Here is a 72,089-nt window from a genome sequence, read left to right as displayed (position 1 = left end):
TCCAGTGCCTCCATCTAACACAGTGATACTCAAAGTACGGCCCGGGGGCCACATGCGGCCCTCTCGACCTTGACATGTGGACTCCTGGTGCACAGCAGAACTCTGCTGCTGTTTACACTAATAGATGCTAACAATAAAAAAAGATGTTAAAGAAACAGGCAAGCATTTATTTAAAGCATTATTAGTGTTAAAAAAAGAAGGTGACTGTTAAGTCCTGCATCATTTAACTTTAGGAGCACCTTCATTTTAAAGTAATCTTGCAGCGAAGTGCAAACATATGATAAAGTCTCACAATTTAAACAGTGTATTTCATTAATATGCAGAACCTTTTCACTTCAGTACATCAGATTATATCAGTGGATTGAGAAATATTATTTTAAAAGTGGTAGTTTTCAAACATCAATTCTTCCCCCTACCCTGACAATGCCAACAGTGAAATGTGCCAAGTAGGTTGTTTTGTGCACCCTTTGGGTGACATGGGTTCCTATTATACAAATAAAACATTACAGTTTTTTTAAAATCAAACAGAGGAGAAGTTTTTGTACAGTGGACATCATGAAGTCATGTATTTTTTAGGTCCTGTTTATGTGATAATGAAGGGAAGAGAAATAAAACTATTGCTTAGGATCACGCAATTTGGTAAAGTGGGGAACCAGGGATTAATCCAAGGTTTTCTGGTTTCACATTGTGCAATTCAGCAACTACATGTATATGCTTTGTTTCATCTACACCCATCTTACAACCAGTGCCCCCCCAATGCCCCATCCCAGCCACACCCTGCTGACTTCATTGCGGCCCTCGGAAACATAACAGACCACATCTTTTGGCCCCTGGGAAAATGTTTGTGAGTACCCATGATCTAACAGGTGGCTCCCTATACTACTCACCGAACAGATAGGGCTAGGTGCCTTTTCTGCAGGAGGATGGGCCTGATGATGGTCTTGTGGCAGCTGTGGAGCCTGTGGACAGTGAGGAAGAGGAGGCAGAGGAAGAAGATATTGACAACCGCACAAACATCATCATGCAGTACTTCCAGTGACACACAGGTAAGAGACTGGCATTGCTCATCTCATATCTGACTAGTGTAGGACACTGTATATGTCAGCCTCTTAACCTCTGCCTATGGACACTGACATTTCACTTTGGCTTTCCATTTCACAGATCTGGGTACCTCATTTTGCCTTCTGCTATATTTACTGCTGCCCAACAACTGTCATACATTGGTGTGAGCAAATGAACATTTACATTGATATTTGTGGATTATGTTGTAATTATACATTTGTGAAAGAACAGACTGACTCCAGATTGGTTTGTGATTCAAGGGTGTTTATTTATGGGCTAATGTGTTTGGGAGTATGTGGAAGGGGCTGGGGTGATGGTGGAGGAAAGTCCAGGGTAGAGTCCAGTCTCGTGGTATCACAGGTGCATTGTCCAAGGGGGCATAGGAAGGGGAGCAATAGCAGTTCAAGGTGGACAGGGTAACAGAGTGGGACAGAAGGGTGACAATCTGGAGAGTCTTATTTCCTGGTGGGGTCTTGGCAATGTTCTCTGGCTTCTGCCTGGATCGTAGGGACCGTTTGCAGGGTGCTTCTCCTTCTGCAGGGGGTGGGGTGCTGGTGGCCTGTTGGTCCTATGGCGGGCCTCCTGTCCACTAGCACCAGCGGACGTGGAAGGCTGTTCATCAGTTGGGCTGGTGTCAGGGGCCCGGTGGTATGCCACTGTCTCCCTCATGGTGTTGGCCATGTCTGCCAGCACCCCTGCAATGGTGACCAGGGTGGTGTTAATGGACTTCAAGTCCTCCCTGATCCCCAGGTACTGTCCCTCCTGCAGCCGCTGGGTCTCCTGAAACTTGGCCAGTAACATGCCCATGGTCTCCTGGGAATGGTGGTATATTCCCATGATGTTTGAGAGTGCCTCGTGCAGAGTGGGTTCCCTGGGCCCGTCCTCCCCCTGTTGTACAGCGGTCATCCCAGCTTCCATGTTGTCCTGTGCCTCTGTCCCCTGAACCGTGTGCCCACTGCCACTGACCCCAGGTCCCTGATTTGCTTGGGTTAGTGAGTTTGCCTGGGGTCCCTGTAGTGGTGGACACACTGCTGATTGACATGTCCTGGGGACAGTGGCATGGGCCCGCTGGATGGGTGCTGCAGTGGTGTTTCCTGATGGGAGAGGTTCTGTGGTGGCTTGGGACTGTGGCAGGGGAACCGACTGTCCTGAGGTCCCTGATGGGCTGGGCTGGTCATCTTGATCCAGGCGTGCAGAGCTGCATGTCATCACTGTGGGCCTCTTCTGTATGGGGACTGGATATGGCTGGCGCCTCCTGTCTGGTGACGTTGGGTAGGGGTCCTGTTGGGGTGTAAATGCATTGTTATTTAATCTGTGTGTGCCATCTTGTGCAATGGGTGTGTTTCCCTCTATTACTGTGCTTGCAATATCGCCTTGGCCCTTGTGTGAGTGGTGATTACGTGCCCTGGGTGAGTCTCTCCCTTGGATATGCTTTAATGATGGGTGTCCATGTAGGTCTGTGATGGGTGTCCATGCATTGGTGTAACATGCAGGGCTTGGTATTGGGATGTGTGGGTTGTGATAGTGGGGTATATGTGAGGTGTCGGGTTGATGGGTGTGAGGGTAGGGGTAGGTGTTTGTGATGGCATGCAGGTAGGGTGGGGGATATATTAGTAAAGATTTGCCTTACCAGAGCCCGGTCCTCCCGCTACTGCTGCGAGGCCCTCAAGATGCATAATTGCTAAGACTTGCTCCTCCCATGTTGTTAGTTGGGGAGGAGGAGGTGGGGGTCCACCGCCAGTCCTCTGTACGGCTAGTTGGTGTCTGGATACCACGGAATGTACCTTCCCCCGTAGGTCCTTCCACCTCTTCCTGATGTCAACCCGTGCTCTTGGATGCTGTCCCACTGCGTTGACCCTATCGACAATTCTCCGCCATAGCTCCATCTTCCTAGCAATGGATGGCTGCTGCACCTGCGATCCGAATAGCTGTGGCTCTACCCAGATGATTTCCTCCACCATGGCCCTGAGCTCCTTCTCAGAAAACCTGGGGTGTCTTTGAGGTGCCATGATGTGGTGTGAGTGATGTGTGAGGTGATGTGTGATGTGATGTGTGGGGTGAGGTTTTGGGGTGTGTGGTGTTTTGTGCATTGATGGTGTATGGGTGATGGTGTTGTGTGCCTCTGGATGCTGGTGTGGTCTTTTCTTTTCTCTCTCTCTGCTTCTTCACAATTTTTCATTGTAAGGGGTTGTGGCTAATGTGGGTGTGTGTCTTATAGTGGTATGAGTGTGTGGGTGTGGTGTGTGTATGTGTGTCAGGTGTGTGTATTTTGAATTGTCCAATGTGGTTGTGTTTTGTAAGTGTGGGTGTATTTTGAGAGTGGCGGTGTGTAACGGCAATGGTTTACCGCGGATGAATGACCGCGCGTTGATTCATGGGTCATGATAGTGTGGGCGTGTTCCTGTTGGCGTGACGGTGTGAGTTTTGTTTCCGCCAGTTTATCACTGACGTTTGGTGTGGTGGCCTTGTGTGGGTGTCTGTATTGTGGAGGATTTCTCTGTGTGGGTCAATATACCGTAGCGGATTTCCGCCACGGACATGGTATATTGGCGGCCGTCGGCACGGCAGTCAGCATACTTTACTGCCAGGGTTGTAATGAGGGCCTAAATCTTTAAACATGTATATCTTGACCTTTACGTATTGGATGTTTGTTCTTTTGGTCTTGTTTTACTAAGATAAATATTTTCTACTTTTCCAAACCAATGTGGAGTCATTTTGTGGTGTGTTTCATTGTGGTACTGTAATTAAGTGTTGCACAAAAGCTGCACATATTACCTCTTACGTTAAGCCTGACTGCTCTGTGCCAACCTACCAGAGGGTGAGCACAGGCCCATTTAGGTGAGAAACTGACTTACCCTAACTAGTATTGTGTTCCCTACTTGGACAAATGCATGCCTCTGCCAACTAGAGACCCAATTTCTAACAATTGGGTTCCTGGCATCCTACCTTCTCTGTTGCAAAGTACTGTATTTGGGCTATTGGAATCCCACAGGGCATACAGGACCCGCACCAGACCCTCCCAGTTGTCAAACACTTCCAGGCCTGTAATAGCTTTCCTCTATTGTCACCAACTTAGCAACGTTATATTTCGGATGACAAAATGAAACAGAGGCCCATCAATGCTGTGGCCTGATGATCCATGTTTTGGCCAATGTCTTTCATAATACAGGGGTTTATTAAGAGTTTGGCGGTGGCCGTCCGCCAAACTCTTCCCGCCCTCATTCTGCCTGTGCTGCCTGAACCCCACCGGCCCTAATAGGACTTCACCGCAGGGCCGGCAGACGGAAGTAGTATTTCCATCAGCCAGCCCTGCGGTGAAAAGGGACTTAAAATTGACACCGCCTCCTAACGGAGCCAGCACCAATGTGGCGATGCAGTGGGTGTAGCAGCACCCGTTGCACATTCCACTGGCATTCAGGCAGTGGAATGCGAGATGGGGCTGTGCATGGGGGCCCTTGCACTGCCCATACCAAGTGCATGAGCAGGGCAGGGGCCCTCAGGGACCCCTGAGTCCCCCAGTCACCCATCCTTTCCATGGCAGTGTGAACCGCCATGGAAAAGCTGTTGAATGGGGACTCCTAATCCCCAGGGCAGCGCTGAAAGCAGCGCTGCCTGGAGAATGAGAAACCACCAGAACCTCCAGGCTGCCAGCTTGTGGCAGCCTGGTGGTGTTGGTGGTCTGACTGTGGCGGCTCCCACCGGTCCAACCGCCAGCCTGTTGGTGGTGGGGCCGCCACCTCGAGTCTGGAGGTCATGCGACAGCCAGACTCTTAATGACCACTGCATTGTTTAAATGTAAGAACTTCTAGGTCTTAGTCCTCACCATAGAAAGCTGGAATTAAGTACGTTATGCTAGATCTGGTAGTGATGATACTGATGATCGAGGGTCATCCTCGGAAATCGAAGAGCCAGACGACTTAGCAAACTTTCTAGAAAACACAATGGAAATGGGCTGCACAATGGACTTGAGAGATCATCTGTCAGAAGGCCACACAACATACCACCAACCCGGCACCCCATGGTACACAACCCTCCAGGATTCCAGCCGTGGGACCCAACCCAGGCATTCTTAAAAAATTGGCCTCAAAAAGGTGCTAGATATGTTTGCTCAGGACCAAAACAGAGATAAATCGAGATCTCCTTTGGAGTAATCCTCATTTAAAGATGCAGAACCACAAACCTGATGGTTCCGGCCTGATTTAACTCCCCTTTTGTTTATTACACTGGAGGTTTTTCCTGGGGATTGGGATTGGTGTCAAATGCCACGCTGCCTGGGTTCTTTTGCATACTTGCATATTAAAGTTCACCTCGGCTGTGGGGCTATTCTCTTGTCTTGTGGAGTGATCCCCACTGGCCAATGTCTTCCTCTAACACATTTGTGATGGAGTCAGGCTCTGCCTCTTGGATGCTTGTTGGCCAACTCTATCCTGCTCTCATTTAGGTGGAGCGAGTAAGGTGAAAACTAGAAACGGGTACCAGACCATGGCTTAAACATGTCTACATATGTATTCTAGAGATACTTTTTGTCTTGATTCATTCTGTTGCACTTTTTTTTTAAATTCAACTCTGCTCTAATGCATGCTTTAGAGAACGTGCTTCTTAGGGGCACCCCGGATTGCAGTGAGAGAGAGATCACTTCATGGACTATAGCTATTTACTTGTTATGAGGTAGGAAAGCCAAGGGTTTGGGAAGTTGCCAGAGCTTGGGAGATTATAAAAACATTGTTCAGCACCTGTGACCTGACTTGACATTATATACAACTTACATCTACATGCAACTGGACTCCTGCTATTCCCACTTGCTCCCTTTTATCCCATAAACAGGCAACCATATACACACCTTGGGCCATTACCTTTTGTCAGTTTGACTTGTTTCAACTGACCCGTGCCATTATGCCCCACATTAAAGCACCAGTGCTTTTTAATTTCATGAACATGAACTGCCTTATCAATTACATCTAACAGAATAAAATACTGGACTACCTTAACCATCAGAAGGCAGATATTCCCCTTGTCCAAGAACTACATTTACCACTGACTGTACTTGCCAAACTCAAGTTAGACTAGGTTGAGAGGATGGTGAGTAGCATTTGCATGACTGATAGACTTAAGGGCACATGTAGCTCCTCCCCATCCCCAAACATGCCCAAGAAATGTGAGGTGGTCATTCTAATTCACAAATCACTTCTACACCCCCATACACACATGGATAGATCCTGAAGGGAGATACGCCTTTGTGAAGCTGAAGATTTGAGAACGCTTTTGGTTGTGGGATCTATGCACCCAATAGGAGCAAGACAAGGGTCTTTGGGCAACTTAACAGACTATCTACTGAACGCTCAACCTCAAGACTGATGTGGGGGGGTGGGGCAACTGGAACCTAACCTTAGGACCATTCATTGACCAGACCTGTCCCCTTGACAGATGCATTGTGGCAGACAGGACAGACTTACTGGACTTAGGGGGTCATTCAGACACCGGCGGGCGGCGAGAGCCGCCCGCCTGGAGGGAACCGCCATATGGCCGCTCCGCGGTCAAAAGACCGCGGAGGCCATTCTGGCTTTCCTGCTGGGCTGGCGGGCGACCGCCAAAAGGCCGCCCGCCAGCCCAGCGGGAAACCCCTTCCCACGAGGAAGCCGGCTCCGAATGGAGCCGGCGGAGTGGGAAGGTGCGACGGGTGCAGTTGCACCCGTCGCGAATTCCAGTGTCTGCTGAGCAGACACTGGAATTCAAAGTGGGGCCCTCTTACGGGGGCCCCTGCAGTGCCCATGCCACTGGCATGGGCACTGCAGGGGCCCCCAGGGGCCCACGACACCCCTCACCGCCATCCTGTTCCTGGCGGTCGGAACCGCCAGGAACAGGATGGCGGTGAGGGGGTCTGAATCGCCCATGGCGGCGCAGCAAGCTGCGCCACCATGGGGGATTCCCAGGGCAGCGGAAAACCGGTGGGAGACCGCCGGTTTTCCTGGTCTGACCGCGGCCAAACCGCCGCGGTCAGAATGCCCTGCGGGGCACCGCCAGCCTGTTGGCGGTGCTCCCGCATCCATGGACCGCCGGGGTCGGAATGACCCCCTTAATGTCAGATCATAGGCTGATTAGTATATGGCATTTGAGCTACCCTATGGGCAAGGACTATATCTACTCATGTTTTGTCCATAATACCTCCTCACACATTTATTTCTTCTTAGCACACCATTCTGATCTACCCTTACCCTAACACTCTGACTTACTTCTGGAGGCTGTTGGACCACACCTCCATATTATTCAGTGTCATACTGGGCTATAGACTTACTCCCATAGGGTTATGTAGGGTGCAGGTGGATACGTACTGTCTGCCAAAGGAAAAATGGGCACTTAGGGTGCATGTAGAAACGAATTTTCTTAAAAATGAGCAGTCACTTATATCACAGCCTATGGTGTGGGCAGCAGGGAAAGCCACATGCCTGAGCCTTCTAATGTGAGATTCAACAGTCAGGAAGAAACAGTATGTGGAGAAACGCAAGCTCCTGGAGCACTTGATAGCTACTCTTAAGCAGTCATGTAATAAGAATCTAGAGACAGGGAAACTTGCATATAATAAGCTCTACATGATGGCTGTAGGGAAAATGCTCATCAAGATCAAATGGAGCGATCATGAGCGGGGTAAAAAGCAGGGTGTATGTTATCCTTCTAGCTTCAGCAAAGGGAGGCACAACTTACTATACCAGCAATACGGTCCCCCACTGGGAGACTTGTCTCACACATTGAGAACATATTTGAAACATTTGCCTCCGATTACAAGACGCTTTTCAGCTCTGCAGGTGGGAACACTGCCTGTGACTAATGGATACTCTGATTCTACCCATCACCCAAGTCTGACTCGTGAGGGTAGGACCCGGTTTGGGGGGAATTCTCTCTAGAAGAAATGTGTGCTGCTATTTTCAGATCTGCTGATTTGCAAGTTCTCAGGGGAAGACTGCTTTGCTGTGAGGTTTAGAAAACCTTCAAGACCCAGATTACCCAAATGCTATATTGGACTTTTCGAGAAACTGAGGAGACAGACTGGCTAGTCTCATTGTCCAACAAAGCCATTGTAACTGTCCTGCCTATGGAAAGGAGAGATCATTTGGAAGGTAGGAGCTACCACTTAATCTTTTGGATAAAACTTTGCCTCCTTTGGGACTTCACAACAGTGCAGATTAACTGCCAGGATCACCTCTCCTATCCTATATGGAGCTGCAGAGATACCCAGCAGGCATACCTGCTCTCACTGCTAGAATTTCTATGAGCTCTTGAACCACGGTGTGCAACATTAGATCGCATCTGCCTATTCTAAGGGTCCCAACCAGAGTGAGCATGGTCAACTCCATTCTTTATGAAGAAGAAACCAGTGAATAATCTCCGGACCTCTCCACTGGCACTAGCCGCCTTATTGGCTGACTTTTCTTCATTCTCTGGTGACATGTTACAACTAGGGACTCAGTTGGGTTAAAATCTGGGTTTCCAGAGGGAAAACATCTGGGAGTGCCATGAACTAGAGGTTTGCTACATATGGTGGAATATAATGTTAAACCTCTGATACACAACATGAAGATTGACTTTATCAAATTTTGGGCCAGATGTATCAAGGTTTTTTGCATTCGCAAATGGTGCGAATGCCCGTTTGAGAATGCAAAAAGCCAGTTCCGAATGTATGAAAGACATTCTGAACGCAATTTTAAGGAATCGCTAAAATAGCATTCCTTAAATTTGCAACCCTGTTTAGAGAGTCTCCAATTGCGACTCTCTAAATAAGAAATCGAAAATATAAGATTCCTTATTTGCGATTTCTTAGCACATATATGAAGCCATTCCTAAATGCGATTTGGGTATTTAGGAATTGCTATTTACCACCAGGTTGAACCTGGTGATAACCATGTGCAAAATTTAAAAATGCATTTAAAATACATTTTTAAAATGTACATGTAAAGCACACATGCCCTTTTGGCATGTGTGCACCTTACATGTCCCCCAAAAAATGTTGGGGTGCAGCAGAGGGGGCCTTAGGCCCCCAGCACCCTGGGGTTTTGCATTTCCAAAATTGCAATTTCTGGTTAAGAAATCGCAATTTTGGAAATGCAAAAAAATCGCAGATATGGGCCAACAGGCCCATAGGTGCGAATGAGGACGGTATCGCAATTTGTGATTCGGTAATAGCATTTGCGATTTTTAAGAAATCGCTATTACCGATTTGCAAATGTGATACATGGCATTTTGCGAGTCGGAAATAGCGATATCTTCAAAACCGCTATTTCCGTATCGCAAAAGGCCTTCATGATACATCTGGCCCTTATTCCTTTACAGCTCTCACTCTGTGACAAGGGTCAGGCAGTGAAAATGGTGAAAGCACCCTGATTCAATTATATAGTGGGTATACTGCAACTCTCACTGCTCAGGGAAATAGATTTTTCTGGGACGGAGCAACTCCTTTCAGATCAGGATCTACCACTCAAACAGTATATGAGGGTAGCCCAAATGCTATCCTATGAAAGGAGCAGGCCTCATAGCAATGTAAAATGAATTTAGGAGTTTTACACTACCAGGACATACAGAACACACATGTTCATGTCCTGCCTTTTACATACATAGCACCCTGCCCTATGGGCTACTTGGGTCCTATCTTAGGGGTAACGTATATGTAGAAAAGAGGGAGTGTAAGGCTTGACAAGTATTTTTAAATGCCAAGTCGAAGTGGCAAACTGCACATACAAAGGCACTGCAGTGGCAGGCCTGAGACATGTTTAGAGGGCTACTGATGTGGGTGGCACAACCAGTGTTGCAGCCCACTAGTAGAATTTAATTTACAGGCCCTGGGTGCATGTAGTGAACTTGACTAGGGACTTACAAGTAAATTAAATAAGCCAATTTGGTATGAGCCAATGTCACACTGTTTTAAGGAGAGAGCATATGCACTTTAGCACTGATTAGCAGAGTCCTAAAGCCAAGCAAAAATGAGGTCAGAAAAAGAGAAGGAGGAAGGCAAAACATTTGGGGGTGACCCTGCAGAAAGGCCATTTCCAACAGAATCCTATTATCTAGCCCATCACCTCACCCAAAGGGTATATTAGTCCACAGCTGTACAGGACTTCCAAGGTGGATTTGGATAGAAAAGTCCATAGTGGGCTTTGAAAACATTTTGGAGGGTTTATATAACCCTCAGTTTATACTCCAGTCCCCAGATAACTCACTAGTTAGACACATGTTCCCAATATGGAAAAGAGCAGACATTATACGCAATATCCAACCAAGGCTGCAGCTGTTAGCCATGTTTATGCACAATGCAGGTATCTAGGTGGAGGAGACCTTGAAGTTACAGTGACAACATACACACAGACAGGTCATAGTGGATCCACATTCCCACACACATGTACACATATGTCATACAACCAACCTAATATTTGAAAGTAGACCATCACAGTTGTGTCCCAGTTTGAACCTAGCAGGAAGATTGTAACATGACACTAAATCAGTTTATGCAGAAAGGGATACAGACAACCAAAAAAATCTTCGCATCATCACATCGTGAACGCTGAGAGTCTTGCAAACTTAGTCATATGAAAATGGTATGCAACGTAGCTCCAAATCATCATTACTGCAAACGTCAAATGGGCTAATGAGATGAATGAATGGTCAACAGTCATTCATACCATATGGCCTTACATTAGCACGCTGCTGCAGGTTTGCCATGATATAATAAAAATACTCCATGGATACAGTAGCTATTCTAGATGGTCAAATCCTAGGGTGCTGGGGGCCTAAGTCCACCTCTCCCGCCCCCAAAACATACAAGAATCATGTACTTGTGAACTAAACACATGCATAAGGCACATGTGTGGCCTCCATGTCACAAGTCCTACACAAATATGAAACACAAAATCATAATGGGACATGGTCAGCCCCATAAAAACTGAAAGTGACTCTCCCACTCCCTGTTAGGACTACAGATAAAAGCATCACCATCATAAAGGTGGGCACATTTTGGAGACAGAATACATAATGGTATCCCAGGCATCATTTCAAAATAGCCATCAGCAATTACACCAAATATGTTGTCAAATATGGTCAATACATTAGTTAAAGTATCCCAAATATTACAGTGTGAAGGCCGTCTATACATAAAAGTACGGACATGTGTCATATACAAACACAAATGTGTCTCACATCGCATCATTTGACCATGACAAATCACCTTTCCAAAGCTAAACACATGAAGACATTAGGATAAATTTGCTCCATATTCTACGCATACAGCATGGCCGTCATAATTTGTTCACGTACATGAGTGCACACAATGCAGAGTCAGATACAAATGTATCCTAAAGTGTCTTGATATTTCGCCTTCAAAATATAATTAACATCCACAATATTTTTGACTCTGCATCATGTGCACTACTGTACGTGTAAAAAAAACGACGCCCATGATGTATGCGTGGTAAAATTGACACTACATGGACAATATGTTGGTCATTTCATGTACATTATTAATTATCAATATTCATATCATATTTTTTCACTCCGCATCATGTGCACCACTGTACGTGTAAAAAAAACGACGCCCATGATGTATGCGTGGTAAAATTGACGCTACATGGACAATATGTTGGTCATTTCATGTACATTATTAATTATCAATATTCATATCATATTTTTTCACTCCGCATCATGTGCACCACTGTAGGTGTAAAAAAAACGACGCCCATGATGTATGCGTGGTAAAATTGACGCTACATGGACAATATGTTGGTCATTTCATGTACATTATTAATTATCAATATTCATATCATATTTTTTCACTCCGCATCATGTGCACCACTGTACGTGTAAAAAAAACGACGCCCATGATGTATGCGTGGTAAAATTGACGCTACATGGACAATATGTTGGTCATTTCATGTACATTATTAATTATTAATATTCATATCATATTTTTTCACTCCGCATCATGTGCACTGTAATGCGTCAAAAAAAATTGACGCACAACTGTGTATGCGTGAAAATATGACGCATAACGGGAAAATAAAAACGGCGGCCATTTTATGCAGGAAGTGATGTAATAGGATATCCTGTTTACAAAATCTGTACTGGGAGTTAACTTTCACTTTCACTTTGCAGTCTCAGATTTATCTAGACTGTGTGGTTGTGTGAAAGGTGTTGTCCTGTGTTTTACTGCTTTTGTGTCCTGTGTGCCTTGTATTTTGTCTTAGTGTCAATCTATTATTGTTGTATAACATTGTCTCAGTCTGTTTAGTGTTATTTTGTCTATACCTGTGATAGTTTGTATTGTCTGTGGGAGTCTGTTGTGGGTAGCATAGTTTGGGGGGTTAGTTGGGCTATTTTTCTCCTTCTTCTTTTTCTTTCACACCTCTACCTTTCCCCATTTCCCCCTTTTTATTTCATATTTTTTTGGTACATTCTTAGTCCTCTCAATATGTCAGGTAGGCCTCGCCTGTCCAGGATGGGGGAAGACGAATTGGGGGGGTTCATATGGCTCGTAAGCCATTTCCTCCCACTAATGCTGGAAGCTGGGGGCCGTGTGATACAGGGGTATCACACGGAGGCGAGGAAAATCCGGTGGGAGAAGGTGCGCCATCACCTGGTCCGGGTCTATGGGAGTCTCAGGAATGTACACCAACTCAAGCACCGCTGGGCAGATCTGATCACCAGGGAACAGGACCTGCTGGACCACCTGGGACTCCGGATTGGTGGCCATGTTGGTGAGTAAAAAACAATTAAATGGGAATGACAGAAATCGGTGTGTGAACATGTGATGATTGTTAGCCAATCTGCAAAATAAGTAGCTGAGTGTGTGTAATGCCAGGGAAACCTAGGCCCATGGTTATACACATTAATCCCCATTTTTGCAACACATGTACACGCAATGACAGCTTTATAAATTCAACATCTATTTGTATTATGCTAAGTCGCCCCCTCTCTGCGTCACAAAATGTTTCAAATGCTGCGCTACAAAGGTATACATATGTGTCCTAATGTGTATTTGTTGCAGAATGTGTATGAAGACCTATGCTACCAGTCCGATGGCTCATTTTTGCAACACATACCAGATGCCTGTAGCTGCATGTAATGTAGTGTTGCATTTGTGTCAGAAAAGCAACACGTGAACGGCTCTATTTGTACTCCACTGGTCATAATGGCCAGTGAGTACGTCATGTAGAAACAACATACCTACATATGCAGACGCCATAGCTAGACAGAAAATTGGAAACACATGATGATGCTATACATGTGTGTTGCCGTCACGTCACATGAAGTTAGTCATGTTGTTCACACATATGTCACATGTGTGTCTGGTTGCTGTCTGTTGACCCTGTCCAAATAGCCTGTTTAATTGTGAGTGGTCATGCAGTCCTCATGGAACCAGTTTTGGGATGTCTCTCGGGGATGCACATGCTGAGATGTATGGATAACATTATTGTTGGGGCATACTAATGGAGGATTAACTTGGACGATACATGACTGTCCTGACCACTGCATGAGTGTAGTAGGGTGTGACACTGGAGCAGGAGACTCATCCAATGATAATGTTGAATACAAAGCGATCCATGCAGGATGAGCATGTGTGAAAGTCTATCCTTACCATGTCATATTCACACAGTGTCATTGTAACAGAAATCATTTGTCTGTTCACACAGTCTGAGTATAATCTTTGTTTCATGCTTTACAGGTGGACCAGCCCCGTACACCGTGGGAGAGGTGGCCCATTTTGACGACCCCGATACCTACAGTGAGTGTCGCCTGAGTGCTATTTACATTGTTTGGTAATGACGCATGATGGATTACTGTGTGTTCAAGAGAATTCATGATTTGATGTGCTGGCCGTTCATTGGCTTTGTTCTTTTAGTGTGATATCAAATTTGAATAATGTTTCTGCAAAGCAATACGTAGTCATCTCTCAGATTGAGGGGCTGTAGCCCATTCAATTAGGGCGGCAATTGGGAATGGTATGACTCATTTGGAATACACTGGTCAATGTTAGACTTGGTCAGGGACTTGCCATGAACTGAGTCTGCACATCAGACTGACACTCTCCCAGATAGCTTAGGCACATGGCTTTGATGACAAGTGCTTCTTCCTAGTTGAGGATGGACTGTGTACACTGTATGTTGGATCTTCCGTGGGCATGTACTTCCACAAGGTGAACTCGAAGTGTGTGTGACTTGAGTGCAATGCCCTAGGTGTTCAGTTGAATCATGTGAATGGGTGTACTACCTCCCCTGTGTGTGTTGTTAAACATGCCTCACTAATAGTATGTTATGTTGGGCTAAGTCATACCAGTTTGACATGTGTGGACCTGGGATGTGACAAGGTTGGGCTGACTACAACGTGTTGCTAGCCCTTCATAGGTGTTGTGTGTGAAGGCACATAATTGTTGAACTTTCTGTACACTCCTGGGTGTGCATTGAACATGGGATTGTTGGTTGTTCTTCCCACACCACCCACAAAGACTGGGATGTTACTGTGAAACCGGGTACCTAGGACTGTAGCAACCAGTATGTTACACGTACTTAACACCTTTTGTGACTTGAGTTAGTACCTTGGGCCAGAGTGAGAAAAATGTCTACACTTTGCAAATGGCATAAATATATGTGTGGGATTTGCAAACGTCTGTTTCCTATTCCAAAATGTATTTGGTGGTCATGTACATATGAGGAAAATGCTTTTCAAAATGGATATAATAAAGGGTTTTACCAGACCTACTTGCAAATCACAGTGGTAGGCAATCCCATTTGCAACCGAGTACGTGGTTGCAAAGTGAGTAGCTGTTATCATCCACTTGAAGTGGATGGAAACCACCTTGCTGACTGGAAGGGGTCCTCATTGTAAAGCTTCACCTTTGTGAGTGGACTAAAATAATCCTGCGCAAAACAGCCAGTGGTCTAAGGGACCAATAATTACAGTGAAAATTTCCAAGTACAATTGTTGTGATTTAAAAATAATTGCAGCTCATTTTCCTTTCCGGTAAACGGCCTACACTTGGGGAAAAATAACTTGCTTAATTTAAAAACAGTCACGTCTATGGAGTTCTGCTGGTCCCAGCAGGCCTCCATCCCCGTGAGTGCCCATGTTGCTAAGGTGGGGCAACTTGGAACCCACATCATTGATGTTCATGAGGTGCGTTTTAGGGACCCCATAGCGACTCGCAGACGGTGTCAGAGACACCGTTCTGCTTTGCAAATTGCTAGTTGATTTTCCTAAATTCCTACATCTGACACCTAGTGTGGACATATGATTTTGGGCCAGGGGTTCAATCTTAGCACACAACTAATTAAAAATGCTATTGAGTGAGGAGTGTGAGTGTTATCACATAGAATGACATATGTACTGAAGTCAGTATGCGGAAGAGCTGGTGCCATAATGTCAAATGCCTTAGGTATGATTTGGATGAGTGGTTTAGGGTGATGTCATCCATCATGTAGAGACATGGATATGCTAGGTGTGATATGACCTTAGATATGCATGATTCACATGTACTTCCTCTGAGCATTTCCGTGAACCATGTTGTAACAATTGCTGCATACAATATATTTATAGTAATGGACAAATGAGCCATTGTGGGATTCAACCCACTGTAAATTCAATGCTCAATATTTCCCTTTTCTCTTCACAGCTGCAAACCTGAGTGCCGCAGAGCGCAACCATTTTGAGCGCAGGGCAATGAGGTACAGGCGCATCCTGCAGGTGCAGTGTGGGTATCGGAGGATGGCCCGCAGATACAATTCCGATTGGGCCTCCGGGGCGTTGTATGCCACACCACAGGCTCCACCAACGGTGCCACCTACAACCACCGCAACTACAACCACCAGGTCTGCCCAAGGGCACCCAGCGACGGACCAGGCATCTTCCTCAAGACCTGGACCCAGCCGTGTGTTGGGAGCAGGGCTGTCCCGTGGCCACCCCACTCCAGCAACAACCTCCACCTCCACCGGCACGCAGACCAGCAGTGACCCTCCGATTGACCCTGCAGCCTTCCAGGCATTGTCTAGAGAATTGGACAGGTTAATTCGCAAGGTGGACAACCTGACGGAGGACATGGCTGAGGTTAAGGAGAAGGTGCGCTCCATCCGGCGCACACTTCAGAGGGCAAATCTTTAGTCATTTTGCCCTCCTGAACTTTTACCCCTCCCCTCTCACCTCTTTCCTCTTTTCATACTGTTAGTTGGGTTTGGGGGGTTAGTAATAGGATAAGTATAGGTAATTAGCTTAGTTAGTGTTAGGTAAGAGGGTGGGGGGTCCTTATTCTTTCTATCTAATATTTTTGTGTGGGTGGGTGGGTGGGGGGCAATGTTGGGATTCCTGTTTAATAAAAAAAAAATATATACATATATATATATATATATATGTTTGTTTAGGATAGTATAGTATGTGTGTAGGTTAGTAAGTGTTGTCCTGCATGTGTCTTGTCTCTTAATGGTGGGTGGGGGGTTGATGTTTAGATCGTTTTGTTACATGTGTAGAGTAAGTTTAGCTTAGGTTAGTTAGGGACAGTTGTGGGTTAGTAGTAGTCAGGTTAGATTAGTGTAGGTTTACCTTTCCCTTAGTTGCCTCTTTTATTACTACTTTTGAATAACATTTTTGTTAACCCTTTACCTGATGCGTTAGGTGCTACCTTTTCATGGCCTTGACATCAGTGTAGCAGAAAGTTTAAGTATGATATTTGTGTTCCATGATCGCTATCCCCAGGCTTATGAGGTTTAACATGCCAGCTACCCGTGTGCTAACTTGGTAAGTATCCACCATGTTGGAGAGCCACCATTGGTAGTGTGCATTGATCATCAAGGTTTGGGGTTGGTATGTATCCTACTTCACAAAGAGTGCTTCCAGACTTGTTATTGTAGGTAAATAGATAGGTCGGACAGCATTGTGAAGTTCAGGGAGAGCTTTATAGATGATGATTTGTTCACACTCTTGTCTTGTTGCTGTCATTGCTGACCTACATCATGTGTGTACTGATTCAGCATTAATTTCCTTCATGGAAGTATACGCCGTAAGGGTGATTGATGCTGTGTAATTTGTTTATCATTCCTTTCATTCTACAGCATAATTTCAAATGTTAGTATTGCATGGTGCCTACATTTCTCAGGCACCATTAGTTGTGTAGAATAGCTATAGATGGTGCATCATTCTGTCCAACACAGCATGATTGTGTGTGCTTAGTCCCTTCATCAGTTATTTTCCTCAGTATAGTAAAGCTATGATGCAATCCTGGCCACTGCACAGATGTTTCAGTACACATGAAATCAGGACAGTAGTATAGAGAATCGACATGGTTGCCACACAGCCACTTTGGAGTTATCTACTGCACAGTTGAATTTTGAAATGACACAGAGACACAATAGGTGTGCAAGTGATATTTATTTATAGGTGGTGTTGTGCAAAATGTCCATTCACCATGTTTGCTGACTCCTTTCTGGTGCATTATTACATGGTGATCCTACAGAAGGGGTGTGGATGATGCTCCTGACATGCTGGGGTGATGTCACAGACAGTGCAGAGGAACATGAAATGCCAAATGGTAGGAGAGAAACATTCACTGGCAAGGTGGACAAGTCATACAGTGGATTGCCGAACAGTCATTGAGGTTAGTTGTAGTGAGACTGGCATGTGTCGAAACGTAGGACCTTGGTCAGAGTAGGGCATGGTGCAGGGACTAGGGCTTCCGGGTACTCTTGCGTGTGAATGTTATCTGTTCCATGTCTTCTTCTTCTGATGTGTGTGTTGCCTGGTGTGTCCTTGTTGTTGTTGGTTGTGAAGGGGCAACACACACCTCAGTGTTAGAAGACATGGAGGCAGACATCCCGGGGGCTGATCCCTGTTGAGTAAGGAAGGGAAGTACTGCAGCAAGGAGGGCCTGCTGGTTTTTCAGAATGGCAGCCACATCCCGATGGTAGGCAGCCAGGTCGGCCCTGAGGGGTACTATGTTGCATTCGTGCACACGTTGAGTGGCTTGCAGTTTAAGTTGTTGTGTCAACTGGATGACAGCTGTGCCAATTTCCTTCAGTGTTTTTTAAATGTCCTCCAAGAGCAAATTTCTGGCTTGCATTGCAGCTGCCTGATCAGCAGTTGACAACATGCACGAACGCACCCCCTCAAGGCTGGCTGCCATATTTTGCATCCCCACCCGCACCTCCTTGGCCAGCTCCCGCTGGACCCCAACGACAGTTCTTTCGAAGCTGGTGCCAGTGTCGTCAGAGTCCTCAGCTGTGTTGGAGCTGGCAGGTCTTACAATTGGGGTGGCGGGTGGTTCTACTGTGGTGGCTGCTTGTTCTGTGCTCCTCCTTGTGACTGAAGGTGGGGTTTGGAGGCTTTCAAGGACCATGTCAATGGTCTCTTGTGGGAGGTTGATGGTCTCGTCATCCATGTCATCAGGGAACTCATGGACAGGCAGATCAGCAGGAGATCCGTGTTCCTCTGCAATGAAACAGGGTACAATTAGTGTGTCTGTGTTGTGACAATTTTGCAGTAAGATACAAGCCTTTGGATGCCTTAACATTGTACTCTGTGTTTGTCTAGGTATCTGCTGTCCATCATAGGGCATTGTTGTAGGCCTATGGCCCACCTGTGTGTCACATGTTTGATATGGATCTTTCAGACATGTCTGCCAGGTCGCCTCTAGCTGTTGCTTTGTAATTATTTAGGAATAGGCGTTTTTTTCTCCAACTCCTCACTTGGTGTTTCACTATTGTTATGGAGGGACATTTTGTAGGGTGGGCTCTCATTATCCGACATGTGATTCTTGGCTTTCTAGGCAGCAGGATAGCTAATGGTGTGGGGGACTAAGTTTGACCCACTTGTAAATAACTCTGTCACCCAGATATTCAATTTAGCTAAGACTAACTAGCAGTGCCTCTGGTCTCCCACATCAAAGGAATGTTTACACATCCGAGCGCATGACATCTTTGGAACTTCTCAGGGAAGTGGTGGTCACTCAGGTCCTACACATTTCTATCTTTTCCGGTATGTTCCCATACACAAATGACAAAGACAGTATTAGTTTGATATGTAGTTTCATTGTACAACTGACTTGTAGGAATTTAGGTGTGAGCCCCAATTACACAAACAATACACACTGTTAGAATTGAAATAGTCCGCAGGAGAGTAATACATTGGTACACAGCTTTCATGGTGCCTAACAGTTTCTACTCTCCCTCTGCATGTTCTATGTATAGCACAGCATGTTAAGTTTGGAGGTTGCCTGTCAGAATCACAGGGGAGACATCATCCCTCATATCAGAGGAATGGGCTAGGATCTGGTTGTGCATCAGCAGCAAGGCAGGCAGCATCTAGTTATTATTTTCTGTTTGGAAACTCCCCCATGCGTGTCTTGGGACAAGGAAGTGAATGTAAAAGACATATGTCATGGTGATGACAAAGTTTCCCTACGCAGGAATGCCAAACCTTAACCCCTACCACATCTATCAGCAACGTACCAGACGGTATCCTTGACTGGGGCACAGAGTGAATATGTTCTGGCAAACTCCAGTGCAGAAGTAGGCAAAACAGTGTGATTTGAATAATTGACAACACCTTAGGACTGACTATTTGCTACATTAACTGATAGGAAGGGCAATGAGAATCATTTAGTGCAAATTGCTCTGAGGCACTTAGATGTGAGCAAATGAGTATAAGTACAATCAGGGTAAGATGCACAAAGGCCTCCAGCCTGAGGCTAATGCGCAAAGTATACGTTTCACTTGCCACACTACACTTTGACTGACTGTGGGTGTTGTGACTGCCCTGGCAGCACACTTGCCTCTCAGGCCCTGCCCCATACACTTTTTATTCACATTGCATGATCTGTACATGTCACGTGGCATTACCTATGCATGTCAATGTTAGGATGTGGTATGGATGTAAACATTCTTGATGTTTTGAGATGATGTTGGGTGATGTGTATTGAATTGGATTGGCCTGTTTATCGTATGAATGTCCTATTTGTTTGTCCGACTTTGCAGGTGTGTTTCAGTGACCAGTTGCCTGTGTCCCCTCCTCAATGTTGTTGTCTGAGCAGTATGACATTAGTGATGTAGCCTTGTTAGCCAGGCACGTGAGGGACCCTGACGTATGCAGCATGTGTGTATCGTTAGTGCTGTGTGGCTCCTATTGCTGTTTACTTAGGCTTATGTATGTGTCAGTTATGGACATTCGGCATTTGAGTGTACTGGTACCTTTGTCTTATTTCTAGGAGTAATTGCAGATGTCATCCTCACCCCCTAATTTAGGTATGTATGTTCCAGGGTGGGGTTCCTGCCATTTGGTGCTATAGATGCACAGAGATGAGAGGTGTTATTGTCAACTGTGGTGGCAGTTAAGTTGCAGTTGTTGTATTTGCTACAGCATCACAGGTAGGGACCTAGTTGATGGGGAATAGATTTTGCAATACAAGTGCCTGGATGTGGATTTGAGGTAGTGTCCTTCCCACCTGTCACTGCTTTCCCTTGGCTCTCTTGTTGTAATTACAGGATGTCCCTGTGGGACTGTTGTTGTTGCTGTATTTTGTCGTGCCCCAGCTTCGGTCAGTACTGGGCATGCCCCCCTGCCGTGCCCCTTTCCCCAGGCCACTTCATATATGTGCTGACTTACATGCATTGTGTAGTAGGTATCCCCCCCCTGCTTACAGTCCCCATTATTGTATTATGATTCCCCATGCGACTTACCTTGCATGTGCGTAGTGTCGTGGTAGTCTGCGCTGTCAAGTCCTTGAATCCCTGTGACGATCTCCTCCGGGATGACGGCTGCGACCATCTCCTCCATGTGGTCCAGGGCCTCCTGTTGTGCTGGACTCCCCCCTCCAGTCTGCATTGCTGCCTTCCTGTTCCTGGCCATTTTCTCTTTGGTCCTACGTTTGCAGTCATGCCAGCGTTTCTTACACTCGGTGACTGTCCGGCGTTCTTCAGCCACACTGTTAATCTTGTCCACAATTTGTTTCCAGATGGCCTCTCTCCTACTGAGTGGCAATTTAGAGGTGATGAAAAGTTGGTGCTGGTGTTCCGTCACCTCTTTCACCAGGATTTCCTGCTCCTCTGCACTGAAGCGACACTTTCTTTTTTTTTTAAATGTCCTGGTTCCTGTATGCTTCCTCCTGGCTGGTTCCTGGTATGCTCTCATCCTCCTGGGGTCTGTTGGGGCATCTAGGATCCATTTTGAGTCTCCTCTCCTGAAAGGGCAGTTTTCGCGCAAAAATGTGACGCAATAGCGTGAAAAAAACGGCGTTTTCACGATTGCGCTGTCGTAAATCGACCCACAGTGATGTGCGTCGCATTTATGTTGGTTTCCTTTACGACAGACGGACGCTGTCTGCGTCACAAAATAATGACTCCCACCTGTTGGTTGCGCCGCCGTACGTCAAAGTATAAATTTGACGCCCGCATGGCGCATCCAAATGGCGTTAGACGGCGCAAATTTTTTTGACGCAAAATTGCGTTAGCGCAGTTTTGAGTCAAAAAGTATAAATATGGCCCTGAGTCTTTCGCAGTCTTACGTGAATTCCTAATATTATTTTGCTGTTATCACTTTACATTAAGGTAGTGTGAATTTGTGTTTTCCTCTAATAGTTTTGATTAGTTTTCCTCTCATGAAAAGGTAGCAGGATTTCCAATCAGAAGAGAGAAGCCTTTGGTGGAATACAACCCTTGCCTGAGATAGAAATCTTAGAGACCTTTGCCAAGACATAGACATTCTCCTCTAAACTGAACGTTAAAAGATATTAAGCGCTTCCTTTCTTTACTCAGTGTTACAGTGAATGCTATCATCAGTAGTTATAAATGCAATGTATTGAATGTGCAAAACAGCTTTGATGAAGGGATAAGTATATATGTTTATAAATCTTAGCCCTGGCTTTCCTATTCAAATGTCCTTTACAGGCTTCTGTGGGAACACAGCCTTCATTTGGTGATGCACATCACAGCAGGGCAGTTTCCAGGGGCATTGTTTTAGGGGGCATTCTGGGGTATGCATTCTGGGCTTGATAGTTGGGTCTGGGGGCCCTGATTCGGGTCTGCTGTGTCTGTGTCATATTGTCTAGTCATACGTCTTCCTTTATGAGGTTTTAACTTGTAAATGTTTTGGATCAGGAAATTAAATGTAGTTAGGCACAGATTTACAAAGAGTTTGCATCGACCCAATGCAAAATCCTTCTTGGTATTTACAAAGCCACACAAATATTGATTTCCATGGCTTTGTGTGAAACAGTAATGCAACACAGCATGTGTTTCAGTACTTTACCTTGGGTAGCCATTCCATGGTCAGCGTGTTGGCAGTCCCGTGCATCCACCCATTTATTTTGAAGCAATCCCATATTTACATAGGTCCTCATTTACAAAGATTTTGCATCTAGTTTGTGCCACTTGTTTGATGCACGACAATACAAAATCATTTTTGGTATTTAGAAAGCCATGAAAATGGTGATTTGCATGACTTTGTAATAAAAAATAACACAATGCAGTGCATTGTGCTGCTTGTGATACTTTGCATCACGTTGCCATTCAATGAGTGGTGTATGGGTGTTCCCATGCATCTACCCATGGATTTTGATACAAGCCCATATTTAGAAAGAATTGTAGACATGGGTTTCAAACAAAATTTGTGCCTGCCTGAGGATGGCATAACGAGGAGAAATATCTTTATTTCCACTTGCTATTTCCTCCTTGCATGTGTGCTGTATTTTGCACCATTTCTTTGATGATATGGCACAGTTCTGCTCTTTTCAGGTGAGGTACCACAGTAACTTTTCTTGCCTCGCCTCACTGCACCGCTTCTTTGTAAATATACAGTTAAAGAAAGTTTTACAGTGAAAAATATTACTCCAAAATATGAAGTCTGCCCAGCATATAATCGAGCAGGCAGACCTTGTTTGTTGGACAGGATACACCATTGCCATTGAAACAGAGTACCTTTTCGCCAAACTTTAAATCAGTCCCAGATGCCCACTAAATGCAAATCAGTAGAGACCCTGCTTCTCATGGGAGCAGTCCTACCCAAACCATGGCAATCTCACTCATTCACCCTGAGTCCCACTGCCTTTTGAGCTGGGATATTTGAGACTCAAACCGCCCTGAATCTCACTGACTAAGCTGTGCCACTGGTAGTCTCTAGCCTGGAGCACCCACAAGGGACGCAAAAAGGTGTGATGTTTCTTCATCAGCCCAACTGAAAGTGTGATCAAGGAAGGCAAAAGATGAGCCTCATGTAAGGGCCCCTCCACCTTGCACAACAGAATCTGCATTTCTACCCCTCATCCCTACTACCTACCAAAAGACAGTGCTACAAGAAGTCTAATCAGCAGCCCTTGTTAAAATAGTCATGAAGATTTTAAAGGGAGTCCAGTACTCAACCGCCAGACCTCAATGCCTAGATCTCCACCCTCCAGATGTGCATGCAATACATTTGCACTGTGTTGCAAAGTTGTACTTGAACCCCATCTTCTATTTGCACCATGTCAAACCAGGCACGTCAAAATGGATCCCACTTTGCTTTGCACTGGACATCCGCTCCAGCATCTTCAATGCTTACATTTATCATCCACATTCTTACACTACTATGATAGTGAGTTTACTTCTTCTTTTGATTTTTTTATTAGATATTTCTGTAATATGCATCCTGCCATTACTTTTAGCTCCCAGCCCTTGAACCCATTGGCTGACCTGGCTAAGTGGTGGTCCAGCAGTAGCCCAGCACTGGGCACACTGTTTGTCTGATTCTAGTACCTATCAAAATATCTAAAATAGCACTATCATCAAATGCACATATTGCTGTTTCTTTCTACACTCTTGCATGCCTAAATTGTATCCTATCTCACAGAAATCCTCTATATATCTAAAATATGGCATGAAATCTGACTTTTAAGTAAAATGTCTGACTTTTGTCTCTCTTTTTTTCTTTCAAGTGGCCCTCTTGTTCCTTGACATCCTAAGCAAGTCTCCTATCCCTGAGCGCAGCCTACTCTGTCAAATGTATGTTCTCCTTAATTTTTATTATTATATTTCTTCATACTGTCCACAATCAATATACAAGATCACAATCTCTCTTCCTCTAAAAATCATATTGTTGGACCTGTCACCCTTAAGGTGGTCTTTCCCCCAACTTTTAGCCTTCCTCCTTCATTTTTTCTGACTTTGTTTTTGCTAGCCATAGGACTCTGTGAAGTTTATCACTGCTAACCAGGGTCAAAGTGCTTGTTCTCTCTCCTCTAAATATGGCAATAATGGCTTATCCCAAAATGACATGTGTCATTTACTTATAGTAAAGTAAAGTGTCACTACATGTGCCCAGGGCCTGTAAATTACATGCCACTAGTGGGCCTGAATGTGCTCCCACTTAGGGAACCCTTTAAATATGTCTCAGGCCTGCCATGGCAGAGCCTAAGTGTGCAGCCTAAGCTGCCATTTCAACCTGGAAAAATATATCTATTGCCAGGCCCAAACCATCCTTTTTAAATCATATAAATCACCCATAGGGTAGGCCTTGGCAGACCAGAGGGCAGGGTACAATGTATTTAAAAAGAAGGGAAAGTCTTGGTAGTGAAAGATTTTTAATTTTATTTTTCACTAGTTCAAGGCCTATCGCTCCCTTAGGATAACATTGGAGTTGCCCTATTACATTTATAAGTGTGATACCCAAATGAAAAGACATAATCAGTTCAAGTTTGATGTCTTTGGAATCACAATTTAAAATCCTAACTTATGTTGATGTCAGATTTAAAATTGCCAAACTCAAAATATCACTTTTGAAAGGATGGCCTTTCTCTGCCTTACCCAGGTAGTGCCTGTAGCCTATCTCTGGCCACATGACTGGGTGTAGCTCACAGTTGGGCTCTGTTAGACCTGACTGTTATAGTGTGGTCGTCCCCCAAATTTTGCCTGCCACCCTCCATTTTCCTTATCTGAATTTTGTTGAATTTAGGACTCTGTGCACTTTCTCACTACTGACCAGTGGCATTGTCATGTTGCGTATGGTTGGAATGGTAGTGAGAAATCCTCCTTACTGGTAAAGTTAGATTAAACATTACTATTTTAGAAATGTCAATTTTAGAAAGTAGGCATTTCTTTGGCCTTACTGCTCTTTGTGCCTTACAGCCTGAATCCAATTCACTTCTGGTCTGTGCTGGGTGACAGCTTCTCTTGTGCATTCCATCCAGACAGCCATAAACACAAGACACTCAGCTGCATCTGCATTAATCTGCATACTGAGGGGTTTTCCTGGGCAGGAAGGTTGGAGGGGCTCTCACTTACACTTCAAAGGGAAGTGGCTTGATCCCACACAAAGGACTCATAACCCAACAGGGATCTCCTGGCAGACAGGACTGGACTGAAAGGGGAACTGGTACATTTCAAAACCACTCTTTGAAGCCTCCCCCCTTCAAAGGCACATTTGGGTATAAGCACTTGGTCTGTGACCCCCTAAAATCAGACACTTCTGGACCTAAAACTGGACTCTGTAGGAAGGACTGCTGGGCTGCTCAAAGTACTCAACTGGACTGTATTTTTGGAAGTACTGCTGATCTGCTTGCTGCCCTGCTGCCTGTTTCACTCTGACTGCTGAAAGGACACTGCCCTCATACCACAAGTGATCTCCATGGTGTTGTTAGGTTGCCTCCTGAGACATCAAAGACTTGAACAATCTGCACCTGAACTCTACAATCTGTGAACCTGCCCTGACTTAGAAGTGGGTCGGAGGTGCTCTATCTTCTGTGGTGTGCATCGGAACTGTGCAGCTGCCAACCTCACTGGACTCATTGCCGGGCAGCCCAAAGCCCTGCAAAGCCTCATGGTGAAGCTGCCAGCCCATCAAAACCGACATACAGTGACGCCAAGTCCTCTAAAGTCTTGCCACACAGCTCCCCAGGATCAATGCAAAGTGAAGCCTAACACTGCAAAGCCTCGCCTTACAGCTTCCTGGAACTAACACTGGATGTTGCAAAGCCTCATAAAGCAATGTCACGAAAACCAGGCACCAGGATTTAGGGTACTGTGTTCAGCTGGCCAAAGTGGGTCCCTGTAGATGGCACACGCTCCATTATGGATGGCCTGAACTTATGACTTTGTTCCAGTCCAGTGAAGCCAGATGACCACAGTTGCCGCTTTGCTTTTCTATGTGCTTTATTCACCTACATTTTTAAGGTTGCATACCTCAGGATCTTCAAACTGGATTTTTGTCATTTTGGTCTTGTTTTAAAAAACACAATCTATTTTTCTAACCTGTGGTGTTTTCATTGTGTTACTGTATGAGTTATTGCACAAATACTTTACACATTGCCTTCCAAGTTAAGCCTGCCTGCTCTGTACCAAGCTATCAGAGGGAGCGCAAATGAGGTTGTGTTGTGACTTACCCTGACTAGGATTGTGGTCCCTACTTGGACTGAGTGCAAACCTCTGCCAACTAGAGACCCAATTTCTAACAGTCTCTGTGTATACCTCCTAGACACACACAATAAGGAGCTTAGGTGTGCCAGGATGGCCCATCACTGGCATGATTGGAGGGTGGCATTGGGCACAGCCCCACTTACACCTGAACAGTCTGTGTCCTACCTCCACAAACTGCTGCATACCCCCTGAATTTAGTCTGAAGCCAGGACTGGGAAGACAGGATAATGAAATATTTATTTATTTATATTTGTATGCATATTAAATTAAATGTGTTATCATGTGTGTATGTATTTGATGAATGCTTGTTTCTATATTTTTTGTGTATTGTTTTGCAATTCTAATCATCAACAATGTTTAGGCCAGGGTTCCTGACTTCCATTAACCCAATTGGTGCATGTGTTGGCCACACGCACACCCTCCGTGGTGCAGGCCAAGACCATTGGCCGATGCCAGGGGGTGGTTCCATACCTGTCACAGGCACTAAGCCCAGGCACTCTATTAGTGGGGTATGCATTTTTACACAGCCAAGTTGAGGAATGCTGGGTGGTAAGCAGTTTGTGGATCCCTGCATATTTATGTAGTTTATGTCACTAAAATGCAAGGACAATAATTGTTTTTATTCAATGGTTTACCTTTACATGGCATTCTGGGGGGAAAAAAAAACAACATTGGGGAATCCTCACAAGGGATACATCCCTGGACTCCCATTGATGTCTACTTTTCAGAAATCTGCGGGTTTGATAGGTTTCTCTAAATGGTTCCCAATCGCAGGACTAATTAGTACACTCACCATAGTTAGTATTATTGTCACAATACCTTTTGCGACCTTTCCTGTTGCCGGTACTTGACCTACCCACACAAGTGATGTGCTATTTTCATTAGGAGGCTTTAGGAAATGCTGGGTGGAAGGAAGTTTGTGGCTCCCCTCAAATTCCCGAACTTTGCATTGCTGAAAATGTGACGAAAATGTGTGTTTTAGACAAATTTTGAGGTTTGCAAAAGATTGTTGGTGACAGAACCCAGTGAGAACCCCACAAGTCACCCCATTCTGGAATGTCCTAGATGTCTAGTTTTAAACAATATATAGGTTTGCTTGATTTCCCTATGTGCGGGCTAAGCTAGAGCCCAAATTCCACAGCTAGCCACTTTGCAAAAAACATGTCAGTTTTCATTAGAAAATTGTGATGTGTCTACTAGTGTTTTGATGCTTTTCCTGTTGCGGGCACTAGGCCTACCCACACAAGTGAGATCTCATTTTTATTGGGAGACTTGAGGGAACAGTGGCTGAAAGGAAGTTTGTAGCTCTGTCAGATTCCAGAACTTTACATTGCTGAAATGTGAGGAAAGTGTGTTTTTAGATGAATTTTGAGGTTTGCAAAGGGTTCTGGGTGACAGAAGCTGGTGAGAGCCCCACAAGTCACCACATTCTAATTTACCATAGGTATCTAGAATTAATGAAATATATAGGTTTGCTAGGTTTACCTATGTGCCAGCTGAGCTAGAACCCAAAATCCGCAGCTAGGCACTTTGCAAAAAATGCGTCCATATTCATTGGAAAAATGTGATGTGTCTACATAATGTTTTGGGGTGTTTCCTGTCATTGCGCACTAGGCCTACCCACACAAGTGAGGTAGCATTTTTATTGGGTGACTTAGAGGAACACAGAATGAAAGAACAATTGTTATTGTCAATTGTCTTTCTCTACATTTGTGCCTTTCATATGTTCGACAGTGTGAAAGAAAGAAGTCATTTTGAGAAATGCCGTGTAATTCACATGCTATAGGTACCCCCGAATTCAGAGATGTGCAAATAATCACTGCTTCTAAACTTCATATCTTGTACCCATTCTGGAAATCCCTAGGTTTCCTTGATATCTATTTTTCACTCTTTGCATTTTACAAAGTGAATTGATGTATACCCCTTATACAAAAAAACAACATTGCAAGGTACAGCTCATTTATTGGCTCTGGGTACCTTGGGTTCTTGATGAACCGACAAGCCCTATATATCCCCGCAGAAAGACAGGTCCAGCAGACATAACGGTATATTGCTTATAAAAATCTGCTATAGCTGGAAAAAGTTTCAGAAGAAAACATAGAGAGAAATGTCTGGGTTTTTTTAAAACTCAATTTCAATATTTTCTTATTTTGAATATTACTTTCTATAGGAAAACTTTGAAGGATCTACAGAAATGACCCCTTGCCAAATTCAGAATTTTTCCTACTGTTTGGAAATGTTTAGCTGTCCGGGATCCACTTTTGGTTTCACACCTATTTCTGTCACTAACTGGAAGGAGGCTGAAAGTACAAAAGATAGAAAAAATGGGGTATGTCCCAGTAAAATGCCAAAACTGTGTGGACTTTGTGATTTAAGTCTGTCTGTTCCTGAAAGCTGGGAAGATGGTGATTTTACTACCGCAAACCTTTCATTGATCCCAATGCAGGAGAAAAAACAGATACTTTCTTCTCCAGCACTTTTTCCAAAAAAAAACAAATGTTTTCTTTATTTTGGCTAATTTTTTGGTCTCCTCCAGGGGAATCCATAAACACTGGGTACCGTTAGGAGCCCCAGGATGTTAGAAAAAAGGGCACAAATTTGGCGTGGATGGCTTATGTGGAGAAAACGGTATAAGGGCCTAAACACAAACAACCCCAAATAGCCAAAAAAGGGCTCAGCACTGAGGGGAAAAGGCTCAGCAGCTAGATTGTTGATGACTCAGTGGATGGGCAGGATTCCGATAATGATTCAGTAGGGATCCTTGGGTTCCAGTAATGATTAAGTGGGTCTTCACAGAAGTCAAAAGGTTGAGAACCACTGTGCTATAAACCTCCTCCTTCAAAGACACACCTTGGGTATAAATACTGAACCTCTGACACCAACACTTGAGTAAACTTTTGGACCTGTAGATACTTTGACAGGAAGGACTGCTGTTCTGCTGAAGAACTAACACTCTGCTGGAATACACTATACTGCACTCCTGCTTTGTTGTGCTGACATGCTGCCTGCTGCCCTTTTGCCTGGTTGAGAAGGACTGGGTCTGCTTGTCATGAACCCAGACCCCAGAGTCACTCCAAAGGCTAGTTACCTGACCTCCTGATCTGAAGTCTTCAGGTACAGAACAGGCAACCTACAACTTTGCATCTGCACCTGGACTCTGCCACCTATGAGTGCACACTGCCAAGGCATGTCAGCCTAGTCTTGAACCCTTGGAAGCGGGCATAAGGTGCTTTACCAGCCTCTTCGAACCCAGAGGAAACAACACATCTCCTCAGCTGTGTGGTGAAACCCTGAGAAGAACAGATGCATCTCTGTTGATGAGTGAATCGGACCAGTCAGAAGGACTTGCATCATCACAGCAGCCTGCATCACCTTCTGAACTGCTGCTGCACCATGAATTCTAGGTGCAGGACCTCACATCCCCCATCAACAGCAGCCTTGACAAAATGTTGGACTCCACATGACAGCTACACAGCTCATCAGAACGGGTGCATTACATTACTGTGGGACGCATTCCTGACTCTGGACTACACATCACAAGCTCTCATTGACGGGATCCTCGATGTTGAAGTAACAGGGCCTTGCACCACAGCCTTGCTTCATCTTGGAACCAATGCATCTCTTCCACTACGCAACACATCTTCGACGCAAATCCACACCACGCTCCGTAAACCAGGATTGAAGGCCTAACTGAGTCCCTGTAGCCATCCCACACTCCATCATGGTTGACCTGTACTCTGGACTTTGTCCTGGCTTGGAACAGCCAGATTTCCACAGTTGACGCTTTACGCCTCTTGGCACTTAACACCTTTTATCACTTTTTTCTCTAAAAACTTTGGAATTTAATATCCACAGTTCTACTGTTTGGATTCTTGTCATTTTGGTCTTCATGCATTTATTAAAAACTACTCTCTTTGTCTAATCCTATTTTTGTATTTTCACTCAGTTACTGTTTGAAGTGTTGCACAAGTACTTTACAAATTGTCTCTTACTAAATCCTGACTGCTCTGTGCTAAGGTATCCAAGGGTTCAGCACAGGTTAATTCAGGGTTTGCTCGTTACTTTACTCTGAGAAGAACTGAGGTTGCTGCGTGAGAATTGTTCACCCCATCAACCAGTAACCCAATTTCTTACACATACCTATGCACCCTAACAATACTTAAACCTCTCTAGCTCATGCATCAGTCCTGCCAACCATGTGCATGTGTCACTTATCACGCCCACTAATGATTGTTATCTACCAGAAGAAACTGGAGTGAATGCATGGAATCGTTTGCTTAAGTACACAAGCCTAATCCCAAATTTTCAAAGTAATGAATAATACTTGATTAACCTACCTTGGATTTTAGAGCAGCACGCTTCGTGGGGTAAAGAGGTTTTTTTATGCTCATATTTAAGATCTTTTCATTCCATAATTTGAACTATCAAAATACTAAAATTATCTGCAATGATTTATACCATACCATGATAGCATAAATTAAATGAAGAGCAAACATGATGTTGCTTCTCCCTTGTGCACACTGAAGAAAACATCTTGGCCCTAATTGCAAGTGAAGTGGTTATTGGGTGATGTAAAATTGCACCTGTATTTACAGTTACCCGCCAGAAACTCGGTCCATAGGATCTGAAAATCACTGCAATAAAATCATTTTGTGTGTCCTGAATAATAGAAAATACCTGGTGCTATTTTCAAAACACAGTTTTATCAGTTTAGATTTTTTACGCATGTGGTTTTACCAGCTGGTAACTTTGGCCAGAAAACATGCAGGCATGGAACCAGCACAACAATAGTAAATGACACATAAAAACACAAAGTATGCCGTTTCTTAGTTCCACTTCCATTGCTAGAGCACAGGAAAAGGTTTTGAGTGGTGAAATCAATCTAAACTTTGTTCCTGGTAGCTAACTTCGGACCTGCTTTAGAATTTTGAGGACAGGCACAAGTATGACAGATATCCCATCTGCCTTATTACAAATACCTTAACATAGAAAGCACTTGTAACAAGATGGATAGGAAATCTGTCACATTTGTGATGGAGTAACACTTTTTGCGAAACACTAAATCAGGCCCCTAATTTCATTCACCATCTGATAGGTATCTTCTAGATTTGCAATCCATTGTAATCAACCAAATCAAACATCTATTGATCCCATCACCTTAATGTACTTGGAAACATGAACCACGTGAACCTTAGAAAACATAGGTTCATAGAGCCTGAATTGTAAATACTTGCAGAGGAAGTCATCAAAGAAGAGTCACACCTAATGGGACCTTTGGTATCCAAGATCTATGCAAAAACAATCTAAAATTTGGCAACAAATTACATGTAAGGTAAATACTGTGTCTTCAAACTACCAGACAGTGGAACCATGTAAACAACTTTTCCAGGACCTCAGTCACTGTGTTCATTAACTGCTATCATAGCCCAAATGTGTGAGTCTTGCCACTTGGTGGAGGATGTGCATCAGTTAATTCTATCGGAAAGGAGGAAGTTCCAACAATTATTATTATAACCAGCATTTAGTAAATAGAAGAAGGAGCTGAAGATGGAGGTGCAGACGTAGGTGAGCTCCATGCACCATAACACCTTGTTTGTCCAAACATCATTGTGACACATGACTACATAGTATGTGGAAAATCTACTGGTATAAGGGAAGTTGGTATGCCTTTTACAAAAATCGTACCATACATGTCAAATTGAATATATTGCCCACCTGTTAAGCACGATTATAGTTAGAGTCTATGTGATGAGATTTGACAAAATCTTGGTTAAGGCATCACTCTTTGCAACGCAGGTACTGTATCAGAGGAAGGTTCAGAACAGACCTCTCCTAGTTTTGTACCACCACCTACAAAACATCCAAAAGCAAAGTAACATCAGCAAGCCTTTGCCTCTATTGTTTCCACAGCACAGTGCACATCATGTCAACCACTGTCACTGTTTTTTGAAGCATTGTCATTAGTGCCACTCAGTCTTCAATCACTATATCACCTGATGAATTGACACCTTGGCAGCCTTCCTCCAGAATCCTCACCACTTCCCAAACTCCTACAAAATAATCAACTACTGCCACAGTGTTTGGACAGCAGTGGCCCTTACATGATGAATGAGTATATTCCCCTACCCCGAGTACCTGACTGCATAGAATCTGGTATCTTGATTTCAGATGTTTTAAATGCTTATGTAGGTCACTAACTATGGGTAGGCCTGGCCTTGTCCTGGAGCCTGTAGGGGAAGCTTGCCCTCATCTGCTGACTGTGACTCTTGACCTTGTTGTGAGTTTAGCATATAGAGCAGAGTCAGCAGTATGTTGTGTTTTGAGAATTCATAGTATGACCAGAGCTTTTCGATCCGAGTCTCTTGGGGGAGGACAACTGGCCCATTTGTGTAAAGTTCTGCTCATGTGTGCTTATCCAGTCCTTTGTGCTACAATCCGTATTTAGCATGTTGATGTGTGCAGCCTGCCTGGCACATGCATGGTGTGTTTGTCAGTGTATCAGAGGAGCAGAGTAATGGCTGAGCTGAGATCCATTTTGGATACTCCTGGCCTTGCAATAGATGGAGGTGAAGATGTGCTCACAGAGATATTGCTCACATTCCTGTTGTTGGAGGGAAGAGACCTAGACATTGATGTGAGGGTAGAGAGAACTGGGCCATTTGTGATTGTATTTTGGGCCTTTTGTTAGTCAGGAGCTGCTAATAAGTCTTTTTGAAAACTGCCATTTGGTGGAGGTCAAGGATGAGAAGCAGAACTGCAAACTCCATTGTGAAAGGTGGGAAGACCTTTAGGTGAGATTTGCCCCTTTGTCTCCCACTGATTACGCCTTTAATTTGGTTAATGACAGTCAGGTGCAAAAACCTCATATCTCTGCAATGTGCCTGCTATGAGGGTGATAAGGGATGGAGCCAACTCTGCTTTGGGGAACTTTATTCTACAGAAATACTGTCTGAAAAATGTCTGAGGAAACAGCCCATAAAGGACACTTGACGGAACAATGCCCTAAACTAGTTCTACATCTTTAGACAGAGGATTCACATCTCATGTCTTACAGTTGCGTATCACAGTGTGACCTACTACCCAAGATATTTATTCCAGTTTAAGTCCTTTACGGACAAGGAAGGCAATTCTCTGCAAAGTACTCAGAAAGCAATTGTGCAACCAGGCTGGTGTCTGCCTGAAAGGCAGTCTCCCACAGGGGAGGGGACAACACCTTAAGTCTGGATATCTTTAGGTCTGGGCAGAACGTGGAGAGTTTTGCTTATGAGAATTCTGCTGAGTTACAAAAAAACTCAGCAAGATTCTGTGGAACTCCGCAAATGGACAGAAAAGTACCCATCTGGCTCTTTGCATTGATCTTTTCACACTTCTAGCACATTTCACACTGTAAAATCAGCAAGAATGACACCACACAGTGCGCATGGGCATGGCAATTTTGTTTTACCTGTTTTCTCTGATGTGCAGTGCATAGTGCTGGGCCTATTTTTGAATCCAGTTTAATCTGTTCAAATCCCCCATCCCACCCATCCAACCCTCATTTACTTATCTTTTATCAGTGTGTGTCTTTCTGTGTGTATTTTAAATTTCTGTCTTTTTGTCCTTTTTTGTGACTTTTTCTTCTTTTTTTTGTTTTCCCTTTTCTTGTGTTCCATTTCCTTCAGTTCTTCCTTTCTGCTCTGTGTTTTCCTTTTTTTTACCCGGCCCTACGGCAGAGCAGCAAGCAGCAAACAACTGGGCTAGTGCCACCACCTTTTAGGGGTGCAGCTCCACCCCATTGTTATGAGGTGGAGGGGGCCACTGTGATTTTTTGGGTCCAGCACCACCTCACCTCCATGCTGACAGCAGGTGGCAGACCTGGGAGAGGGTACTCTCTAAGGGACTATCAGTTGCTGTGGTGGAGAGTGTATCGGTATATGCACCACTGTGCAGGAGTGAAGCACACCACACAGCAGGTGACACACCACTAGGTGGACATCATCGATAGGAAACAGGACCTGCTCAACTTGCTGGATGTCGAGGTTGCAGGCTCAGTGGGTAATTAATAATCATTTTTTGTTTTTGAAAAATGGTAATTTGTTTTCAAATAGAATGCTGCCCACACTCAGAGGTAAGTTAAGTTTAGTTTACGGTTATGAGTAATATCTGATCCAGCTTAAGCTAGCCAGGTGCTCGGCGCTACCTTCCCAGCACTCTCTTGGGCTGATTATATAGAAGAAGTGATGTAAACTCTTCTTTCTTGTCACTAAGATTGTGGTATTTAAGGGAGTTAGCATTATCTGTGCATTTCCTTATATAGCTCCTACAGTCCAAATCCCCCAGTGATGTGTAGTATGCATTGATAAGAGAGACTGCGTTGGCCCATCAAAGGGACGGAGAAGCAAAGATAATTCATTGCACTGCATTAGAGGTTAAAAATGTAGTTTAGGTTTAGGAAAGTAGGAATATGGTTTAGGTTTCAGAAATTAGCAATAGAAAACATGCTATCTAATTTAGAAAAGTACAGTGCTACTGTGTCTGCCTTTCATAATATTTGTTTAGAGATTAACTGTACCACTAATCTTTTTTATCTTCATTATTTCTTACATCAGCACCCAAGGGCAAGAAGGCATCACAGGAGCAGGATGAAGGGGCTGTCACCACCACCACTGCAGCAGGTGCAGCAGATGGTTCTGCTAGTCCCAGTAAGTTATGTTATTAATATTTCCATAACGTTTACCTCTCCCCTATAGTAAAATTATTATTTTTTTGTGTATTTTTTTATACTGTCTCCTTTTGTCAACTCCTCTATCTAATGTTTGTTTAATTCTTGTTTTCCTTGCATTTTCTTTTTTATCTATATTTCCTGTTTCTGTAGCTGACTTCCTACTGTCTGTATTTTTCTTCTGCTCCTGTCTGTTGCTTTCTTCTGCTCTTTTAGTAAGCTTTTCCTCCGCCCATATATGCCATGTAGTACTGTAAGACAAAGAGAACGTATTTTTGGTACTGCAAAGATTGCATGCCCAAGAAAGCTATTATCCACCACACATGTTTTTTGAGAAACATTTCTTGCTCTGCTTAAACAGTCAAAATGAGAGAGTGGCCATGGTCATGGATTCCTCCAATGTTGTGTTATTATTAATTTATACATTATACCAGCAGTTTCCATGACAGTGCAGCATGGCAGGAAAGCAATGACTGAGATCCTATTTCATTTGCCATTGAAGACCACATGTCCCTCATTGACCATTCCACTCCTTCATTGTACTTCTGCGACTAATCATTGCTTTGTCCCTTGATTACAAGAAAAAAATGTTGGTAGGTTTGAGTACCTGGCTTTCTAAGAGGTCAACAACAAACTTACCAAAGTGATATTTTCGATAGAAGATACTTCTAACCGAACTCTAGTAAGGTATTGCTGTTGTACTTTGTTCAAAATATTAATACTTACCTAGGAAGTGAATGTGGTATCTAAAATGGGTAATTTCTTTTATAGTCGCACAGACCACCAGTGCTGGGGCTGACAGCAGGGCTAGTGCTCTCGAGGAGGCTTAGGAGCTTGGAGAGAGAGGAGCCCCAGTGGGGGAGGGCTGATTGGTGGTAATTCACACTGCTTGTGAATAGCCAACTTAGATTTACTGTATTTGTTAAGCCAGGCAGGCATATCACCCATCATCATCACTACACTGCCCATGGCATTTCACTACCTGTGGTCTAATTGCACCATGGTTCAATTTGGCACTGTAGTATTGACTATGCAATATGTGCCTGCTCCATTTAATGAGGCATTGCAAAGCTTTCCATGCATTTACAAACTGAAAACAAGGTGTGTTTCCCAGTGCCCACTCAGTCACCTTCTACTAGTACTTCACTCCATTATTTCCTAAGTTCTATCCCAGCCTACCAAAAAATGTATAAATCCATTCTTGGTATGTGCCACATTTTTCTGGCCAAGTGAAGTATGTGTATATTTATTTCATGGCTTCCGTGACAGATTTTTGCCTGTTCAATTTGTTGCCTTTCATCATTTGTCAAATGAAGTAACAGACTAAGAAAAAGCTTAGTTTAGCACTTGATAATCAGTGACACCCTACTATTCTACAGCAAAAGCAAAACCTCTACCTAACTTAATCTCTCTAATTTGCCTTGCAGTAAAGTAAATTTCCTTATTGCCAAGTGAAAGAGTTTGTTGAAAATTTGTGGTTGGGGTGAGGTCAGGGAGTAAAGTGGGACTAAGGGCACAGAATTGGCCTGTTTGCGACTAGAAAAATTATTTTTGGGATGTACAAAGCCCAAACTGCGATTTGGTAACTTGTTACGGGATCGCAATTTGGGTTTTGCAATTCGGTATTAGGAAGGGTCGTGTCTAGGGCATCCCTTCCTAATACCAAATCTAAATGGTATGTAGGATTGTTTTGTGACTGTGAATGTGGTCGCAAGACAATTGCAGTTAGAATCAATATCAAATTGGTGCTAACCCATTCGTAAAGGAGAAGGGGTCCCTAAGGGACCTCTTCTTCTTTGTGAATGCATGCACAAATGTTTTTAAGAGGGGGTAGGGGTCACACGGACCACTACCTATTGTTGAAAAATTCAACTGAAACATTTCATTTTTTTCTTTTTAAATGCAGCCTGTTTTCATTTAAGGAAAATGGACTGCATTTAAAAAAAAGATTGCTTTATTTAAAAGCAATCACAGACATGGTGGTCTGCTGACACCAGCAGGCCACCATCCCTATGATTTTTGTGATTCCCAGTGTGTTGCAAATTGCGACCTACCTCATTAATATAATGAGACAGGTCTATTTGAGACCCACAGGGAATCGCAAAAGAAACTCAGTGGAGTGTCTAACATTTGGAATTGCGATTCCCTAATTGCGATTCACATGGAATCCCAATTAGAGAATCGCAATTCCAAATACACGTGCTTGTGGCCCCTCCGTAGCTGATTTAGAGTTTGGTAGATGGGATACTCTGTGCCAAACTTGCAAAACAAAAAGATATATATATATCACGTTCCCTTCCCTGTACTTCAGTATATAATTTTTTCCATTGTCTACTTACATGTGAAGTGTGATGTAGTATTATTTTTATTCATCAGTCTCTTTGGATTCAGGGTAGAATTGAAAGGCAGGCTGAGAAGTGTAGGACCAATGGAATTAAAGTAAGTTAATACATTGTCCATTACAGCTGCCCCAAGAACATACTGCAGAGAGTACAGACCTTACGGCATCATGACTCCATCAATATCTTTTTTTCATGATATAGCTACTCCTGCTGATCCACCATCACACAAGGAGATATCCACCTGCAGCACCATTGTATATAGGCCATCCAGGCCCAATATCGCCTGCTGGTGGCTTTGGAGGAGTAGGTGGTGGAGGCACGTGCTACTGCCCCCAGTCCCTCCGACCAGCCACCAGTACCTTCATCCCAGCCACACTAGTGCCAGTGTCACTGGCAGCTGGACCCCACCACTGTTGTCCCATTCTCATCATCATCATCTGCCTCCTCTGTCACATCCTATGGGACTTGTGGCTGCTTTGCCAAGAGGTGGCACACCTTCACACCGGCCTAGATACTATCTAAGCCATTTTTCAATATATTTTCTTTGGTGGGATGGACTTTTGTTCTGGGTGGAGAGGGTGAGAATTGAGAAGGGGATTTAGGGCAAAGTCTTTTGCACTATTTTGTTACCTTGGACATTAAAAAGATTGAGTTAATTGTTTGGGTAGAGGGTTGGGCCTTTTGTGGGTCGAGAGGATGGGTTTTATTTGTAAAATAAATAGGTAGTTTGTGTATTGATATGATGGCATTCTGTCTTTTGTCTTTGCAGTGCTTTTAGTGCAGCCTGGTTCTTTAATTGACAAAAAGCTGCCATCTGAACAGTCACATACTGTACATTGACTTTTCCCCTAAACATTCTGTAGCTGATTCTGAAGTCCCTTACAATTATTTGCTACGTTACTTATTTTACTTATAACCAATAAATACCTCGCCACCTCAGTAGGACCAACATAGACCAGGTCTGTCTTATTTCCTTAGGATGGTAACATTTGTTAACTTTTGCCAATTTTGCAGCTCCAAACTATGTATCAAAGAATATACTTGTTAGTTATACTCTTGCCCTACCACTCTCTATAACTATATTGACCACTATGGGGTATGCCTATGCCTATGCCTATTGCCTACAACATACATAAAAAATGTTAATCTTCAGTACAAGTTACTAACTAAACTAGTCCACTTCACTTCTTAGTCCTCTTACCTGAAGTAATGAAGTGATGGCTCCTGCCTATCTCAATCTTTCAAAACCTTATTGCAGGGTTTCCCAGTGAGAGTTCTTAATGGTAATGGTAGTAGTAGCAGGTTAGTGAGCTAACAGGGAAGACCTCATAAACATCAAAAGCAAGGTCCCAGTCCCACTTAGGTGAACTCCATCTGTAGGATTATTCAGAAGGATTATTCATCACAGTGAACTAGCTTGATGGAAAACACAAAGTTAGTGGGTTATTTATGTCATAACTTATCAAAGACTGAGACTTCCAACATGACACAAAGACCTGATGTAATTAAAGAAATTAGCACAAATAACATCTGGGAATGATGAGACAGTATTTAACTAATTGATTAAAACAATCAATACTAAACTTACAAAAAGGAGTGGACTCAGGACAGGAGAAGGTTAAGTGTTTAAGCGTCATAAGGCCTGAATTATGATGTTGACGAATGATGTTATATTACAGGTATCCCTTTTAATCATGGGTGGAAAAATGGGGCTGCCATGGGCTATTGCTCAGGTAAGAGAAGATCCCACAGTGAGTTGGGATCGCTTTCACCACATCCGTCCCATCAAGTGTGTGATCCATTGATGGTGTAAATTTGTAAGTCACATCTCATATCACACGGCCTGGGGGAAGAGGGCTAGGGGTTTGATGAATAAATGGAAACAGGTAGTTGGAGAAAGGTATGACAAACACTACGCAACAACAATATTTATCAGGTCGATGAGCAGTACATCATCATCATCAAATCTGTTGTGGAAGGCAATGAAGGAATGGCATTTCAACTAATTGCATTGTAAACTGTCCTTCAACCCTAGAAACCCAAGTTACTATATATCTAATGTTCTGTCATCTAGGTGTGAAAAATACAAATTATGGAGGAGGGAACCCACGCATTTCTTAAAGAAAGATACTTTATAAATGCTAAATTGGGTGGTACATCTGCATTATTTTCGGAATGTCCATCTTGAGTGCCTGGTTGAACCAGTTCAGTAAGGTAATCAGGATTGTTATGGAGCTTTCGCCTTTCGTGCAGGAGAAGACAAGGCCTGTGGATTGTAAAACAGATAGTAATGACATTGTAGAGTCAAGGAAAATTATAGAAGTTAAACATCATGAGGCAGAGCAAGCACATTGGCTATTTCAATCATTCATGATGACTTGTTGGATTAACTGAGAAGTGAGACCAATTTTACAATCAATCTCAGACTACATGTAACTGGCTGATCAATCTAACATATCAATATGTCATAAGTTTAGCTGAGTGAGTCCATCATGTATGATGTGACACCACATGTTAGTCCCCAGCTACAGCCCCCTAACCAAAACCACGTAATAGAGGAGTTTGACATTTGAGTCAACGCCCCTCTCTCCAGTCTACAGGGATGATCCTGCCTCTCAGAGTCATGATCATGTTGGTTTCCCTTTAAAGTAGATCATTTCCTTCTTCTGACTGTTGAGGCAGTCCTGCCCTGAGTCCTGACTGTAAGTAACAAATTAGTTCAACTCTCAACCCAAATTAGATTGAGAGAGCTAGACGTCTAGTGCACAGCTTTGGATGAAGAAGAAAAGCAAAGGAATTTAATTATTTTGTGTAGATGTGTAGATGTGTATTTGTTAACTAAACTGACGGGCCTGATCTCTGAAAAACCATAAAAATGTATAGCAAAGAGTGGACCATGCAAGTAAATCTAGCTAAGTATGAAAGCAACAATCACAGTCTGGCCCCATAATCTGAAAATTATTCAAATCAAGTTTACAAATTAATAGAACACCCTCACTGCCGGCCACAACATCAATCATCATCATCATTTACATTCCCTCAATAATTTAACTTTCATTGGTGCAATAATTAGTTACCTGTTCCATTCTAAGCATGGTGGTACACAATTGTTGTATTGCTGTATCTCCTCTTTCCACATGGAGGCAATATACTGGTAGTCTTGTAAATTAATGATCTTATTCTTCATTGGGGCTTCCCTGGTAGAAAATGAAAAAAAGAAGGAGAGGCATGGGACGGAGGCAGGCATTGCCCCCAATGTCCTTGAAGGGAATGAGGAGGCTTCTTCACTGCACACTGGTCCAACTCCAGTTCGACCATTCATGAGAATAAATGGTGGGGCTGCATAATTCAGACTCAAAATATACTAATGTTCCTCGAGCTTTATCCATTTTTTGTTTTTGACTAATCAGTTCAACATGATAATCTAAAAGTCCTATGGTGGCCTACTCAGTCAGGGAAGTAGAGCTTGTGATCAAATTCTGGCAGTTCACCCAGAAGTTGGTCAGCTAACACACTTGAGTCTGTCCAATCACCCTCAACCTCCTCCTCTGGTGTTTCAGGAACATTATAATCATCTGGTATGAGGTGCTGGTTAATTTTAATCATGGTCAATCTCTCCACTTTTGAGGAGAGAGACTGATCCTTCTAACTGTGACAGCGGCACTAGCTGCACTGATGACATGCTCAGTACACACACTGGCTAGTAGTCAAGCCATATGCTTTATTGCCAGCCTGCTGAGCTCTGGCTATTGGCACATCTTCCCATACCAAAGAACCAATGGTTTCTGGTCCACATAGACCTCTTTTGGCCCATACAGAAAGTCTTGGACCATCCTCTAAATAGTTATTGGTGTTGCCACTTACTCAACGTCTGTTGCCTTCACCTTTGCACTGGACTTAAGCACTGCCACTTGAAACCAAGTTGGGTCAGATTCTTCTGTTGCTGGTGTTATTGCAGGTGCTGGTGTTGGCTGCAATGAGACCACATCACTGCCTTCTTTGGAGGTTGAAGGCTGCATACCAGAATGCCTTCCCGGGACTCTAACCCCCAGTCTTTTCTCTTCAAGGCCTGTTGTTTGCTCAATCCACGTCTTGTATAGTGAAACATCCCCTTCTGAAAAAGGAATGAAAGTGGGCAGTAATTTTTTGTTCCATGTATCAAGTACAGTGGCACAGGTGTATTCTTTGGAGGACATGATCTCTCTTTGTAGCCTTGGATGAACAGCCAAGCAAAGGATTAACCACTCAACCAACTCATGCACTTCTCCATTACCGTTCATACCAGTGAACCTTTTCAATACCTTTTTTAACTAGTCACATACCAGATGCTACAACAGGATAGCATGGATCATTGTACAGTCCTCCTTGCTGCCTTCTTCTGTGAAAACCTCAAAAGGAAGTAGCATTTGTGTCAGGCAGTTGACTAGGATCCATTTGTTGATCTCCATGGTCATACTTCTACCAGTTGCATCCCCTCCTCTTTCAGGGACATAGTCGGTGATCGGGCTGTACTGCTCAAACAGATGTTGCAACATGTAATATGTAAAATTCAACGTGTTGGTACTTCCTGTATGAGGGCTTTAACTGGTACTCCATTTGCACATTGAATGATCTTCATCTTCTTCTGGGCTTTAAAATAATGGCTGAAATGAGTGCAGATTCTTCTGTAGGTGGCCAGTATGTTGTTGACTATGTCTTCTTTTTTGAGAAAGTCCTGCACTATCAGGTTGATGCAATGCATCAAACACAGGACCCTGAAATATTCACCATCTGCCATGGCCTTGACGATATTACTGCCGTTGTCCATAGTAACAAATCCAATTCTGAGATGGATGGGTTGCAGATATTCAAGCACCTTGCTGTTAAAGTCTTCCAGGCTGTTTGCAGCTGTATGGGATTTCTCCATGGCAAACCACACTACTGTTTCATAACGCCAAATGCCCTTTAAAGTTTCTTCAGTGCTGTGACCTGCAAATAGCTGTTGCCTAAACCTCACAAAAGAGGACCCAGTGTGCAGGGATACACATGTATTCAGTTGCTTGACAACTGGTCTACATGTGTCTCATCAGGTGTATAGTGTGAACAGCACTGTGCAGCAAAGCTTGTCCAACCAATTATAGCACATTATGGAACAGTAATTCTGGCAAAATAGGTCTGGCTGGGACCTTCCATTTTGGACAGATGGCCGCCACAAACTCTATAATTCCCACTACTTTCAAAAAAGGGAGAAGGTCCACCACTAACATTTTACCCATCTTTACATCATACAAATGTGCAATTGGGTAGTTCATTTGGTAGGGCCTTTCCTGCCTAAACATGCTCATAATAGTAGCTTAGATTTTTTTCTTTTATGATGCCACAGATGCAGGTGCCTTCCAGAGAAAACCAGGAGATGGTAGACTCAATACGTGTCTTAGGGTAGACGTCACTGTATGTGGGGATGTCTCCACCTGAGTCTTGTGCATTTTCGAGGTGGCTAATGCCAGTGATGCTGCTGGCACACTACTGGGGACAGGGTTGCTTTGAATAAAGCTGTCACCCTTTTCTCCCTCATCACCTCCCATTGTGACCAAAGCTGATGACCTCCCTCATAACCACAACCACCTGCAGCAATTGTTTAAGGTGCTCCTTCCACCGGATACCATAGTGTGAACCAGGCTTACCAGGATGAACACTTGTATGGCAAATACAGCATATTGCTAAGTTGTCATCTTGCTTGCTAATTGTAAAGAAGTCTCAAACTAGGGAGGAAAACTTTTTTTAGCATGCCATTGCCAATGCCTGAGGAACTGGAGGTGTACTGTTGTGTCAATGACTGCTACTCTGCAGTGCGTACTACAATGGAGGTAGTGGTGGATTTAGGTCTTAGCGGGGGCCTTACAAATATGGAAGCTGGCAGTGGTGGAACTAGTGCCGTATCTTTCTGAGCAGATTGAATAGGAGGTGTACTGTTGGTGTCCTCTGAGCCAGCTTCCATGACTTTGACTAGCTATTACACCTCCTCCCCTTCCATAACTCTAAGGATTTCAGGAACTTTCCTTTACCTTTGTCTCTCATGGTAGGTCTTGGAGTCAGCCAGGTCCAATCCATGTCCAGATTAGCAGAAGGGAGGGTCTTGGAGAAGATGATGGAGTACCCTTCCTTTTTCTTGCTTGAGATTGGGAAACCAATGGTTCAAGAAAAGGTATATTGGGCTCAGAAAGAGGTGCATTCTCTTCCTCTGATCCTGCTTCAGGAAGACCTACTATTGCTGTCTGTGGCACCTGTTGTCTATTTTTCTTAGCCTCCAGTGATGATTGGGTACTAGCTTGCAGCTAAGATAACTCCAATTCAGACTAACTGCTCGTCGCCATGATTGCAGTGGCTACCTCTCTGCGAGATATGAGGTTCGGCTAAGGTTGGGATGGTGCCATCATTAATGCAGAAGCGGTACTCCCAGCTTGCTGTCCGGAGGTCGGTGCAGCTGGCACACTATGTTGCCTGAAAAAGGAGGAGGGTGAGAAGCCAGTGGTGGCACTCTGCTTCTTCTTCTCCTCCTTCTTGGCCGCTTTCCTGGCAGCACTTTTCAAATTCTGTCAGATGGCACTAGGCTGCACAAGCGGAAGCGGAGGAGTCACATGATGTTCTCATTTCATTTTGTGCTGGCCTTCTCTCTTGGGTGATGTCTCTTGTGCACCTAAAAGCAAACAAAGAAGAAAAACTGTTAATAAAATGTGGCATTTTTGCAGTTTGAATTATTCATATTACAGATAATATAATTTAGTGAGTTTATCCCAAATAATTAAAAACAATAGAGTATCGATTACAATCCACACCATAACATAATATTTCAATCAAGATAACACCATGCAATACTGTTTGCTGCATGTGCTCAAATGAGTGTGTTCTTGTGACGGGCAGGAGGGTGCAGGGAAAATTAAATAAGCCGTAAAAAATGAATGCTAGTGTGTGCCTATAGCAGACGGGTGGTGCGGGGAAAATTGAATGATCCTTAGAAAAATGAAATAATCCCCAAAAATGAATACTGGTGTATGCCTATGGCTGGCAGGGGGTGCAGGGGAAAATGGATTAATCCTTAAAAAATGAATGCTGGTGCCATCTGACAGTTCCGGCTGGACTGTTCAAATGGGGAACAGGGTCACGACTGATCTGCATATGGCTGGGTCCTGCCTGGGGTAGCATGGTGAGCAAAAGAACAATGGATTAAACCCAGATCTGTGACTGGGGTTGAGTGTTTGAAAAGTTTCAGCACTCCGTCCATCATCATTGTATTGCTAAAGTCTGTCTGTGGAAGACCTGTAGTGTGGGAAAATTGGAATAATCCTTTAAAAAAATGCTAATGTGCGTTTATGGCCTAAGAGAAGAAGATCTATGGAAAGTAGAGGGTGGAGGGAAAAAATAATTGCTGGTGAATCACTAGGGACTATGAGAAATCCATTGGGAGGCAAGGAGGTGCAGGGAAAATGGAAAAAATGCATATAATATTATAAAAACTATTCATACATATACTACAATCATCCTCAAGCATGAACAAAAAATGGCATAAACCTCATCTATCAATGTCCCCAGAAAATGGCTTTAAACACTTGAAAGTAGGGATTAATACTCTAGGTGGTTGGCTCAAAATGTCTGCAAGCCACATGGTCAAACTACAACAACAGCAAGCAGGGAGGCACGGATGAGAAAGAACACATGCTGGTCTTTCGCAAAAGCACACTGACTGCCACATAGTATGGGGTACAAAGTCAAAATGGAAGCCCATTGCAAAAACACGCAAATTAGCCAGACAAAGGAGGCATGGTAAACAATGAAGAAAACACTGCAATTAATTCAGCAATTTCATAAATGAAAATGAAGTCAGACAATGTTTACAACTACAAATGTCCTGTCAAGGCATGATATTACTCCACCAAAATACGCTTTTTGCAGAAAAAAAAGTGAAATACAAAATGTGTTTAATCCAATGCCATCCCTGGACTAAATCATAGATGTTTTAAAACAACCTGTACCACAGAAACAATGGTTTCATATACCCAATTACAAGTAATGGCTGTATAACCTGTGGGCAAACTAGGCCTCATGGCAAAACAAATTGATAATGCAAATTTAACAAACATGGAGAAAATTTGCTAAAACATGCAACTTTATTCCCTTAGAAAAGATTTTTAAAAAACATGCAAAACAATACTGGGCCCCCACTGCAACTCCAGGCCACTCACCACAAGCACAATCATATTTTAAAAATTGAATAAGAGTACAAATAAAAATACGGGTATATGCCCTCCATCAAACAACATCCTTATTGGAAAGTTTTTGAACTTAGGCCCTGATTTAAGAGGGCCTAGCGCCACTTTAGAATAATTTTTTGGGCTCTAAAATGGACATTTCACCACGTCATATTTACAAAGTGGCATACTGCATGAATTGCGCAACTTTTCAACCCTTTGAGCTACATTATACATGTGCCATGCAGAATGTATGCAAAGGTGACATCTAGACTGTCTAGAGGTAGCTGTAGGCAGAGCAGCCAAGGCTGAACTAGGAGACATGCAAAGCTCTTGCAATACCATTGTAGTCGCACAGTACTAACACAGATGAAAGACAATACTCAGTGCTGCAAAAATAAAGGTACTTTATTTTAGTGACACAATGCCAAAAGTACTTTGGCGACTATACTCCCTTAGCAGGTAAGTACATTACACAAGATATACACTAGTAACCAAAAAACGGTAAGTAAATAGTCAGAAAATAGTGCAAACAGTGAAAATCACAAAAAGTTGCAATGAGGGAACACAAACCATATACAAAAATAGTGGAATGTGAAAGTCGGTTTTCCACCTAGGTAAGTGTAATGTGTAGAGGGTCACTGGGAGTGTAAGAAAACACCAAAGGTAAGCAATAGAACCCACCCCAGAATGCAGGAAAGCAGGACTAAAACACAGCAAGTTTCCTAAAACACACTAGAAGTCATGATAGAATATAATGCAAGAACCAGAAGAGACTGCAAGACACCAACAATGGATTCCTGGACCTGAAGACCTGTGGAAGAAGGGGACCCAGTCCAAGAACCAGTGAAAAGTCCAGGGAGAAGAGGAGCCCCTGCTAACCCAGATGAAGGTGCAAAAGAAGAACCATCGGTGAGAAGACAAAGTCAGTAATGCACCACAGAAGACATATGTGGGGTCCTGGTTGGTTCAGAAGATGTCACACGGTGAATTGATGAATGCAGTCTGGTTTGCTTCACTTGATTCCGCCAACAAGCGTTGGCTTACGCAAAAAATGTAGTTGGTGGAAAATGGCGCTGCCTGGGACCAGGAGGGACCTGGTAGCCTCTACCTAGGAGGAGGAGACAGAGGGTGCTCTCAGCAACTCAGAGAGCTCTCAGAAGACCATGCAGCACATACAGGAGTCACACAGCATGGGGACAAAGAAGGTGCAAATGGAGGCACATGCAGCACAACACAAAGGATTCCCAAGCCGCCGGAGAATCACTTAGAATGCTGTACGTTGCAGGATGGAGTGGTGGGGGCCTAAGCTGTGCTGTGCATGAAGAACTTCTTGGACGGATGCACACAAGCCTTGGCAACAGCAAGTCATGCGGTGCACAAGGGTACTGCCTTGCGTGGGGAGGCAAGCTCTTACCTCCACCAAAGCTGGACCGCTGGACGTTGGGACTGTTGGAGTCACTTTAGTCTAGCACCCGTGTTGCTGGATCCAGACCTGTATTCTGGAGAGGGGACCTAAGCCACCGGGCGTCACTGCAGAGAGGTGCCTGCTGAATCAGGGAAGTGACTCCATCACTTTACTGGAGATTCCTTCAGTTCTTCTGGTGCAGGCTGAAGACGGGCAGTCCTCAGAGGATGCACAACCTGGAAACTGTTGAAGTTGCTGGCAGGAGCTGTAGATACAATGTTGCAGAAGTCGTCTTTGCTTCTTTGTTGCAGTTTTGTAGAGTTACTGGAGCAGTCAGCCGTTGATCCGTCGGTAGAAGATGAAGTAACGGATGCAGAGGATTCCTGCTGGAATCTTGCAATCCGAATCTGAAGAAACACCCAGAGGAGAGACCCTAAATAGCCCTGAGAGGGGGATTGGTCACCTAACCAAGAAGCATCTATCAGGAGGGGTTTCTGACATCACCTGCTGGCACTGGCCACTCAGATACCCCCAGAGTTCCCCACCACCTTGGAATCCAAGATGGCAAAACTCAGGGACACTCTGGAGGCACTCCGGGCACCACCCCTGGGCTGGTGATGGACAGGGGAGTGGTCACTTCCCTTTCCTTTGTCCAGTTTCATGCCGGAGCAAGGACTGGGGGTCCCTGAGCTGGTGTACTGGATTATGCAAGGAGGGCACCATCTGTGCCCTTCAAAGCATTTCCAGAGGCTGTGGGAGGATACCCCTCCCATGCCTGTAACATCTATTTCCAAAGGATGAGAGTGTAACCCCCTTCTCCTAAAGGAAATGCATTGTTCTTCCTTCCTGGGATTGGGCTTCTCAAGCCCCAGGAGGGCAGAAGCCTGTCTGTGATGTAGCAGCCACTGGGGCTGCCTGGAAAGCATCAGAAGGCTGGCATGGCAGTACTGGGGGTCCACTGAGGAGCCCCCAGAGTGCATGGGATTGTGCAACCAATACTGGAATCAGTATTTGGGTACAATTCCCAGTTGTTCAGTACCTTACTTGGCCATATTCGGAATTACCATTGTGAAGCTGTACATAGGTATTGGCCTATGTCCAGTGCACCCTTAAAATGGTGTCCCTGCACTCACAAAGTCCTGGCAAAGTGGGCCTGGACAATGTGGGGCACCTCTGCTAGTGCAAGGGTGAACTCATACCAGGTACATTGCACCCAGCCTTCAGGGTTGGAAGACCTGCTATATAGGTGACTTATAAGTGACCTGGTGCAGTGAAAATGTCTGTGAAATAGTGCATGCAATGGCAGCCCTGTAGAAGCCTTTGCATGCGCTCCCTATGGGTGCGCAAAAGAAATGCTGCATCCCATAAGGATCCCTTGGAACCTCAATGTCCTGGGTACCTAGGTACCATATACTAGGGACTTATAAGGGGAGACCAGTATACCAATTTGGAGTGAAATACTGAGTTACTGGTATGTGGTACCAAATTTAGAAACAGAGAGAGCATGAGCACTGGGGTCCTGATTAGCAGGACTCCAGTGACAATTTAGAAAACAGTGAAACATATTGACAAGCAGGCCATGAACCATAAGCACTGGGGTCCTGACTAGCATGATCCCAGTGACACAGTCCAAAACACACTGATATCAGGCAGAAATTGGGGTTGACATGCCAAAAAGAGGGCACTTTCCTACACTTCTCGAGTAGAAAATCTTCTCAAGAAGCAGCCATGTGACTGCTTGCCATCACCTACATCAGAAAGTGGTGGCAGAAGGAGTGGAGACAGCCAGAAGGTTCGCTAGCGGACGGTAAATCTCTTTCCTGCTTGAGGTGATGCACTTACCGAGCCTCATGAACGGGACTATAACTCTACCATGCACAGGATGGCGGATCTTGAAACAAACTCTGCATTACACGCTTAAGAGTGAGTTACCTGAATTTCGCCAGCTCTGTGAGCAGAATTATATTTTCGCCCGGGGATAGATATTTTTATAGAAAAGCTTTGCACCTATCTAGAAGCATCAAGGGCCAGATGTAGCAAAGGTTTAGCGACTCGCAAATGGCGAAAAACGCAGTTTGCGAGTAGCTAAAGCCACTTTGCTATGTTGAAATGCATTTTGCGAGTTGGAACCGACTCACAAAATGCATTTCCGAGTGGCAAATAGGAAGGGGTGTTCCCTTCCTATTTGCGAATCGCAATGGTATGCATTTTCATTTGCGACCGCAATTGCGGTTGCAAATGAAAGCGCAGTTACCATCCACTTGAAGTGGATGGTAACCCAGGCGCAAACGGGAAGGGGTCCCCATGGGTCCCCTTCCCCTTTGTGTCTGGCACAAAAAATAATTTTTCAGAGCAGGCAGTGGTCCAATGGACCACTACCTGCCCTGAAAAATACCGAAACAAAAGGTTTCGGTTTAATTTTCAAAGTGCAGCTCGTTTTTCTTTAAGGAAAACAGGTTGCACTTTGAAAAAATAAACTGCTTTATTTAAAAGCAGTCACGGACATGGTGGTCTGCTGTTCCCAGCAGGCCACCATCCCCGTGAGTGCCCTGAATCGCTATGGGGTCGCAAATTGCGACCCACCTCATTAATATTAATGAGGTGGGTCTTTGCGACCCCATAGTGATTCGCAGAAGGTGTCTGAGACACCTTTCTGCATTCCAAATTGCGAGTTGCAATTTGCGAGTCGCTGGGACTCGCAAATTGCAACTCGCAATTTGGAATATTGCTACATCTGTCCCCAAGAACCTTTCCGGCAATCTGAGACAGGGAAAACAACCAGCCTACTCTTCAAAAGGAGAGACTGTCCAGGAAAGAATTGAGTACAGCACATAACTGGTGATTGCCTGGTGCCCAGAAAAGCAGACTTCTGGAGAGAAATTCTGAAGGACCTGAGTGTCACCCCAGACTCTCCCTATGGTTCAAAGCAGAATCTGCAACTGTGCAATTCTGTCATTGTCTAGGATTGGTAGGGCCAGTGGTGGCTCCTCCGCTATGGCAGAGGAAAGCTGCCTCTCCGCCAGCAGCTGTGAACCTTTTGCAACAAAATGATAATAATCTGTTTATTATGATTTTATTGTAAAAAAGGCGTGGCCATGGGGTCTGACAGGGACAGAGGGCACTCCCCTGAGTGCGCATGTCTGTTTGGCTGGCTGTCTTGGGCCAGCCAAACACACAGGCACACTGGTCTCTCTCCAAATGGGCTCTTGTTTTGCCGGGTTGAAGACAGCAGGTAGAGGCTCCCACTCTGCCTCGGAGCACCAAGCAAGGGTGCTCTGGCCAATCTTAATGTTGCTTTCAACATGGCGGCAGCATGAAAGCAGCATTAGGATTGGCCGCAGGGCAGGCTGGAAGCCTGTGCCAGCTGTGATGACCGAGGAGTGGCGCTGCGCAACGGAGGTGTCGAGGAAAGTGCATGTTTTTAATTATTATTTTTTGGGTTTGTGCTTCCCACCGCGCACCGCACCGCTCCTCCCTTTTTCCCCTCCATGAGTTGCGACTGGGTAGGGCTATGATTGCATGTTGCCATCTGATGCGTGAAGGGCTGCAACTAATGAAGTTGTTACAGACCTTCAAAGGCTGCAATTATGGAAGTTGTGACCAACCCCTGGAGGTCTGCAAGTACTGGAGTCGTGAGAGGTCCATGCTGGGCTGCAGTTGCAAAAGGTGAGACAAGCCCATGCAGGACTGCAACAGCCAAGTATCACAAGGCTCTGTTAGTAGCTTGTTTGTTGTCCAGCTGGCCCCAATGTGTGTCCCAAATGTCAGCTTCAGAGGCCCAAGGAACAACACTCATCAAGCCGTTCAGGCAACACTGCACAATCTTAGGACTGGTGCTTCCTACACTAGCATCTAACAAATAGAGTGGAGTCGACTGATGAGTGCAACTGACAGTCCATGGCAAAAGGTACTCTTTAGAGTGAGTGTCTGTGACCCAGAGTATTGATTGACCTTAATGGGACCCTGAGAGGACTGATTCACCCATAAGCAGGTAAAAGAGTGAGTGGACATACATATTTAAGAGCCCCTATCACCACCAGAGCGTCACTTTTAGTGATGCTCTGGTGGTGCTATGCATTGCATCGTATTTACAAGGTGGCATTAAGCCACATTTTGTGGCTTAACGCCACCTTCTAAATATGGCCTTTTCATACGCAGCACTTTGCGTGGAAGGGGCCTGCAATGGATGTTGCTGTAGGTGTGCCACAACAATACCCATTGCATTTTGACTCTGCTCCAGATTTACAAGTTTTCGTAAACCTGAGGCAGCAGCAAAATATAATGCCACAGGGCACAATGATGAGAAATGCTTTAATTTCTTCTTGTGTGTTGCTCTTTCCATGTGTGCTACATTCTGCAGCGCACATAGAAAGAACAGATTGCCATTTAGGATTGTTTTTGTGCAAGAAGGTGTTCCTTTCTATACAAAAACAATCTCCTCCTCAACTCAGCCATTCTTGCACAATGGTGCAAGGGTTGATGCGTTGGCGCACAGCACAGGGGGAAACACAGGGGTGCGCCGTATTCTATTAAATGCGGCAGATCCCTGCATTATGAAAATGACAGTGTACGAGGCTGCCAAATTTGGCGCAGCGACACACACCGTAATTTTCCCTTAAATCTGGCCCACTCTCTAGTATTGACTGAACTGCTCCTTTGCAAAGTTCACACTACTTCTTTTTTCCCCTAGGGACAGAGGGGACCACCCAGAACTGGGCACGGCAGATGGCCTGAAGGAGTGGGCACAGTGATGCTGCAGAGTGAATGCAGCATGTGCCAAAGTAGTGCCCTAGAACTCTAACTTGCTTTTGAACTAGTAGTGAGTAGTATTGTGAACCATTGTGTAAGTAAAGTACTTTCCTTCTTGATAATATAAGCATTGGACTAGCCATTCACTTTTTTGGGTTACTCTTACCTGGTGACTGATTTGTTGAGCTTTAACTAGTCTCTCACTACCTCCCTGAGAAGCCTGTTACTGCTTGTCCTTGTCACTGAGAGGGTCAATTGTGGAAAGGGTTATACTTGCTCAGTGTGTAAAGCCATAGAAGGATGACCCCTGGGACATCAGAGGCCAAGGGCCACAATATCTACTGGTTAGGCTGCAGCAACAGCAGCACAGAACAATAACACCAATATTTACAACTGGTACACAACAGAGCGTCTGCTCACAGACAATGTTTGGTTGACCCTACTGAACATAAGATTTATCGATGTGCCATTTGCCACATGATGCCTACTATTTTTTAATTCCCAACCCTGGTTACGGTTGGACAAGTGGGTAAGCTACAGCAGACACCTCTTTACCTAAATAGGGACAATTTCGACACTTGCCAGGTATATATATGCGTGCTCCTAGCAGCAGAACAAGCGTCCATTTACCTCTACATTTTCATCAGCTTCACGACAGGTCTCAACCTTCGGTTCTCACAGAAGGTTTGCCTGTACAGTAAACATCCAAGAAGAGCAAAGTATCCCAGCAACAAAAACTGCACCATGAAGATTGTTGAAAACATGCACTTTGATAATTTATAAGTGGTGTGATGTGTTAACCCCTTTGCCGCCACAGAGGTAATGGTTACGTCCGTGGCTGTGCCTCTCGGGCGCCACAGACGTAACCATTACATCCGTGTACAGGCCATCGGGTGAAGGGCTAGCGCTCCCTCCGAGGGACGCCCCCCCAGGTCAGGGCTGGAAGGGGAATCGCTTACCCTTCCATCCCTACCCCTCCCGGTCCCCCCCAAGTGACGTCTGATGACATCAGCACGCGAAAGTGCGCTGACCTCATCAGAGGTCACCTCCCATCGCGCTGGAAGCATGATTCCAGTGCGAATGCGGAAGACAAATGCTCAGCATTTCTCTTCCGCTCGGGAGGAGGGGGCCAGCAGAGACATGAAAGGAAAGGAAAGATTTTCCTTTCCTTTCATGTCTCTGCAAGCATTTCTGCTGCCCGATCGCGATGTGATCAGGCAGCAGAAATGCCCACTAGACCCAGAGATTTTTTGATTTTTATTATATGGACATAAGGGGAGCGGCCCCTTGGGCAAGGGCCGCTCCCCAGGGAAGCAAATCATTTTTAGGCCATTTCTGCCCCCCTGGGGGCAGATCGGCCTAATATGATTAGGCCAATCTGCCCCCAGGGGGGCAGAAGCCACTAGACACCAGGGAATTTTTTTTTATCATAAACTTACATATAAGGGGAGCAGGTGTGATCAGGCAGCAGAAATGCCCACTAGACCCAGAGATTTTTTTATTTTTATTATATGGACATAAGAGGAGCGGCCCCTTGGGCAAGGGCCGCTCCCCAGGGGAGCAAATCATTTTAGGCCATTTCTGCCCCGGGGGGGGCAGAAAACCCTTAGGCACCAGGGATTTTTTTTGTTTGTTTTTTCTCTTTTATGTTTAGGGAGCGATCCCTTCAGCAAGGGTCGCTGCCTGGGGGGCCTATTTGTTTCTAGGCCATTTCTACCCCCCTCTTGGGGGCAGATCAGCCTATTTTTGTTAGGTCAATCTGCCCCCACGGGGTGCAGAAATCACTAGACACTAGGGATTGGTGTGTTTGTATGTCTGTGTTTTGTTTGGGAGGGCTGCCACTTTGGCAAGGGTCGCTCCCCATGGGGGCACATTACTGTTGATTCCAGGGTGGTGTGCTTAACATGCACCCCACACCATTTTCTTGCCCACAATGTCCTGCAAACCTCCAACTTCGCTGAAAATCACACATTTTTCCCACATTTCTGTGATGGAACTTTCCAGAATCTGCAGCAATCCACAAAATTCCTACCACCCAACATTGTCCCATGTATACCGATAAAAACTCTGCTGCACTTGTCAGCCTAAATTTTTTTTTTTCCAAACTGCCCTTTTGGTTCCCCTTCAATTTCGACATGTTTTTGGCTCTTCCCTATCACAGGCACTTGGCCCACCTACACAAGTGAGGTATCATTTTACTGGGAGACTGAGGGGAATGTTGGGTGGTAGGAAATTTGTTCCGGTGTGGTGATCCCACACAGAAATGTGGGAAAAAGTGATTTTTTTGGCTACATTTGAGGTTTGCTGATGATTCTGGGTAAAAAATCAGTGGGGGATCCACGGAAGTCACACCTCCCTGGGCTCCCTCCGGTGTCTAGGTTTCAGAAATATCCGGGTTTGGTAGGTTTCCCTAGATGGCTGCTGAGATTTTGATGTGTGTTGGGGCAATTCCTGTTGCGGGCACTAGGCCTACCCACACAAGTGAGGTAACATTTTTATCGGGAGACTTGGGGGAACTCGGGGTAGAAGGAAATTTGTGGCTCCTCTCAGATTCCAGAACTTTCGGTCACTGAAATGTGAGGAGAAAGTGTATTTTAGCCATATTTTGAGGTTTGCAAAGGATTCTGGGTAACAGAACATGGTGAGAGCCCTACAAGTCACCCCATCTTGGATTCCCCAAGGTGTCTAGTTTAAAAATGTGCAGGTTTGGTAGGTTTCCCTAGGTGCTGACTGGGTTAGAGGCCAAAATACACAGGTAGGCACTTTGCAAAAAACACCTCTGTTTTCTTTGGGAAAATGTGATGTGTCCACGTTGTGTTTTGGGGCATTTTCTGTTGCGGGCACTAGGCCTACCCACATAAGTGAGGTATAATTTTAATCGGGAGACTTGCGGAAATACCGGATGGAAGGAAATTTGTGGCTCCTCTCAGATTCCAGAACTTTCTGTCACCAAAATGAGAGGGAAAAGTGTTTTTTTGTAAAATGTTGAGGTTTGCAAAGGATTCTGGGTAACAGAACCTGGTGAGAGCCCTACAAGTCACCCCATCTTGGATTCTCCTAGGTGTCTAGTTTTCAAAATTGCACAGGTTTGGTAGGTTTCCCTAGGTGCCGACTGAGCTACAGGCCAAAATCCACAGGTAGGCACTTTGCAAAAAACACCTCTGTTTTCTTTGGGAAAATTTGATGTGTCAATGTTGTGTTTTAGGGTATTTCCCGTCGCGGGCACTAGGCCTACCCACACAAGTGAGGTATAATTTTTATTGAGAGACTTGGGGGAACACTGGGTAGAAGGAAATTTGTGGCTCCTCACAGATTCCAGAACTTTCTGTCACTGAAATGAGAGGAAAAAGTATTTTTTGGACACATTTTGAGGTTTGCAAAGGATTCTTGGTAACAGAACCTGGTGAGAGCCCTACAAGTCACCCCATCTTGGATTCCCCTAGGTGTCTAGTTTTCAAAAATGCGCAGGTTTGGGAGGTTTCCCTAGGTGCTGGCTGAGCTAGAGGCCAAAATCCACAGGTAGGCACTTTGCAAAAAACACCTGTTTTCTTTCGGAAAATTTGATGTGTCGATGTTGTGTTTTAGGGCATTTCCCGTTGCGGGCACTAGGCCTACCCACACAAGTGAGGTATCATTTTTATCGAGAGACTTGGGGGAACGCTGGGTGGAAGGAAATTTGTGGCTCCTCTCAGATTCCAGAACTTTCTGTCACCGAAATGAGAGGAAAAAGTATTTTTTTGGACACATTTTGAGGTTTGCATACGATTCTGGGTAACAGAACCTGGTGAGAGCCCTACAAGTCACCCCATCTTGGATTCCCCTAGGTGTCTAGTTTTCAAAAATGCACAGGTTTGGTAGGTTTCCCTAGGTGCTGGCTGAGCTAGAGGCCAAAATCCACAGGTAGGCACTTTGCAAAAAACACCTCTGTTTTCTTTGGGAAAATTTGATCTGTCCATGTTGTGTTTTGGGGCATTTCCCGTTGCGGGCACTAGGCCTACCCACCCAAGTGAGGTTTCATTTTTATTGGAAGACTTGGGGGAATGCTGGGTGGAAGGAAACTTGTGGCTCCTCTCAGATTCCAGAACTTTCTGTCACATAAATGAGAGGAAAAAGTCTTTTTTGGCCAACTTTTGAAGTTTGCACAATATTCTGGGTAACAGAACCTGGTCAGAGCCCCACAAGTCACCCCATCTTGAATTCCCCTAGGTATGTAGTTTTCAGAAATGTGAAGGTTTGCTAGGTTTCCCTAGGCGCCGGCTGAGCTAGAGGCCAAAATCTACAACTAGGCTGTTTGTAAAAAACACATCAGATTTCAATGTAAAAATGTGATGCGTCCATGTTGGTTTACCTGTCTCGAGCATCAGGCCTACCCACGCAAGTGAGGTACCATTTCTATTGAGAGTCTTGGGGGAACACAGAATAGCAAAACAAGTGTTATTGCCCCTTGTCTTTCTCTTCATTTTTTCCTTCCAAATGTAAGACAGTGTGTAAAAAAGATGTGTAATTGAGAAATGCCCTATAATTCACATGCTAGTATGGGCACCCCGGAATTCAGAGATGTGCAAATAACCACTCCTTCTCAACACCTTATCTTGTGCTCATTTTGGAAATACGAAGGTTTTCTTGATACCTATTTTTCACTATTTATATTTCAGCAAATGAATTGCTGTATACCCGGTATAGAATGAAAACCCATTGCAAGGTGCCGCTTATTTATTGGCTCTGGGTACCTAGGGTTCTTGATGAACCTACAAGCACTGTATGTCCCTTCAACCAGAAGAGTCCAGCAGATGGAACAGTATATTGCTTTAAAAATTCTGACATCGCAGGACAAAGTTACAGAGTAAAACATTGAGAAAAATGGTTGTTTTTTCACCTGTATTTCAATAATTTTTATTTCAGCTGGTATTTTCTGTAGGAAACCCTTGTAGGATCTACACAAATGACCCCTTGCCGAATTCAGAATTTCAGCTATTTTTCAGAAATGTTTAGCATTCTGGGATCCAGCATTGGTTTCACACCCATTTCTGTCACTAAGTGGAAGGAGGCTGAAAGCACAAAAAATAGTAAAAATGGGGTATGTCCCAGTAAAATGCCAAAATTGTGTTGAAAAATGGGGTGTTCTGATTCAAGTCTGCCTGTTCCTGAATCTGGAAAGAAGTGATTATAGCACTGCAAACCCTTTGTTGATGCCATTTTCAGGGAAAAAAACCACGAGCCTTCTTCTGCAGCCCTTTTTTCCCATGTTTAAAAAAAAAACGAAAATGTTGCTGTATTTTGGCTAAATATCTTGGCCTCCTTCAGGGGAACCCACAAAGTCTGAGCACCTCTAGAATCCCTATGATGTTGGGAAAAAAGGACGCAAATTTGGTGTAGGTAGCTTATGTGGACAAAAAGTTATGAGGGCCAAAGCGCAAACTGCCCCAAATAGCCAAAAAAAAGCTTGGCAACTGAGAGGGAAAAGGCTTGGCAGTGAAGGGGTTAATGACATACTTAGTAGGTCTAGGGTAATGCTGTAGTCATGTGTGAGTATAGAGTGTTAAGTGCATATCACGGGTAAAGTATACCATAGGTTTCAATGGGTGTTGATTATTATTAGTGGGAATGAGTAATAGGTACATATTTTACTTGTAGAAGAACAATAAACAACTAAGTTTATTACAACTAATTTGTTTTTGCACCATGTAGGTGGGAGGGATAAAGTACTGTTTTGTTATTCTGAATTTGATGCATGAAATATAAAAAAAAGTTTCACACGTTTTCTGAATGTGGTATTTTATTTCATTCTACTTTTGTGAACACCTGTTAGAAAGTTACCATATCTATGTTTTCTTGTTTTTAATAAAAGAACACTAGAAAAACATGTTTGGTTGTTCTTGCCCTGTGTTTTTCTATTCTAACCTTAACAGTAATTACCTCCTCTTCTTCTGATCCTCATCCTATTCCTTACTGATCGAGTGAGTGTGCCCATGCAGTTCCTAGTAGTCACTGCTGTAAAGCTGGCTTCCCTTTCATATGTATGAAAGGATAAAGGGAATGTTCTATAAACCCCTCCACTTCGTCCAACTCTTCCAACTTTTCATTTTGTGTGCCTTGTTTATTGTAGGGCTGGTGGGACTTGCTGAGACACCCTCAAGTATTTCCGTTTATATTTTCTATCTCTTTGAGCTCCTAAACCACGATTCGTCTTACCTGTGACTGTTGGAGCGCCACTCTTCTTTCATGTGTGGTCTTCCGAGCTCCGGTTTGCATTCTGCTGCTTAGGGAGCAAAGTGTTCTTTCTTGAGCAGATGCTACTCCAGCACCGCGTCCCTGTCTTGAATGGTGGCTGCTGGGGCAGAGTATGCTTTCTCAATGTGGCTGCTCGGTTGCTACGTCGTTTTCTGTGATGGTGGTGGCCTGGGCTTTGCGATTCTCTCTCAGTGCTGCTGTCTGGTAGCCGCATTTTCGCACAGATGTGGCTGCGATGGCACTGTGGTTTTCTTCCCAAGCAGGCAGCCACATCTGTGTCGCATATGGAGTGTGCGACACAGAAGTGTGACTACACTGCAGGGAAGAGGAGCGTTTTTTTAGCTCATTTGTTCAGGGCCTGGGGTGCCATCGTCCCCATACTAGCTCGGCTGCCCTGGTCCCTTGCTATTTCTTTTCAGGTGTCTCCCCTCTGTCTGTGCTGGTTCCTCTGGGCGCCCTCCGTTTGCCAGGGTTGGAGAAGGTCTGCTAATGGTATTTATTCTCTGGACATTAACGTGGGACACATAAGGCGCCTTACCTTTCATAAACCTGAAGAAAATATAGGGTTACAAATACTCCGCCCTTCTCGCTTTTGTACCTTCCTGTAGCGGCTGTGTTTCTACCTGCAGGTATTTTACTTTTTTTCCTTATTTTGGGTCTGGAAGTACAGAAATTGTCCTTGTAAAGAATCGTGTACTATATATAATCATTGCCTTCCCCAGATTTCTCTGTACACCTGTTCCTGTCTGACTATGGGGAAGCACACTCATACCACTGACAGGTTTCTTCAGGTTGTTCAATAGGGGTTATTAAACCTCAGAAGCTCACCTTCAGGAGATGGTGAAAAAGTTGTCAGAGGCATATACAAATCACGGTAGAAGCTCCTTCTTGATCTCTCCTACATCTTCAGCTGGTTGATATTTCTTCTGTGACCTCCGGGGCTTCTCAGGCATACGAATTGGAAGAGGTGTCTTTTCCGTCTGATGCTTCATCCAGAGGGAAGTATATATTGAAACAAGACTTGGAGCGGGTTGTCTTTCATCTTATTTCAAGTATTCAGTGTCCGCCTGATAAGGATCAGCCCAGTACTAATGGTGAATGGTTCAGACAATTCCAGAGGCCGTCAGTTCCTAAATTACCCATGATCCTTGCTTTTCAAACTCAGGAGTGGAGAGATCCTAAGAGAGCTTCAGTACCTCAGTTTATGGAGAGACTGTGCCCTTTATCAAAGGGAGGGGCTGAGTTGCCACAAGTTCTCACTCTTGGGTCCCCTACTTACCCACCTCGCTGGGAAACCTTCTCTTTTGACTGAAAATGCAACCTTAAATGACCTAGTGAATAGAAAGGAAGAGGCTGCCTTAAAGAGTTTGCACTGCTCTCAACGTTTTCTTAAGGTCAGAGATTTATGAAGTGTATACTTCCTAGTCTTTGGTAACCACTTCCAGGCACCTTGGACCATATTTATACTTTCTGATGCAAAACTGCGCTAACACAGTTTTGCGTCAAAAAATGTAACATGGGCTAATGCCATTTCTTATCACCACCCATGCGTCAAATTTATACTTTGTCGCAAGGTGGCGCTAAGAACTGGTTATAGTCATTTTTTTATGCTAACCATTGCTCCACGTTGTAAAGCAAGATGACGTTAAGGCAGGAAAAATTACTCTAATCCGGTATGCGACATGGAAAACATCGCAAGCCGAATATGTGACATGTTTCCCCGCAATAGCGTCAAAAAACAAAGCAAACACAGCAAACAGTGCTGAGGAGCCCCAAAATGGATCCCAGAAGCCAGGAGAGACCGCAGGGAGACCTCAGTCTACCAGCAACCAGCCAGGACACAGACAATACCTAGGGGAGAGACAAGAAGAAAAGGAAGTGTAATTACAGCACAGAGGAGCATGAAATACTGATCAGAGAGGTGACAGAGCACCAGCATCAACTTTTCATCACCTCTAAATTGCCAATTGGGAGGAGAGAGGCAATTTAGCAACAAATTGTGGACAAGACAAACAGTGTGGCAGAGGTCAGGAGAACTGTCACCGAATGTAAGAAACGCTGGCATGACTGCAAACGCAGGACAAAGGAGAAAATGGCAAGTAACAGGAAGGTAACACTGCAGACTGGAGGTGGAAGTCCAGCACCGCAGGAGATGGTTGCACCTGTCCTCCCGGAGGAAATCGTCAAAGGAATTGCAGGACAGCGCAGACTTCCAGGAAACAAGACAGATGCAGGGTAAGTTGCATGGGGGAACAAAATGCCTAAATGTCAAGTGCAAGAAGGGGGAGGTACATACCTACTACACAATGCATGTCAGCCATGGAAATCAGGCAGTGGAAAGGGCAAAGGGGCACAGCACGGGTGAATGGGCTGTGCAGGGGCATCCAGGGGCACAGCACAACACAACACCAACACCCTCTGCATGGACGTACACTGCCATGCCAAGGCTGCTGGAAAGTCAAAGCCAGTCCAGGAGGGTCGGGTAGAATGTAAAACTGGCTTGCTGTCATAGGATAGCTGGTATTATCAGAATGTGAACTAGGGGACAATGCCCAGTCTCAGGTCATTGCCTCAAGCGGCATTTACCAATGACAACATTTGACACTACTACCTGTGCTGTGTGTGCTGGTCAGTTAGGAAATGGCAGTTAGGTGCCCATGCAACAAACACACTCAAAATGAGGGTTCTGGAAGACTAAGGCCCTCATTACAACCCTGGCAGTCAGTGTTAAAGTGGCGGTAATACCGCCAACAGGCCGGCTGAAAAAGAAATGGAATCATGACCATGGCGGAAACCGCCCACATAGACAGCCACTTTAACACTCAGACTGCCACGGAGGTAGAAACAAACACCGTGGCGGTAACCGCCAACAGACAGGCGGAGGACAAAGTACCACCCGCTGTATTACAAGAGGCCTATCCGCCACCTTTTCCGGGGCAGAACCAATGTTATCAAAAGCACGGCGGGAACAGTACACAGAAAGGAAACCAACTACAGGTCCTGCCTATGCTGCTCTTCCTCCTGCTCTGTCAGGAGCAAGACAGACGCAGTCGACAACCACAGTGAGTACTGCACCTACAACACAGGGGACGGTGGGAGGGAAAAGAGAGTGACACACACACGCAACACACAATACCCTCACCCACAACACCATACACACAAATACATGCAGCAACATTACATATACACCCCCTCAGCCCCTGGAAGAACGCAAGGACAAAAGGACATGATTGTAACGATTGTAATCATGAAAAATCTGATAGTCAAAATTCAAAATTCAGTATATACAAATATGTACACCAACTACACAAGTTAGGATAGTGTACCAATCATTGTCCGTGGACCACTGGGTCCAAAATGCATGGCTGAAGCCCACACTAGATACCTGACTGGAAACAGAGAGAACACTGCTGGGACATCAGGTCAAAAATATACAGGCACCTCAGGGGGAGAGGGAGGGGGAAGGGGACACCTCATCCAGATGAATGCACGATGCCACTGCTGCACGAGGGGGCTCCATGCCCATTGCTGTATCCTGGGGAGTGCAAAGCCACAGTCTCTCAAGTCTCTCCACTGGGTGGTTTGCCCACTGCTTTATCCTGGGGAGTGCAAAGCCACAGTCTCTCAAGACTCTCAAGTGGGTGGTTTGCCCACTGCTTTATCCTGCGGAGTGCAAAGCTACAGTCTCTCAAGTCTTTCCAGTGGGTGGTTTGCCCAATGCTTTATCCTGGGGAGTCCAAAGCCACAGTCTCTCAAGTGGATGTCAATCTCCACTGGTTCTGGAGGGGGCATGGTGCCCAGAGTGCTTCATCCTGCCAAGGACTGAGGAAGTGGATGTATCTCTCCACTGGTTCTGGAGGGGGCATGGTGCCCACAGTGGTTCACCCTGTCAAGGACTGAGGTAGTGGATGTATCTCTCCACTGGTTCTAGAGGGGGCATGGTGCCCAGAGTGGTTCATCCTGCCAAGGACTGAGGTAGTGGATGTATCTCTCCACTGGTTCTGGAGGGGGCATGGTGCCCGGAGTGGTTCATCCTGCCAAGGACTGAGGTAATGGATGTATCTCTCCACTGGTTCTGGAGGAGGCCTGGTGCCCAGAGTGGTTCATCCTGCCAAGGACTGAGGTAGTGGATGTATCTCTCCACTGGTTCTGGAGGGGGCATGGTGCCCACAGTGCTCTACGTGCAGTGTGGCCGGTACAATTCCCTCACCTGGGTGTGTGTGCCACGACATTGCCGAGGTACAGGTAGCATGATACGCCATGGAGGCAGCGACATACCCCACACTTTGCATTCCACCTGCTTGTGCAAACAGTAATGGAAGTCATGCCTCATGGAAGCTGGCCAGGGTCCAGAAAGTCTCCTCCAGCCTCGGACGACTGACCACTGGGGATGGTAGCCATGTCATCGGTGGTGCCACTGTCCGAGCACGTCACGGTGCTGGTGGCGGTGCTTGCGGCGGTGTCTGTGGCGGCCGTGCTGGCGGTGGTGCATGGGTCAGCACCTGCTGAGGGACACAGCAGGACATCTCCTGCAGCCTCGGACAGTTGCCCACTGGGGAAGAGGCTGGGGACTGTCGCTGAGGCTGTAGACATGCCTGTGGTGGTGCAGGTGGCAGTGCAGGTGGCCGTGCAGGTGGCGGTTGTGGTGGCGGGCAGCTTGCAGTGTTTGCCGGCACACAGGTTGGTGTGGTCATGGACAGAAGGTGTGACACTGGTCCCTAAGTCGGTGCCACCGTGCCCTCTCCTGACCTGCTCTTGTGCTTTTGTCCCTTCCCCACCTTTGATGGTGCCGCAGTTGTCTTGCCACTATCCCCTTTTGTTTATGCTGAGCCCTTGGTGGCTGATAGGTGCGGCTTCTCCCCCTGGGATGTGGGCACCTTTTTCACCTTGGCAGGTGGCGGAATGTCCTTGGCCTCGCTACGTGGCACACTGGCAGCCCTGATGGGTGGCGCACTCGCTGACCCCGCAGTTGCTGGCACCACTGTACCTGGGAATTTGGTGACTGAGGTGCTGGGCTGGGACCTGAAAACCCTGGCCCTAGGGGGAGGATGGGGGGGAGGAAGAGTAGGGAAGAGGTCAATGTTAGCCAGGAAGAGTTTTTTAGACACACAGGGATGGGAAGATGGAGGGGGTTTGGGAGTGGAGGAAGAGCTAGTGGTTGTAGGAGGTGTACGTCTGCTGAATTTGGGTGAAGGTGCATGGGCCGGAGGCTGTTGTGAGGTGGATGGCTGTTGGGTGGGTGTGTGCCTGCATTTGTGTACTTTGGGGGGAGGGCTCACAGACACACTGGGAGAGGACACTGGGGATGTGTGAATGGTAGTGGGGGTGGTGATTGCACGTGAGCGGTATGTGGTGATGGGCGTGCTGGTGTTGGAGGTAGTGCCTGAGGATGTAGTGCATGCAGGTGTGAGTGGAGACGAGACAGGGAGGGAGGAGGAGGACGTGGAGGAGGGGGACACAGTGGAGGCAGTAAATGTTGCAGTGTCTGCATGGGGATGTTGCGTGTGTGAGTGCCGGTGGGATATGTGGTGCTTATGTTTGCCATGTCCACTCTTGTGTGTTGATGAGTGTGCATGCTGGTCTGATGGTGTGCTTGGGATAGGCTGAGGTACAGGGGATTGGGTCTGGGTGGAGGAAGTTGGAGGGGGGAGGCTGGACACAGGGACAATGGCTGCCATCAGTGCTGAGGCCAGAACCTGAAATGCTCTCTGTTGGGCTGCCTGCCCAGAATGAATGCCCTGCAGGTATGCATTTGTTTGTTGCAAATGCCTCTCAACACCCTGGATGGCATTCAAAATTGTAGATTGCCTAACAGTGAGGGATCTCAGGAGATCAATAGCCTCCTCACTGAGGGCAGCAGGGCTGACTGTGGTAGGGCCTGAGGTGCCTGGGGTGAAGGAGATGCCCACCCTTCCGGGTGAGCAGGCACGGGACACACGCAGAGGGGCTGCTGGGAGGGCGGTACTGGTGGGAGGGTGGCGGCTGTACCTGTTGATTCAGTGGGCACAGAGGTGCCCGCCACCTCAAGGGAGCTCCCATTAGAGGAGGAGTCGCTGTCACTGGTGTATGCTCCTGTCCCCGCCGTGGAGCTCCCCTCGCCCTCCGTCCCACTGGTGGCTTCAGACTCCATTGCTTCACCCTCCAGGGCCAAGTGGGTTGCAGCTCCCTCCTGCTCCGGTGCCACTGCTCCTACTCCTTATGATGCTATTGCACATAAGAACAGGGAGGCCACAAAAAGGGGGGGGGGAGACAGAAGAAAAATATGTTCAGTGCATGCAACACCACTACCGTTGGCGAACACAAAACACAGTGAGCAGCCCTCAGCACTACACCATGCACTAACAGTTCCTAGAAAATTCACCTGACCATGGGGTACGAGGCCTAAGCCCAATTGCTGCACACCTGGAAGTCACAGGAGCCTGACTAGGTGTAGATGGCTCTTACCACTAGTGGTGTTGGGGTGCCACATAGCCTGCCTCCCAAGGGACCTTGCCTACCAAGTTTGCCCTGGCCTAGGGGAACCCACTGCCCACCTCCCCCACCCAGACACCTTGTAATGCGCGCAGTCAGCTGAATGAGAGTGTACTCACCCACTTGTGGCTGCTGTGATGCCATCAAGCGCCCATCCAACTCCAGATATGTTACCACCAGGATCCTCAACATCAGGAGGGTCATGGTGCGACGGGCACCCCTTCCACTTTGGGAGGCCATGCCCAGCTGGGCCTCCGCCGTCTTCTTGCTACAGCAGCGCAGGTCCTCCCACCTTTTACAGCAGTGGGTGCTCTATCAGTGGTAGACCCTGAGGGTCCGGACGTCCTTGGTGATGGCACGCCAAATACCGTTCTTCTGGTGGCCGCTGACCTACAGGAATGGTACAAGGGGAAAGGAAATTACTTACCCATCCGGACCATCATACTCATTGCCCACCAGTTCCCACCCATGCCCTGATGCACATACACTCACCATCCGCACATGCAGGCCTCAGCGCCCCTCATGTATCTTCCATCCACACCACTCAAAGCAGGCATTGCCCTTGCAGCATGCTCACAGTGTACTCACCTGTTTGTCTGGAGGACCGTACAGTTGCGTGTACTTGGGGAGGACCCCATCCACTAGTTTCTCCAACTCCTCTGAGGTGAAGGCAGGGGCACTTTCCCACAGGTCACAGCAGCATTTGCAGTGTAGGTCCTCTCCTGTTGAAGGTCAGGTATCAAGTGAGTGAACAGACAAAACATGGCGGCCACGTCCGCGGCGGCGTACATCGTCATTGGTTCCTGGGACCCATAGGGCCCGATGTTAACCAATGCAGAATTGCGCCGCGGTCTCCAACCGCCCACCGCGACGGTGTACAACGCCAGCGCAGTTACCTCATATCCCCTTGTCCCACCTTACAGGTCAGCAGCCGCTATTTCAGGGGGCCACATGGGATGGATGAAAACTGTGTCACACCTATCTTGGCCGGGAATACAGGCAGATACCAGCACATTGCGGATTATTAACGTTTCTGCAATAAAACACATTGTGATACCTCAGTGTTGGATGACTCTCTGCTCACTGTTCTCCTCCATAGGGCATGTCTTCTGGGGCAGGTGATGAGATGGTGGCATCCTCGGATGTACAGACCCCTGGTGGACCTGTCGACAATGGAAGAGAGACTCATCATAATCACATACAGACTTGATCGTGCAACAATCCAGGAACTGTGTGCCCAGTTGGAGCCAGACCTGATGTCAGCTATCCGCCATCCCACAGGGATACCCCCTCTAGTGCAGGTCCTGTCTGTACTCCATTTCCTGGCCAGTGGAATTTTTCAAACAACAGTGGCCATGGCATCAGGGATGTCCCAGCCAATGTTCTCTAACGTGTTGTCCAGAGTGTTGTCTGCCCTGCTGAAACACATGCGCAGCTACATCGTTTTACCTCAGGTGGAGGATTTGCCTACAGTGAAAGGTGACTTCCATACCCTGGGACATATCCCCAACATCATTGGTGCCATTGATGGTACACATGTGGCATTTGTCCCTTCCACAGGAATGAACAAGTGTACAGAAACCGGAAAAGCTACCATTCGATGAATGTGCAGATGGTGTGTTTGGCAGACCAGTACATCTCCCATGTGAATGCCAAGTATCCTGGCTCTGTGCGTGATGCTTACATTTTGAGGAATAGCAGCATCCCTTATGTGATGGGCCAACTCCAGAGGCACTGTGTGTGGCTAATAGGTGAGGCCAAGGTCCCAATACAGTTGACATGGGTGTCTGGGTATGGGGTTGTCCCTAAGGGTTAGTGTGTGTCTAACAGTTGTCCCTCAACATTTGCAGGTGAATCTGGTTACTCCAACCTCTCATGGCTACTGACCCCAGTGAGGAATGCCAGGACAAGGGCAGAGGAACGTTACAATGAGGCACATGGGCGAACAAGGAGGATAATAGAACGCACCTTCGGCCTCCTGAAGGGCAGATTCAGGTGGCTCCATCTGACAGGTGGTTCTATATACTACTCACCGAAGAAGGTGTGCCAGATAATCGTGGCCTGCTGTATACTGCACAACCAGGCTTTGTGACGCCAAGTGCCTTTTCTGCAGGAGGATGGGCCAGATGGTGGTCTTGTGGTAGCTGTGGAGCCTGTGGAAAGTGAAGAAGAGGAGGCAGAAGAAGAGGATATTGACAACCAAAACAACATCATCTTGCAATACTTCCAGTGAGACACATGTAAGAAGATGTCCCTGCTTCCCCTATCTCATACTATTGTTGGAGCTAGCATAAGTCTGTCAATTTCACTCAGTGAATGGACACTGACTTGTCACTTTGCCTTTCCATTTCAGAGATCTGGGCACCACTTTGTGCCCTCTGCTATGCTTACTCCTGGCCTACAGCTGTGTTACATTGGTATGTGAACAAGTAAATTGACATTGCTATATTCCATAGATATTGCAATTACACATTTGTGAAAGCACATACCGAATCCAGATTGTTGTGTGATTGAAGTGTGTTTATTCCTGTGCAAATAAGTGGAGGGGGTTGTAAAAATGGGCTAGGGTAATGGTGGAGGTATGTCCATGGCAGAGTCCAGTCTATTTGTTTCACAGGCGCATTGTCCAAAGGGGCATAGGAAGTGGAGCAGTGGCAGTTTAAGGATGGACAGGGTGATAGAGTGGGACAGAAGGGTGACATTCAGGGGGGTCTTATTTCCTGGCGGGGGTCTTGGCAATGTTCTCTGTCTTGTTCCTGGATCTCAGGGACCGTTTGCGGTGTGGTTCTCCATCTGCAGGGGGTGGGGTTCTGGTGGCCTGTTGTTCCTGTGGCAGTGCCTCCTGTCCACTAGTGCCGGCGGAGGTGGAGGGCTGTTCATCGTCCAGGCTAGTGTCAGTGGCCCGTTGGTGTGCCACTGTGTCCCTCCTGGTGTTGAGAAGGTCTTCCAGCACCCCTGCAATGGTGAACAGGGTGGTGTTTTGCTGGACTTCAAGTCCTCCCTGATCCCCAGGTAGTGTTCCTCCTGCAGCCGCTGGGTCTCCTGAAACTTGGTCAGTACCGTGCCCATGGTCTCCTGGGAATGGTGGTAAGCTCCCATGATGTTGGAGAGTGCCTTGTGGAGAGTGGGTTCCCTGAGCCTGTCCTCCCCTTGTTGCAAAGCAGTCCTCCCAGCTTCTGTCAAAGCCCAGCTCACCTGAGTTCTTGTTCAGTTCTGATGGAGGTTGAAGACAATCCGACCCCACCATGAAACTGCTTGTTCCAGCACACTAGTTTTTTAAAACAGTGCACTAAGAACAGAAGCTCAAGGGAAGGGGGGAAGTGGATAAAATAAAAAAAAGAGAGACAACACCGTTCTTGCGTTTCCACTGTTGAAGTGCTGCACAAATCTGCGGCCCTTTCTGACTTCTGTAGAAACTGGTGCCTAATGAAACATAAACAAAGAACAGATAAGTGCAACCTATTCCTAAATGGGTTCCTGACTATCCCTTTATTTATTAGAAATTCTCTTCTAAAAGTACCTCTTGGATCCTGGTCTCTAGTTTCCAGGTTTGGAATGTGTTACTGCTCTGGGATGTGTTTTCTATTACTGTAAAACTTTTTTCCCATATTTCCAGAATCTTTTATAAAACAAATACTGTACTTTTACATCAAAATACAGCATGTAATTTGTGCAAGTCCTTGATTTACTGTTTGCCTTGCTGTTAATGGTTTCCACTGTTCGATTCTTAAAAGTTCCATGAGAAAAAACAATGTTTGCTTCACAAAGTTCTGCAAAATATTCTTGTAACAAAGAGTTTGAATCACAATGTTCGTGGAAGGTATTTAGTTTCAAATTGTCTATACACGAATCCAGAAATTGTTGTCAAAGTTCTTTCAGGTAATAAAAGGTTTTGCACTTACTTGTTGCTGGCAAGAGATACTGATCAGTCTAACCTTGTCTTCTTTCTCTTTTGCAGGTTACTCATAGGAGAGAGGCTGAAGCAAGGAGGAACCGGAAACCGGAAGAAGGAAGAGCCAGAAGCTGCGCCCATTGAAGTCAATGAAAGTCTGTAAAGAGCAGGAGTGCCAGCGCCGAGGGATCTGTTCTCAGGTAAGCGGGAGGTAGACGAGCACAAGCACTGGGTGAGGCTCGGGGGATGCCTTTTATAGACAGGGCTGGGTGTGGTTTGAAGGGCTGGGTGTGGTCCTCACATGCTGCACATGTTCTTGGAAGGTGTGCAGAGCTGGGTGTGGTTTGAAGAGCTGGGTGTGGTCCTCACATGCTGCACATGTTCTTGAAAGGTGTGCAGAGTTTCAGTTATTATGCAAATGAGTTGGATTAACACATGGCCTAGGGAGGAGTGTTTTAAAGAAGCCTTGGTAAAAGCAAGGCCCAATGTGTAAACAAAACAGCACATTAAACAACATACACAGGAGCCTAGGGGGGGGGGGGGAAGGTGAGATAACAAGAAAGGCTTTCAATAGTAAGTTTAAAAGGGAGCTATTACAGAACCCACTAGTGCAGTGAGAGGGGACATGCTCTTTGCTGTGTACAAACCCTAACAGCTTCCCTGTTATCCTGTGACTCTGTCCCCTGAACCGTTGTGCTGCTTTACTCTTCAGAATATCAAAACTATGCACTTCAGGATATTTTAAGGCACAATGTAAAGCAATCACTCTCAAACACCTTCGTAAGTAGAATAATCAAGTTTATTTAAGGGGCAAGTTCTCAGCTAGCAAAACTAAACCACACTAATATATATATATATATATATATATACATCAGGAGAATAACATGAGAACCTGCTTTTGAGCTCACTTTGATCTTATTAAGCATTTTCCCTTTTTTTTTTTTCGAATCCTGCAAACGACTACGCCAATTTGTGTTGCTTTACTCTTCAGAATATCAAAACTATGCACTTCAGGATATTTTAAGGCACAATGTAAAGCAATCACTCTCAAACACCTTCGTAAGTAGAATAATCAAGTTTATTTAAGGGGCAAGTTCTCAGCTAGCAAAACTAAACCACACTAATATATATATATATATATATACATCAGGAGAATAACATGAGAATAATGATAAAGATATAAGCACTCTGTGAATAATTGCAAGAGTAAGTGCATATAATACAAGCACACACAATATACCTCAATGCTCAATAGCATGAAAATGACTGCAAGAATAAGTGCATATTACGCTAGACAGGGTGGTGGAACATTTGCAGAATCAAGGGTGGGAGATTAACCCCGAGAAAGTGCAGGGACCGTCTCAGAACGTGAAATTTTTGGGCATTCAGTGGAATCAGGGACACAGAGAAGTGTTGCCAAAAGTGAAACAAAAGATTAAGGAATTCGCAGTACCGCGAAATCGGAAGGAAGCCCAGAGTTTTATTGGACTATTCGGGTATTGGAGACAACATATACCCCATTTGTCTCAGATTTTGGCCCCATTGTACAAAGTTACACGAAAGAAAAATGCGTTTGAATGGGGAGAGCAGGAGCAGCGCGCGTTTGAATTGGCGAAAGACGCCATTCAGCATGCTTTGGATTTGTGGCCGATTCGAGAGGGAGACATTGAGTTGAATGTGACAGTCCAGGGGCAGTATGCCAATTGGAGTTTATGGCAAAAACAAGGAAGAAAGAGGGTGCCCCTGGGATTTTGGACAAAGAAGGTACCTGAGGCAGGAGAGCGGTATACTCCCTTTGAGAAGCAGCTGCTGGCCTGCTATTGGGCCCTGGTTGATACTGAGCAAATTACACTGGGACACAATGTGATTTTAAGGCCTGAAATTCCCATCATGCAGTGGGTGATGAGTTCCCCAAAAACTCATAGAATTGGACATGCGCAAGAAGCCAGCATTATAAAATGGAAATGGTATGTCCAGGACAGGGCACGAGCGGGTCCAAAAGGGACCGCCGTTTTGCATGAGCAGGTAGCGCAGGCTCCAGTGGAGAATTCCGAAATGTTGCATGATGTACCTTCAGTGTGTGAATCCCCAGTAGGGTGGGGCCAGCCGTTCGCAGACTTGTCTGCAGATGACAAAAAACATGTGTGGTTCACAGATGGTTCAGCAAAATATGTTGGAGCGAAAAGGCACTGGAAGGCAGTGTCCTATAATCCTGTTACCAAGAAGCTTTTGACAACTACAGGACAGGGAAAAAGTAGCCAGTATGCAGAGCTTTATGCCGTGTATCAGGCTTTAAAACAGGAGCTACCCGGAAAATGTCACATTTATACAGATTCCTGGTCTACCGCCAATGGGTTAGCTACTTGGCTTCCCACGTGGCATGCACATCAGTACAAAATCCATAACAAAGAGGTATGGGGAAAGGAGTTATGGCAGGAGATCTGGGAAATGTTACCTCAAAGCACCGTGACTGTCTATCATGTGGACGCTCACTGTCCAACTGATTCATTAGACCGATGGTTCAATTGTCTTGCAGACGATCGAGCCAAGATTCAAGAGGCTGAAGTGGAGGCGCAGAGTTCTGATTTGGTGGGAATGGCTAAATGGGCACACCAGAAATGCGGACATCTTGGAGAAAAGGCTTCTCACAGGTGGGCTGAGATTAGAGGGATGCATCTTCCCCTAGATTTGATTAAAACAGCGATCATTGAATGTCCCATTTGTCAGCATGCACAGCACAGACCGGTCCCACAGGTGGTGAGAGGCCAGCTAGGTAGAGGTAAATTGCCAGGACAGATTTGGCAGATTGATTACATTGGACCAATGCCAGTGAGCAGAGGGTGTCAGTATGCCTGCACCGTGGTAGACACTTACTCTGGTTATCTCATAGCCTTTCCCTGCAAGCGCGCAACTCAGCAGAGCACCCTGAAAACACTAGATATGTTGATTCTGTACTATGGAGTGCCACTCCAGATTCAAAGTGATAACGCCAGCCACTTCAAGGGCAGACTAGTGCAGGACTATTGTGCACAACGCAATATTGAGTGGATTTTTCACATACCTTACTACCCACAAGCAGCGGGACTGATTGAGAGAATGAATGGGTTGCTGAAAGAACAATTGCGTAAACTGAATGATGGGACACTGAAGGGGTGGAGGGATAATTTGTATGATGCTTTGCAAATTTTGAACAACCGACCCCTTACAAATGCTGAGACACCTCTCATGAGAATGCTCACACCTGCTTTACAGATTAATCCGTTTACAACGAGCAATACCATTGTGTATTGGGAAACAGCTCCAGGAGCTTTGGCCCCATATCGAGCTACACCAGAATCTGCAGGACTTGACTTACATGCTTTACACATGCATCGATTGAAACCTAGAGACATCACTCTGATTGAAACTGGGGTGGGAATTCAGATTCCCCCTGAGCATTACGGTCTGAACGCCCCTCGATCTGGGCTTGCCTTGAGGGGCATCCAAGTTTTAGGAGGCGTGATAGATGCAGACTACCAAGGCGAGTTGAAAGTCATTCTCTTGAACAGTGGTGACACAGACCTAGTGGTGCAACCTGGTGATCGCGTTGCCCAAATTGTCATTATGCCGGTTTA

The sequence above is a fragment of the Pleurodeles waltl genome, chromosome 1_1 (genome assembly GCF_031143425.1).
Source record: "Pleurodeles waltl isolate 20211129_DDA chromosome 1_1, aPleWal1.hap1.20221129, whole genome shotgun sequence".
NCBI classification, from domain to species: Eukaryota; Metazoa; Chordata; class Amphibia; order Caudata; family Salamandridae; genus Pleurodeles; species Pleurodeles waltl.
The sequence above is the reverse complement of the archived record's forward strand: the minus strand, read 5'-3'. Positions refer to the sequence as shown.